Source organism: Oncorhynchus tshawytscha, linkage group LG08, assembly GCF_018296145.1.
Source record: "Oncorhynchus tshawytscha isolate Ot180627B linkage group LG08, Otsh_v2.0, whole genome shotgun sequence".
Taxonomy (NCBI): domain Eukaryota; kingdom Metazoa; phylum Chordata; class Actinopteri; order Salmoniformes; family Salmonidae; genus Oncorhynchus; species Oncorhynchus tshawytscha.
Genome location: NC_056436.1, coordinates 66,010,615 through 66,071,792, shown reverse-complemented (window position 1 = coordinate 66,071,792; position 61,178 = coordinate 66,010,615). Strand labels below are relative to the sequence as shown.

At 41.9% G+C, this 61,178-nt stretch overlaps 1 protein-coding gene across 1 annotated transcript; it reads right to left on the bottom strand.

Moving 5' to 3' along the window:
* Positions 1 to 19,773: 19,773 nt before the first annotated feature.
* LOC112257038 (putative monooxygenase p33MONOX) lies at positions 19,774 to 37,540 on the bottom strand. The gene is made up of 8 exons (XM_042325851.1): positions 37,394 to 37,540; positions 33,250 to 33,351; positions 32,826 to 33,013; positions 32,478 to 32,595; positions 29,487 to 29,614; positions 23,455 to 23,594; positions 21,547 to 21,734; positions 19,774 to 21,353 (listed from the first exon to the last, which is right to left on the bottom strand). Exons 2-8 carry the CDS (start codon positions 33,275 to 33,277, stop codon positions 21,145 to 21,147), a joined length of 999 nt encoding a protein of 332 aa, XP_042181785.1. The 5' UTR covers positions 33,278 to 33,351; positions 37,394 to 37,540; the 3' UTR covers positions 19,774 to 21,144.
* Between the last annotated feature and the right edge of the window lie 23,638 nt (positions 37,541 to 61,178).

Genomic DNA, 61,178 nt, shown 5'->3' with positions numbered 1-61,178 from the left:
GATTTAATGGTGCTCAATGGGATGTTAAAAGTTTCTGATCTTTTTTTATAACCCAACCCTGATCTGTACTTCCCCACAACAATGTCCCTGACCTGTTTGGAGAGCTCCTTGTTCTCCATGGTGCTGCTTGCTTGGTGGTGCCCCTTGCTTGGTGGTGTTGCAGACTCTGGGGCCTTTCAGAACCGGTGTATACATACTGAGATCATGTGACACTTAGATTGCACACAGGTGGACTTAATTTAATTACTTATGTGACTTCTGCAGGTAATTGGTTGCACCAGATCTTATTTAGGGGCTTCATAGCAAAGGGTTGAATACATTGGCACGCACCACTTTTCCGTTATTTATTTTTTAGAATTTTTAAAAACTAGTTATTTTTTAAATTACACTTCACCAATTAGGTCTATTTTGTGTATGTCCCAATACATGAATCCAAATAAAAATCCATTTAAATTACAGGTTGTAATACAACAAAATTGGAAAAATGCCAAGGGGGATGAATATATTTGCAAGGCACTGTACTTGTTTACTGTTCCAATCATGTTGTTATTTGTATTTGTATTTATTTTCAAGGCAAAAGCTACTCTTCCTTGGGTCCAGCAACATTAAGGCAGTTACAGTTGAAGTCGGAAGTTTACATACACCTTAGCCAAATACATTTAAACTCAGTTTTTCACAATTCCTGACATTTAATCCTAGTAAAAATTACCTGTCTTAGGTCAGTTAGGATCACCACTTTGTTTTCAGAATGTGAAATGTCAGAATAATAGTAGAGAGATTTATTTACTTCAGCTTTTATTTTTTTCATCACATTCCCAATGGGTCAGAAGTTTACACACACTCAATTAGTATTTGGTAGCATTGCCTTTAAATTGTTTATCTTGGGTCAAACATTCCAGGTAGACTTCCACAAGCTTCCCACAATAAGTTGAGTGAATTCTGGCCCAATCCTCCTGGCAGAGCTGGTGTAACTGAGTCAGGTTTGTAGGCCTCCTTGCTCGCACACGCTTTTTCAGTTCTGCCCACAAATCTTCTATAGGATTGAGGTCAGGACTTTGTAATGGCCACTCCAATACCTTGACTTTGTTGTCCTTAAGCCATTTTGCCACAACTTTGGAAGTATGCTTGGGGCCATTGTCCATTTGGAAGACCCATTTGTGACCAAGCTTTAACTTCCTGACTGATGTCTTGAGATATTGCTTCAATATATCCACATAATTTTCCACCCTCATGATGCCATCTATTGTGTGAAGTGCACCAGTCCCTCCTGCAGCAAAGCACCAGTGCTTCACGGTCGGGATGGTGTTCTTCGGCTTTCAAGCCTCCCCATTTTTCCTCCAAACATAACGATGGTCACTATGGCCAAACAGTTTGTTTTTTGTTTCATCAGTCCAGAGGACATGTCTCCAAAAAGTACGATCTTTGTCTCCATGTGCAGTTGCAAACTGTAGTCTGGCTTTTTTTATGGCGGTTTTGTAGCAGTGGCTTCTTCCTTGCTGAGCGGCCTTTCAGATTATGTGGATATAGGACTTGTTTTACTGTAGATATAGATACTTTTGTACCTGTTTTCTCCAGCTTCTTCACAAGGTCCTTTGCTGTTGTTCTGGGATTGATTTGCACTTTTCGCACCAAATACGTTCATCTCTAGGAGACAGAACGTGTCTCCTTCCTGAGTGGTATGACGGCTGCATGGTCCCATGGTGTACATACTTGCGTACTATTGTTTGTACAGAAGAACGTGGTACCTTCAGGCAGTTGGAAATTGCTCCCAAGGATGAACCAGACTTGAGGAGGTCTACAATTTGGTTTCTGAGGTCTTGGCTAAAACGTCTGACCCACTGGAATTGTGATAAAGTGAATTATAAGTGAAATAATCTGACTGTAAACAATTGTGGGAAAAATGACTTGTGTCATGCACAAAGTAGGTGTCCTAACCGACTTGCCAAAACTAGAGTTTGTTAACTAACAAGAAATTTGTGGAGTGGTTGAAAAATCAGTTGTAATGACTCCAACCTAAGTGCATGTCAACTTCCGACTTCAACTGTACATTGTAACTGCCAACGCCCCTGGGATAATGTACATTTTCTGCAGCATTACGACAGCTCAACTACACAATGGTAGCAGGGATTATCTGACCTGGGCTTGGGTCATTGATAAGTCATTGTCTCAACGCAGCCTTGAAACGCGTGGACAGGCTTCAGTAGCCAAGATGATTTGGATGGGCTCCGTCCTTCCTGTAGAGCATCTTCCAGAAGGTGTCAAAGTTATCTGTAAAAGTTATTCCAACAGAGCTACAGTAATATTCTAGCCAGGTGTGCAATGCCAGTAGCCTGCTGAATCTTTCACACCCATGGTCGAATGATGGTACTGGACCTGATGGTCAGACCCGATGGACACGAGCCAGCTGTAGTATCCATCGTGGATGCTGAATGGACTTGGAGTCTCAGACAGCCTCACGGTCCGATGAAGGGGAGCTCAGAGGATATGAACCTGAGGTTGAAGCCATTGGAGAAGAAGACAGAACAAAGGTTGAAGGCGCAAGTAACTCCCGATCTGATCTATAATTGGAAGAACTCAGGGTAGAAGGCGTTGGAACCTCTGGATCCAGGGTGGCAAATCTGTTTCTAGTCTGTGTCCAGTCCGGGCTTGCCATTGCCAAGGAGGCCCCTATTGCCAGAGGCCGCTGCTTTTGACTTCCGCGGCGAGTGACATTTCTCCAAGGCTGGTTTGTAGGATTGAGAACAGGAACATCCACCAAGTCATCCGGAAGCAACCAACTAACTACGTTATCCAAGGAAGGGGAAAACCACTTTGGGGAGGGATCCCTGCAGAGCAGCGGACAGTCGGCTGCAGAGCACCGGCCAGCCTGCTGTGGAGAGCCAACACGGCGGTGACACTTCCACTAGGCCAGAGTGGCATCCGGCTACTAGGGTAGTGTAGAAAGAAAAGCAGGCGGGCATGGATTCCCCAGTAGCATGTGTAAGTTCAATACTTGTTTGTTAAGAGTAGCCACTTTGCCCCTGTGGTCCTCTGCAAGCACACAGTTGCTACGTTGAAAGTCCGGGCGGTCCACATTGTCCCGCAATAGAGCAAAATAAACACAGCTCCTGCAGCTTTGAAAATGTTTATTAGCATCCTCCATTCGAGGCTACAGGATAGCTAGGCTAACCAGTTTACGGTGCATTTGGAAAGTATTCAGACCCATTTTTCCACATTTTGTTATGTTACAGCCTTATTCTAATATTGATTACATCGTTTTCCCCCTCATCAATCGACACACAATGCCCCATAATGACAAAGCAAACAAACAGGTTTTTAGAAAAATCTGAAATATCACATTTACACAAGTATTCAGACCCTTTACTCAGTACTTTGTTGAAGCACCTTTGACAGCTTTGAGTCTTCTTGGGTATGACTCGACAAGCTTGGCAAACCTGTATTTAGGGAGTTTCTCCCATTCTTCTCTGCAGATCCTCTCAAGCTCTGTCAGGTTTGATGGGGAGTGTCGCTGCACAGCTATTTGCAAATCTCTCCAGAGATGGTCTATCGGGTTTAAGTCCGGGGTCTGGCTGGGCCACTCAAGGACATTCAGAGACTTGTCCCGAAGCCACTCCTCCGTTGTCTTGGCTGTGTGCTTAGGGTCGATGTCCTGTTGGAAGGCGAACCTTCGCCCCAGTCTGAGGTCCTGAGAGCTCTGGAGAAGGTTTCCGTCAAGGATCTCTCTGTACTTTGCTCCGTTCATCTTTCCCTCAATCCTGACTAGTCTCCCAGTCCCTGCCACTGAAAAACATCCCCACAACATGATGCTGCTAACACCATGCTTCACCGTAGGGATGAGGCCAGGTTTCCTCCAGATGTGACACTTGGCATTCAGTTCAATCTTGGTTTCATCAGACCAGAGAATCTTGTTTCTCATGGTCTGACAGTCTTTAGGTGCCTTTTGGCAAACTCCAAGCAGGCTGTCATGTGCCTTTTACTGAGGATTGGCTTCCGTCTGGCCACCATACCATAAAGGCATGATTGGTGGAAAGTTCTCCCATCTCCACAGAGGAACTCTAGAACTCTATCAGAGAGACCATCAGGCTCTTGGTTACCTCACGGTTCAAGACCCTCTCTCCGATTGCTCCGTTTGGCCGGGTGGCCAGCTCTAGGAAGAGTCTTGATGGTTTCAAACTTCAATTTAAAAATCATGGAGTAAATGTGTAAATGTGATATTTCATTTTATTTTTGATAAATTTTTGATTTATTTTTGATAAATTTAAATTCCACACATTTCTAAAAAACTGTTTTTGCTTTGTCATTATGGGGTATTGTGTGTAGATTGTTGAGGCGGGATAAAAAAAAAAAAACATTTTTAGAATAAGTCTGTAACGTAACAAAATGTGGAAAAAGTGAAGGGGTCTGAATACTTTCCGAATGCCCTGTAAATGCTCATCCATACACAACTACAACCTCTGGATTTGAACAGGAGTTCCTGATGGAGTTCCTCTGGATTGGTTTCAAAAAAGTGTTCATTCCAGTTAAAAAGGACAACCCTTCTACCCCTAACTCAGTGTAGCATAACCCTCCCCTCAGAGGAACAGGGTCACCTCCAGGCTCCAAGCCAGGCTGCCTGAATCACACACAGATGTGGCTATGAAGTCACAGATCATACCACGCACACTTCTCCACACTACACCACCCCCTAACACATGTTAAACCAGCCCTCTTGTCAACCAGCATCACTAGTTGTTTTTGCAAGTGTGTAAAAAGGATTGCCTTTCTCTATGACTACTATGATCACTAGTTGTTTCTGCAAATGAGTGTCACCTTTGGTTGGTTCCTGTGAAAGGGGTGCCACCTTTGATTGGTTCCTGTGAAGGAGTGCCACCTTTGACTGGTTCCTGTGAATGGGTGCCACTTTTGATCGGTTCCTGTGAATGGGTGCCACCTTTGATCGGTTCCTGTGAATGAGTGCAACCTTTGACTGGTTCGGGTGAATGAGTGTCACCTTTGATTGGTTCCTGTGAATGAGTGCAACCTTTGATTAGTACCTGTGAATTAGTGTCATTTTTTTGTGTTTTTTTGTGAATGAGATTCACCTTTAATTGGTTCTTGTGAATGGTTGCCACTTTTCATTGGTTCATGTGAATGAGTGCCACTAGTTGTTCCTGTGAATGAGTGCCGCATGTTGTTCTTGTGAATTAGTATCACCTTTGATTGGTTCTTGTGAATGAGTGAAACCTTTGATTGGTTCTTGTGAATGAGTGAAACCTTTGATTGGTTCCTGTGAAACATCAGTACTCTAATTTTTAGTATTTTGGTTAGTTTTCAATAAAACAATTCTCAGAGCAGGCTCAAATGTCATAAATGGTCTTCTGTATGTGGACTAGTGTATGTGGACTAGTGTATGTAGACTACTGTAAGTGGACGACTGTATGTAGACTGCTCTATCTGGACTACTCTATGTAGACAACTGTATATGGACTAGTGGTGTAGACCTTACCGTGAAATGCTTAGAAAATATGTACTAAATAAACTAGCATTATGGCTAATGAATCCAGGTAACATCTCCAGCCCTCTCCAATAGGGCATTATTTAATAAGACCGATGGGGTGTGGTAGCTGACCAATATACCACGGCTAAGGGCTGCTCTTAGGCCCAATGTGAAATGTGTGTTATATTATACAGTGCCTTCGGAGAGTATTCAGACCCCTTTACTTATTCCTTTTTACCTTACAGCCTTATTCTAAAATGTATTAAATAAATATGAATACTCGGCAATCCACACACAATACCCCATAATGACAAAGCAAAAACAGGTTTTTAGAAATGTTTGCAAATTTTTACAAATTAAAAACAGAAATACCTTATTTACATGAGTATTCAGACCCTTTGCTTTGAGACTCGAAATTGAGCTGAGGTGCATCCTGTTTCCATTGATCATCCTTGAGATGTTTCTACAACTTGATTGGAGTCCACCGGTGGTAAATTCAATTGATTGGATATGATTTGGAAAGGCTCACAACTGTCTATATAAGGTCCAACAGTTGACAGTGCATGTCAGAGCAAAAACCAAGCCATGCGGTCAAAGGAATTGTCCGTAGAGCATCGAGACAGGATTGTGTCGAGGCACAGATCTGGGGAAGGGATGAAGGTCCCCAAGAACACAGTGACTTCCATCATTCTTAAATGGAAGAAGTTTGGAACCACCAAGGCTCTTCTTAGATCTGGCCTCCTAGCCAAACTGAGCAATCGGGGGAGAAGGGCCTTAGTCAGGGAGGTGATCAAGAACCCGATTGTCACTCTGACAGAGCTCTAGAGTTCGTCTGTGTAGATGGGAGAACCTTCTAGAAGGACAACCATCTCTGCAGCACTCCACCAATCAGGCCTTTATGGTAGAGTGGCCAGGCGGATGCCACTCCTTAGTAAAAGGCACATGACAGCCTGCTTGGAGTTCGCCAAAAGGCACCTAAAGACTCTCAGACCAGGAGAAACAAGATTCTCTGGTCTGATGAAACCAAGATCGAACTCTTTGGCCTGAATGCCAAGCGTCACATCTGGAGGAAACCTGGCACCATCCTTACGGTGAAGCATGGTGGTGGCAGAATCATGCTATGGGAATGTTTTTCAGGGGCAGGGGCAGGGACAGGGAGACTAGTCAGGATCGAGGCAGAGATGAACAGAGCAAAGTACAGAGAGATCCTTGATGAAAACCTGCTCCAGAGCTCTCAGGACCTCAGACTGGAGCAAAGGTTCATCTACCAACACGACGACAACCCTAAGCACACAGCCAAGACAACGCATGAGTGGCTTCGATACAAGTCTCTGAATGTCCTTTTGTGGCACAGCCAGAACCAGATCGAACATCTCTGGAGAGACAGCAACTCTCCCCATCCAACCTGACAGAGCATGAGAGAATCTGCAGAGTAGAATGGAAGAAACCCACAAATATAGGTGTGCCAAGCTTGATGCATCATACCCTAGAAGACTCAAGGCTGTAATCGCTGCCAACGGTGCTTCAACAAAGTACTGATTGAAGGGTCTCCATACCTATGTAAATGTTATATTTAAGTTTTTATTGTTTAGCAAAATGCCACATTTCTTGTTTTGCTTTGTCATTATGGGATATTGTGTGTAGATTGATGAATTGGAAAAAACAATTGAATCAATTTTAGAATAAGGCTGTAACCTAACAAAATGTAGAAAAAGTCAAGGGGTCTGAATTCTTTCTGAAGGAACTGTATGTTAATAACAGCCTTATGACTTTTGTTTTGTCATTTGCCGTATATCAAGAACAGAGTAGTACTACTCAGCTAGAACCGTAAACAAGTATTTTTGCGTCATACCCATGGTTGCCTATATAGTCTGACATACACATGGCTGGAATGCTGTTTTAGGTAATCAGCATCCAGGATCCAAACTACTCGGTTTGTAAACAGAGATGGATCCCTGTGGAGAGACATTGCGCTTTCATCTCCTTTGAACTCTCTGACACAGAAATGCGGTTGGACAAGTTACTCTGTCTTTTAAAATGATGGTAAAATGATAGTTGAGATGTCATCGATGGGGTGTTGTCTGAGTTAGGCTGGATTTAAAAAATAATTTTTGCAGTGTGCTGTGGCCTTATGGTGCTGGCCACTGCTCTCTCTCTCTCCCTCTCTCTCTCTCTTTCTTCTCTCTGCTCTCTATTTGAATTTCTCTCTCTCTTTCTTCTCTCTCTGCTCTCTATTTGAATTTCTCTCTCTCTCTCTCTCTCTCTCTCTCTTTCTTCTCTCTGCTCTCTATTTGAATTTCTCTTTCTCGTTCTTCTCTCTCTCTGCTCTCTATTTGAATTTCTCTCTCTCTTTCTTCTCTGCTCTCTATTTGAATTTCTCTCTCTCTTTCTCTGCTCTCTATTTGAATTTCTCTCTCTCTCGCTCTCTCTTTCTTCTCTCTCTCTGCTCTCTATTTGAATTTATCTCTCTCTTTCTTCTCTCTCTCTGCTCTCTATTTGAATTTATCTCTCTCTTTCTTCTCCCTCTGCTCTCTATTTGAATTTCTCTCTCTGCTCTCTCTCTCTCTCTCTCACTCTGCTCTCTCTTTGAATTTCTCTCTCTCTCTTTGAATTGATCTGTCTCTGTCCTATGTCTTTCTCTCCTTCTCCCTCACCCTCTCTTTGGTGTGGGTTTAATGTTACTGAAGTAACTAAGGGAATCCAGCGGTGGTTATGGGCTGAGGCCCCAGCTAATTCTCAGCTGGATGGATTTGTTTTTCTCCAGTGTTGTGACATCCGCCTGTTTCCCACAGTAACCTGACGAGTGACAGGAGAGGCCTAAAGCTTGCTGCCTCCAGCAACTCTCATCTCCACCACATCCCCATGTTATGGGGTACACAGTGTGTGTGTGTTTGTATGTCAAGTGCTTGCATGCTTGTTAGTGTGTGAGTTGAGTGTATGTGTGTGCAGACGTGTGTGTGCAGACGTGTCATGTCACGTGCCCCCTCAGATTGTATATTTTTTCTGATATTAAATGAATTACTAAACTTAATTTTTAAGCCCACACTATCATAATTATTTATAACAATATCTGTCATCGGTATTTTGGGGATGGGGCACACTGACGGGACTAGGCAAAGAGTACCTCCACCCCCCCCACATTCTCCCTAGTAAGTCATTCCTTCCAAGGACACACACAGCATTTGATTTGATTTTAGCTGCCGGTGATGGGCTGGACTCGCAGCAGGTATGTTTGTATATTAATTTCACCTAATTTACCCTATTGATTCCTTCTTGATGAATAAATACAACTAACATGTTTTTGTTGTGTCTCTGTAACACTAGCCACCTAGACATTTAACGAAGTTTGCTTTAGCTTGCCAACTAGATATATTCTCATAACTAGCTACCAAGCTACTTCAGGCTATCAATCAAGGTAGATTAGCTAGCGTGTCAAATTATCTTAGCTGGCAAGGTTGGTAGACTTTAGAAAATACTAAAATGGCTTTAATTATTGGGTTATGATACTATATAACAGTGTGGCATTTGTACTAGACTCCTAAGGCTTAAAAGTTCTTAAAGAATCAATTAAAATCATAATTGAACAAGAGGTACTCTTAGATAACCTATGCAGAAAAATACACATATTTTTAACATAGAATTAGGCATTATGATTATGGCTAAAGATTGCAGGAAAAATCTGTTTCAGGTGTTTGAAAAATGCGATATTCTCCACCCCCCTCCATCATCACGTACTTTGTGCCCCTTGTACAGTAATGGGTGCATGACACCCCTGTGTGTGTGTGTGTGTGTGCAGTCGTCTACTCTGCTGTTTAACACCAACATTAAATCGATCTCGCCTGCTGCTCTCCTTCTGTCAACACTTCACTGTCCCTTTCCCGGTTCCTCCTCCCTCTCTCCTGGTCCTCCATTTGGCCTTTCACTAAACACTGCAAACCTCTGGACCTAAGATTGTAACTCATGCCTGTACATGCCTGGTCCATTTGATGTCTGCCCTCTCACTCTCTGCACCACTTGAAAATCAGATATGAATGCCCTGAAAGCCTTTAATTAGGCCAAACCAGAGCCATATATTTAGAGTTAGGCCAACCGTGAGAATTTGAAAATGGTTCTAATTCTAGATATTCTGTTACATAGCATTGTTTAAATTTTCCCCATGTTAATGGGGAGCTAACATGGCTGCCATAGAACATTGTAGTGTCATGTAAATGCATCATAATGCAGAAACTGCACTGGCCCAACTCTCTAAATACATGGCTTTTGGCCAAACTATAAGTGGAGGGGGTTAGGAAGCTACCTCCAAGACAAGGGCATTGGCAACTTCCAAACCAGTAAGGGTCATAGATGAAAGTTGTGCAGGTTGGCATTTATTGTCATGAATCTTGCCCTGAAGGCAGCTCCGCAGAATAGTCACTAGCTGGCACAGCCACACAGTCATTCAATCTGATTTTAAACCTAACCCCAACCTTAAAGTGGCTATCAGCAAGTAAAAAACTAGCAAATCATTTTGGTAAAAAGTTGAGGGAAGGGGCTGAAGAAATGTAACACTGAAATTCATAGACAGAGCTATAGATACATTAGGTGGTGTTTCGAGGCTTTACAGTCTTTGTTTACAAACATTGCAGTAAAACAAGATTGTATTTTGGGTTCTGATAGGGTATGACAGTTGAACTGAGCTCATGAAGAATTTATACTCTTCAAGAATCAAGGGATAAATATCATTCATTCAAAAATGGATGCAGCAACTGCAGATTTCACCTTTGACACTATCCTTAATCACACTGCTAACCCTAATGCCTAACCCTAACCTTCAATTAAGACCTAAAAGCAAATGTTAGTTTTCATTCAATTGTTTTGATATAGACAATTTGGTCTTTGCAGTTGGGCCAAATAGTAGAAATCACTCAGTTCTGTCTCCAGGGCAAGGTTCATGACAATAAACATCATCCTGCAAAAGTTGCTGGGAAAGTAGCGCTGTTTCTGCCCTAGTCATGACTGTACTATACATGCTGTAAACTACAAAGGGAGAAGCCAAATTCTGAACCACACCCTTCTCAAGTACGTACTCTGATACTCTTTACTCCGTTCTTTACCCCCATTTGACCAGATCTCAGCCATTACCAATTTTATCAGTAATTACTAGCAATTGATTTATCATAAGCAGTTGATATGCTATGAGAAATCTCAATAAGTTACTAATTAATTTTGTATCCCTGTTCTGTCTTACTGGTTTCTTGTGGCAGGTGAAGTCTCAAAAAGTACTAAATACACTGAGTGAACAAAACATCAAGAACACCAGCTCTTTCCATGACATAGACTGACCAGGTGACTCCAAGTGAAAGCTATGATCCCTTATTGATGTCACCTGTTAAATCCATTTCAATCGGTTTAGATGAAGGGGAGGAGACAGGCTAAAGAAGGATTTTCAAGCCTTGAGACATGGATTATGAGCGTGCCATTCAGAGGGTGAATGGGCAAGACTAAATATTTAAATGCATTTGAACAGGGAATGGTAGTAGGTGCCAAGCGCACCGGTTTGTGTCTAGAATTGCAATACTGGTGGCTTTTTCACGCTTAACAGTTTCCTGTGTGTATCAAGAATGGTTACACATGTTCTGCCACTGAGAGGACGATCAGCTGTCCGTCCTGTCTCCCTGTAGCTCTGTCTTAGGAGTCTCACAGTACGGACATTGCAATTTATTGCCCTGACCACATCTGTAGTCCTCATGCCTCCTTGCAGCATGCCTAAGGCACGTTCACATAGATTAGCAGGGACCTTGGGCATCTTTCTTTGGTGTTTTTCCAGAGTCAGTAGAAAGGCCTCTTTAGTGTCCTAAGTTTTCATAACTGTGACCTTAATTGCCAACCGTCTGTAAGCTGTTAGTGTCTTAATAACGACCATTCCACAGGTGCATGTTCATTAATTGTTTATGGTTCATTGAACAAGCATGGTAAACAGTGTTTAAACCCTTTACAATGAAGATCTGTGAAGTTATTTGGATTTTTACATATCTTTGAAAGGGGTGTTTCTGCCTGGATGAGCAAGCTTCAATTATTACTGTTGACACACAGAGCCTGTCAGTAACTGGTGAGAGATTGATCAAGATTGTAATCATACAGTTGCTCATGTCAGTCAGGCCGAGGAAGAAATGGAATCTGCACTTTATCACCAGGAAACAGACTAAGGGAAGGTGTGCCCCTGTCAGACTGGTGCATTGGCACACTTTGAATCGCCATTGCAGGTGAATGGTCAGAAAGTCTAATAGGTAAAGTGTTGGTAATGCCCTTCAAATAAATATTGAGCTGGAATATTGTGCTGGAAATGCAGCATCCTATCTAACTATTGTAATGGCTGTCACAATACCCTATAATGTCAAAGTGGAATTATGTTTTTAGAATTTTTTACAAATTAATACAAAATTAAAAGCTGAAGTGTCTTGAGTCAGTTTGTATTTATTATGGATCCCCATTAGTTCCTGCCAAGGCAGCAGCTACTCTTCCTGGGGTTTAATGTGGATCCCCATTAGTTCCTGCCAAGGCAGCAGCTACTCTTCCTGGGGTTTAATGTGGATCCCCATTAGTTCCAGCCAAGGCAGCAGCTACTCTTCCTGGGGTTTAATGTGGATCCCCATTAGTTCCAGCCAAGGCAGCAGCTACTCTTCCTGGGGTTTAATGTGGATCCCCATTAGTTCCAGCCAAGGCAGCAACTACTCTTCCTGGGGTCCAAACACGTTAAGACACTTACATTACACATAAAACATCACATAAAATAACTGTCACAACACAAAATGTATACCACTATACAACAATATTACAATGCACGGGTGTGTAGATTGCGTGTGCTAGCGCTTGTGTGCGTATGTGTGTCTACCTGTGTGTGTGTCTCTTCACAGTCCCCACTGTTCCATAAGGTGTATTTTAATCTGTTAACCGATTCTACAGCTTGCATCCGTTTTCTGAGGTGGAATTGAGCTCCATGTAGCCATGGCTCTATATAGTACTGTGCACATCCCGTAGTCTGTTCTGGAATTGTGAAGACCTCTGGTGGCATGTCTTGTGGGGTATTAATGGGTGTCCGAGTAGTTTAAAGACAGCTCGGTGCATTCACCTCTTACAAAGACAAGCAGTGACGAAGTCAATCTCTCCTCCACTTGGAGTCCTGATAGACTGACATGTCTATTATTAATGTTGGCTCTCCGTGTACATTTAAGGGCCAGCCGTGCTGGCTCAACAACATTGTAGTTACTCCACAATACTGACCTAATTGCCCTGTAGGTTTTTGCTCCAACCCTAATCTAGCACACCCGATTCTAATAATCAGCTAGTTGAAGGTAAATCTCAGGGTTTGAAAAACTCTGCTGTACAGAATAAAAATATTCCAAAATAAAGCAATACAGCAAAAAATGTGGCAAAGGAATGAACTTTTTGTCCTGAACACAAGTGTATTGTTTATGGCAAATACAATACATTACTGAGCACCACAGACTTTTATCTCCCTCACCAACTTCAAACATCTGCTGTCTGAGCAGTTAACTGATCGCTGCAGCTGTACATAGTCTATCGGTATAGCCCACCCATTTTTACCTACCTCATCCCCATACTGTTTTTATTTATTTACTTTTCTGCTCTTTTGCACACCAATATCTCTACCTGTACATGACCATCTGATCATTTATCACTCCAGTGTTATTAATCTGCAAAATTGTAATTATTCGCCTACCTCCTCATGCCTTTTGCACACAATGTATATAGACTCCCCTTTTTTTTTCTCTACTGTGTTATTGACTTGTTAATTGTTTACTCCATGTGTAACTCTGTTGTCTGTTCACACTGCTATGCTTTATCTTGGCCAGGTCGCAGTTGCAAATGAGAACTTGTTCTCAACTAGCCTACCTGGTTAAATAAAGGTGAAATAAAAAATAAATAAAATATATTTTCAAGCATAGTGGTGGCCTGCATCATGTTATGGGTATGCTTTTAATCATTAAGCACTGGGGAGCTTTTCAGGATAAAAAAAAAACTAAATGGAGCCAACTAGAGGAAAACCTGGTTGTCTGCTTTCCAAACACAAGGCCAAATCTTTACTGGAGTTGCTAACCAAGAAGTCAGTGAACGTTCTGCGTGGCCAAGTTACAGGTTTGGCTTAAATCTATGGCAAGATCTGAAAATGGTTGTCTAGCTATGATTAAAAACCAATTTCACAGAGCTTGAAGAATTTAGAAAATAAAGTGAGCAAATGTGCCACAATCCAGGTGTGAAAAGCTCTTAAGACACTTATCCAGAAAGACTCAGTTGTAATTCATCACTGTAGCCTTGTGCCATCTAGCGTCCATGAGATGCAACTGTCAAATCAGCAAAAGTTTCACAACTTAAATATTTAACCTAACAGCGGACCCTAATGGAGGATTTTAAGACTGTGGGATGTTAGACAATCATGCAACATAAAATACACTAGTTTAGCAACCCCATTCTCCCCAAAATGTCCATCTTTAAAGCTTAAAGCTTGCTGCCTCCAGCAACTCTCATCTCCACCACATCCCCATGTTATGGGGTACACAGTGTGTGTGTGTTTGTATGTCAAGTGCTTGCATGCTTGTTAGTGTGTGAGTTGAGTGTATGTGTGTGCAGACGTGTGTGTGCAGACGTGTCATGTCACGTGCCCCCTCAGATTGTATATTTTTTCTGATATTAAATGAATTACTAAACTTAATTTTTAAGCCCACACTATCATAATTATTTATAACAATATCTGTCATCGGTATTTTGGGGATGGGGCACACTGACGGGACTAGGCAAAGAGTACCTCCACCCCCCCCCCACATTCTCCCTAGTAAGTCATTCCTTCCAAGGACACACACAGCATTTGATTTGATTTTAGCTGCCGGTGATGGGCAGGACTCGCAGCAGGTATGTTTGTATATTAATTTCACCTAATTTACCCTATTGATTCCTTCTTGATGAATAAATACAACTAACATGTTTTTGTTGTGTCTCTGTAACACTAGCCACCTAGACATTTAACGAAGTTTGCTTTAGCTTGCCAACTAGATATATTCTCATAACTAGCTACCAAGCTACTTCAGGCTATCAATCAAGGTAGATTAGCTAGCGTGTCAAATTATCTTAGCTGGCAAGGTTGGTAGACTTTAGAAAATACTAAAATGGCTTTAATTATTGGGTTATGATACTATATAACAGTGTGGCATTTGTACTAGACTCCTAAGGCTTAAAAGTTCTTAAAGAATCAATTAAAATCATAATTGAACAAGAGGTACTCTTAGATAACCTATGCAGAAAAATACACATATTTTTAACATAGAATTAGGCATTATGATTATGGCTAAAGATTGCAGGAAAAATCTGTTTCAGGTGTTTGAAAAATGCGATATTCTCCACCCCCCTCCATCATCACGTACTTTGTGCCCCTTGTACAGTAATGGGTGCATGACACCCCTGTGTGTGTGTGTGTGTGTGCAGTCGTCTACTCTGCTGTTTAACACCAACATTAAATCGATCTCGCCTGCTGCTCTCCTTCTGTCAACACTTCACTGTCCCTTTCCCGGTTCCTCCTCCCTCTCTCCTGGTCCTCCATTTGGCCTTTCACTAAACACTGCAAACCTCTGGACCTAAGATTGTAACTCATGCCTGTACATGCCTGGTCCATTTGATGTCTGCCCTCTCACTCTCTGCACCACTTGAAAATCAGATATGAATGCCCTGAAAGCCTTTAATTAGGCCAAACCAGAGCCATATATTTAGAGTTAGGCCAACCGTGAGAATTTGAAAATGGTTCTAATTCTAGATATTCTGTTACATAGCATTGTTTAAATTTTCCCCATGTTAATGGGGAGCTAACATGGCTGCCATAGAACATTGTAGTGTCATGTAAATGCATCATAATGCAGAAACTGCACTGGCCCAACTCTCTAAATACATGGCTTTTGGCCAAACTATAAGTGGAGGGGGTTAGGAAGCTACCTCCAAGACAAGGGCATTGGCAACTTCCAAACCAGTAAGGGTCATAGATGAAAGTTGTGCAGGTTGGCATTTATTGTCATGAATCTTGCCCTGAAGGCAGCTCCGCAGAATAGTCACTAGCTGGCACAGCCACACAGTCATTCAATCTGATTTTAAACCTAACCCCAACCTTAAAGTGGCTATCAGCAAGTAAAAAACTAGCAAATCATTTTGGTAAAAAGTTGAGGGAAGGGGCTGAAGAAATGTAACACTGAAATTCATAGACAGAGCTATAGATACATTAGGTGGTGTTTCGAGGCTTTACAGTCTTTGTTTACAAACATTGCAGTAAAACAAGATTGTATTTTGGGTTCTGATAGGGTATGACAGTTGAACTGAGCTCATGAAGAATTTATACTCTTCAAGAATCAAGGGATAAATATCATTCATTCAAAAATGGATGCAGCAACTGCAGATTTCACCTTTGACACTATCCTTAATCACACTGCTAACCCTAATGCCTAACCCTAACCTTCAATTAAGACCTAAAAGCAAATGTTAGTTTTCATTCAATTGTTTTGATATAGACAATTTGGTCTTTGCAGTTGGGCCAAATAGTAGAAATCACTCAGTTCTGTCTCCAGGGCAAGGTTCATGACAATAAACATCATCCTGCAAAAGTTGCTGGGAAAGTAGCGCTGTTTCTGCCCTAGTCATGACTGTACTATACATGCTGTAAACTACAAAGGGAGAAGCCAAATTCTGAACCACACCCTTCTCAAGTACGTACTCTGATACTCTTTACTCCGTTCTTTACCCCCATTTGACCAGATCTCAGCCATTACCAATTTTATCAGTAATTACTAGCAATTGATTTATCATAAGCAGTTGATATGCTATGAGAAATCTCAATAAGTTACTAATTAATTTTGTATCCCTGTTCTGTCTTACTGGTTTCTTGTGGCAGGTGAAGTCTCAAAAAGTACTAAATACACTGAGTGAACAAAACATCAAGAACACCAGCTCTTTCCATGACATAGACTGACCAGGTGACTCCAAGTGAAAGCTATGATCCCTTATTGATGTCACCTGTTAAATCCATTTCAATCGGTTTAGATGAAGGGGAGGAGACAGGCTAAAGAAGGATTTTCAAGCCTTGAGACATGGATTATGAGCGTGCCATTCAGAGGGTGAATGGGCAAGACTAAATATTTAAATGCATTTGAACAGGGAATGGTAGTAGTGCCAAGCGCACCGGTTTGTGTCTAGAATTGCAATACTGGTGGCTTTTTCACGCTTAACAGTTTCCTGTGTGTATCAAGAATGGTTACACATGTTCTGCCACTGAGAGGACGATCAGCTGTCCGTCCTGTCTCCCTGTAGCTCTGTCTTAGGAGTCTCACAGTACGGACATTGCAATTTATTGCCCTGACCACATCTGTAGTCCTCATGCCTCCTTGCAGCATGCCTAAGGCACGTTCACATAGATTAGCAGGGACCTTGGGCATCTTTCTTTTGGTGTTTTTCCAGAGTCAGTAGAAAGGCCTCTTTAGTGTCCTAAGTTTTCATAACTGTGACCTTAATTGCCAACCGTCTGTAAGCTGTTAGTGTCTTAATAACGACCATTCCACAGGTGCATGTTCATTAATTGTTTATGGTTCATTGAACAAGCATGGTAAACAGTGTTTAAACCCTTTACAATGAAGATCTGTGAAGTTATTTGGATTTTTACATATCTTTGAAAGGGGTGTTTCTGCCTGGATGAGCAAGCTTCAATTATTACTGTTGACACACAGAGCCTGTCAGTAACTGGTGAGAGATTGATCAAGATTGTAATCATACAGTTGCTCATGTCAGTCAGGCCGAGGAAGAAATGGAATCTGCACTTTATCACCAGGAAACAGACTAAGGGAAGGTGTGCCCCTGTCAGACTGGTGCATTGGCACACTTTGAATCGCCATTGCAGGTGAATGGTCAGAAAGTCTAATAGGTAAAGTGTTGGTAATGCCCTTCAAATAAATATTGAGCTGGAATATTGTGCTGGAAATGCAGCATCCTATCTAACTATTGTAATGGCTGTCACAATACCCTATAATGTCAAAGTGGAATTATGTTTTTAGAATTTTTACAAATTAATACAAAATTAAAAGCTGAAGTGTCTTGAGTCAGTTTGTATTTATTATGGATCCCCATTAGTTCCTGCCAAGGCAGCAGCTACTCTTCCTGGGGTTTAATGTGGATCCCCATTAGTTCCTGCCAAGGCAGCAGCTACTCTTCCTGGGGTTTAATGTGGATCCCCATTAGTTCCAGCCAAGGCAGCAGCTACTCTTCCTGGGGTTTAATGTGGATCCCCATTAGTTCCAGCCAAGGCAGCAGCTACTCTTCCTGGGGTTTAATGTGGATCCCCATTAGTTCCAGCCAAGGCAGCAACTACTCTTCCTGGGGTCCAAACACGTTAAGACACTTACATTACACATAAAACATCACATAAAATAACTGTCACAACACAAAATGTATACCACTATACAACAATATTACAATGCACGGGTGTGTAGATTGCGTGTGCTAGCGCTTGTGTGCGTATGTGTGTCTACCTGTGTGTGTGTCTCTTCACAGTCCCCACTGTTCCATAAGGTGTATTTTAATCTGTTAACTGATTCTACAGCTTGCATCCGTTTTCTGAGGTGGAATTGAGCTCCATGTAGCCATGGCTCTATATAGTACTGTGCACATCCCGTAGTCTGTTCTGGAATTGTGAAGACCTCTGGTGGCATGTCTTGTGGGGTATTAATGGGTGTCCGAGTAGTTTAAAGACAGCTCGGTGCATTCACCTCTTACAAAGACAAGCAGTGACGAAGTCAATCTCTCCTCCACTTGGAGTCCTGATAGACTGACATGTCTATTATTAATGTTGGCTCTCCGTGTACATTTAAGGGCCAGCCGTGCTGGCTCAACAACATTGTAGTTACTCCACAATACTGACCTAATTGCCCTGTAGGTTTTTGCTCCAACCTAATCTAGCACACCCGATTCTAATAATCAGCTAGTTGAAGGTAAATCTCAGGGTTTGAAAAACTCTGCTGTACAGAATAAAAATATTCCAAAATAAAGCAATACAGCAAAAAATGTGGCAAAGGAATGAACTTTTTGTCCTGAACACAAGTGTATTGTTTATGGCAAATACAATACATTACTGAGCACCACAGACTTTTATCTCCCTCACCAACTTCAAACATCTGCTGTCTGAGCAGTTAACTGATCGCTGCAGCTGTACATAGTCTATCGGTATAGCCCACCCATTTTTACCTACCTCATCCCCATACTGTTTTTATTTATTTACTTTTCTGCTCTTTTGCACACCAATATCTCTACCTGTACATGACCATCTGATCATTTATCACTCCAGTGTTATTAATCTGCAAAATTGTAATTATTCGCCTACCTCCTCATGCCTTTTGCACACAATGTATATAGACTCCCCTTTTTTTTTTTCTCTACTGTGTTATTGACTTGTTAATTGTTTACTCCATGTGTAACTCTGTTGTCTGTTCACACTGCTATGCTTTATCTTGGCCAGGTCGCAGTTGCAAATGAGAACTTGTTCTCAACTAGCCTACCTGGTTAAATAAAGGTGAAATAAAAAATAAATAAAATATATTTTCAAGCATAGTGGTGGCCTGCATCATGTTATGGGTATGCTTTTAATCATTAAGCACTGGGGAGCTTTTCAGGATAAAAAAAAAACTAAATGGAGCCAACTAGAGGAAAACCTGGTTGTCTGCTTTCCAAACACAAGGCCAAATCTTTACTGGAGTTGCTAACCAAGAAGTCAGTGAACGTTCTGCGTGGCCAAGTTACAGGTTTGGCTTAAATCTATGGCAAGATCTGAAAATGGTTGTCTAGCTATGATTAAAAACCAATTTCACAGAGCTTGAAGAATTTAGAAAATAAAGTGAGCAAATGTGCCACAATCCAGGTGTGAAAAGCTCTTAAGACACTTATCCAGAAAGACTCAGTTGTAATTCATCACTGTAGCCTTGTGCCATCTAGCGTCCATGAGATGCAACTGTCAAATCAGCAAAAGTTTCACAACTTAAATATTTAACCTAACAGCGGACCCTAATGGAGGATTTTAAGACTGTGGGATGTTAGACAATCATGCAACATAAAATACACTAGTTTAGCAACCCCATTCTCCCCAAAATGTCCATCTTTAAATCGACTGAAGCTGTTTCATAAACAAAGCCCTGCCCTGTCCTTTTATATGGTGGGGAGGGGTCTCCCAGCCCTTCAGAGTTCACCTTTAAGAGTAATAACATTCAGACCAGAAACATTGGGAGTAATTTAATTTGTGTTGAGTTTATTTACAGCTGAATTCAGTGGGAAAATCTATCCCTTGTGCAACAAACTATTGGAATTCATAAACATCTTGCAAAAACAGCATTGATTCTAAAATAATAGTTCATATAAAAACACATTTCAAATGACTACTTCAATGCATAGGCCTTCATAGCAATATATTCTTAAAGCATTACAGACTTGTATATGGAAATATCATAACACACCATTTAATACCAATACCATAATATCTGGATTTTATATTATTATTATTTTTAAATTCCAGGTTAGCAGTAGCTACACTCTCATCCAATAACGAACTTAAGTAATAGTACTAAGACTGTCAAATAAAAAGTCAACTGATATGGCAGATGTCAGAAGCAAGCTTAGGCACAACATCAGTAAGACCACATCACTGCCCCACCCCCCAAAATAACTATACAAAACTATCAAACTACAAAAACATAAGACTGTCAGAGGTGGAGTCTAGTTGAGTGAAATTGCATTGGCTGGGGGCTGTACAGTGCTTTTAGCGAGAGGGAGTTCAATATAATGAACCATGGCGGTTTTTGTCAGTCAGAGCAGGGGACTGATTGAACCAGTACCTGGGCTTAAGGAGACCATATGACAAGATCTCCTCTGACGCCCGGGATCCTTCAAGTCAAAGTCCCATTAACCGTCTCTTCAAATGTTGTCAAAATACATTCGGTACTCACCACAATATGGCGTTTCGCAGAGCAACTATCTTCATACTGCCGTTACACACAGTATGTACATTCAAAAAAGGTTAAAAAAAAATTTTTTGACCAAATGCGCATGCGCCAAATCCAATGACTCATTACTGCCACGCACAGGTCAGCTGATCCAGCAGCAGTACAGTATCGCAAAATACATTTTTTAGGAGGTAAATGCCATGCGTAACGACGATAGTTGCTCTGCGAAACGCCATATTGTGGTGAGTACCGAATTGTATTTTGACATAACATTTGAAGAGCTGGTTAATGGGACTTTGACTTGAAGGACCCTGAGCGTCAGAGAAGATCTCGTCATATTCACGGTTTCCTCAAGCACAGGTACTGGTTTAGTGACTCATGAGACATTACGGTTCCTCAAGCACAGATACTGGTTCCTCAAGCACAGATACTGGTTCCTCAAGCACAGATACTGGTTCAATGACTCATGAGACATCAAAACCACCATTTCAATCTCATGACATCGCAGACGACAATGGCAACCGGGCACCATATGCCAAAGCACCCAGAAACTGAAGAAGTGACCCTCTTGAGGCGAGGTGGTTGGAAATACTCCATTTGGTGCTTTAAATTGGACCAAGGAGGGTCGGTAGAATTCAGGAGAAGGGGTTCCTGGGGGTATCAGAATCCTGACGGCGTCAGGACGTTCATGTCCCGGGGTTTGAGTTTGTGTGGGCGAGTCTGGGGGGGTCTCTTACCCTCGATGCCGCTGATCTCGATCTTCGGGGGGTTGAACTTGGCAGGGTCATCCACCATGAGGTTGACCTGGGTCTTAATGCCTTCCATGGTGTTGGACTTTGGCACGCCAAAGTACGACTGTAGAGTGAAGCCTGAGGGACAGCAGAGGAGACAAGGACGTTACTCAACTAACAAAAAGGTATATAATCAATATAGCAAAAACAGCAACATCCATTACATTCCAAGTCATTCTTAAAAGCATTCTCTCTCGGGAACATAAAGTCCACAATGACAGCTCAGCCAACAGTCATAATAATAGAGACTCCTGAGGGACTGATTTCTCACCTGTGTTGGTTTCTGAACCAGGGTCAGTAGAGGACTTCTGTACTACTGGGCGAGAAGTTCCAAAGAAGCTCCACCTCTCCCCTCCTGCTCCTCCCCCCTCATTGCCTCCCATTTCTGGGCTGAAGTTAGGACTGCCGAGCTCCGGTGTGGTGAGAAACGGTGCTGGACTCAGGCTGTTGAACCAGCTCCTGTGCCCCCACACACATTAACAATATTTGAGACATGGAACAGTTGTACACAAAAGTGCCATCTGAAATTAATCTTTGCATCTATTGCTTATTCTGAGAAAAGTGGAGAAGTTCTATTCTACTACATACCTGGGGTTGAGTGTCAGTGGAGAAGTTCTAATCTACTACATACCTGGGGTTGAGTATCAGTGGAGAAGTTCTATTCTACTACATACCTGGGGTTGAGTGTCAGTGGAGAAGTTCTAATCTACTACATACCTGGGGTTGAGTGTCAGTGGAGAAGTTCTAATCTACTACATACCTGGGGTTGAGTGTCAGTGGAGAAGTTCTAATCTACTACATACCTGGGGTTGAGTATCAGTGGAGAAGTTCTAATCTACTACATACATGGGGTTGAGTGTCAGTGGAGAAGTTCTAATCTACTACATACCTGGGGTTGAGTATCAGTGGAGAAGTTCTATTCTACTACATACCTGGGGTTGAGTATCAGTAGAGAAGTTCTATTCTACTACATACCTGGGGTTGAGTGTCAGTGGAGAAGTTCTAATCTACTACATACCCGGGGTTGAGTATCAGTGGAGAAGTTCTATTCTACTCCATACCTGGGGTTGAGTGTCAGTGGAGAAGTTCTATTCTACTCCATACCTGGGGTTGAGTATCATTGGAGAAGTTCTATTCTACTACATACCTGGGGTTGAGTATCAGTGGAGAAGTTCTATTCTACTACATATCTGGGGTTGAGTATCAGTGGAGAAGTTCTATTCTACTACATATCTGGGGTTGAGTATCAGTGGAGAAGTTCTATTCTACTACATACCTGGGGTTGAGTATCATTGGAGAAGTTCTATTCTACTACATACCTGGAGTTGAGTATCAGTGGAGAAGTTCTATTCTACTACATACCTGGGGTTGAGTGTCAGTGGAGAAGTTCTATTCTACTACATACCTGGGGTTGAGTATCATTGGAGAAGTTCTATTCTACTACATATCTGGGGTTGAGTATCAGTGGAGAAGTTCTATTCTACTACATACCTTCGGTTGAGTGTCAGTGGAGAAGTTCTATTCTACTACATACCTGGGGTTGAGTGTCAGTGGAGAAGTTCTAATCTACTACATACCTGGGGTTGAGTATCAGTGGAGAAGTTCTATTCTACTCCATACCTGGGGTTGAGTGTCAGTGGAGAAGTTCTATTCTACTACATACCTGGGGTTGAGTATCAGTGGAGAAGTTCTATTCTACTACATATCTGGGGTTGAGTATCAGTGGAGAAGTTCTATTCTACTACATATCTGGGGTTGAGTATCAGTGGAGAAGTTCTATTCTACTACATACCTGGGGTTGAGTATCATTGGAGAAGTTCTATTCTACTACATACCTGGGGTTGAGTATCAGTGGAGAAGTTCTATTCTACTACATACCTGGGGTTGAGTGTCAGTGGAGAAGTTCTATTCTACTACATACCTGGGGTTGAGTATCATTGGAGAAGTTCTATTCTACTACATACCTGGGGTTGAGTATCATTGGAGAAGTTCTATTCTACTACATACCTGGGGTTGAGTATCAGTGGAGAAGTTCTATTCTACTACATACCTGGGGTTGAGTGTCATTGGAGAAGTTCTATTCTACTACATATCTGGGGTTGAGTATCAGTGGAGAAGTTCTATTCTACTACATACCTTCGGTTGAGTATCAGTGGAGAAGTTCTATTCTACTACATACCTGCGGTTGAGTATCGGTGATCCGTGGGGACTGACGCTGGGGGTAACGGAGGGGGTCCCGGAAGGGGTGCCACAAGGGGTGGATTGAGCGGATGTCGAAAGCCTGTCCTCCTTGAAGTCCCCACTTGGCATTCTCAGCTTCTGCAGAGACAAAGAGGAAGAAAGATGCAGCTTAGAGATGTTGTTCAGTAGCTCCCTGTCTGCAGCCCATGAGGGAGAGAGAGGTGTGTGTTTTGCAAGACATTTGAAGACAACACACATGGCAAGAAGACACAGCAAGATTGTGACATTGAGGCGAGTCAAATGATGGCTGGCCACAAACACACAAACCAAAGCCCAGTTTGCCTGCCCCCCCCCCCCTTTGTTTCTGTGTCAAACTAAGGGTTATTGGAAACCGTTGACCGCCCTTAACCTCAGTCAACGGGAGAGATAGCCACTCAGGGGGCACTGAACAGAAGGATTGAAGATTCTCTGGTGGGCCAACAGGCTACAAAGTCCACTGGACCGGCACGCACAAAGACAAATGGCCTTCTAATACCCCTCTCTATGCAGGGATCCCATTCCCATCAGTCCAAAATTAGAAGCTCACTGCATATCAAGTATTTTTATTATGTGTATAACTTAAACGCATCAAGCCAGGGAGTGTTCTTCCTAGGCCAAACAAGACAGGCAAACCACATGTCCTGCTCCCACCCAGAAAGAAACCACACCACCCTCAAGACCTGTCACCAAACATCCCTATTACCCATATTATCCATAGCAGGATAACCCTGCCAATATGGTTCCCCAGGTAGGTAGCAATTAGAGGTCGACCGATTAATCAGAATGGCCGATTAATTAGGGCCGATTTCAAGTTTTCATAACAATCGGAAATCGGTATTTTTGGGCGCCGATTTGATTTTTTTTTTTTTGATAACTGACTTGCCTAGTTAAATAAAGGTAAGAACACATTCTTATTTTCAATGACGGCCTAGAAACGGTGGGTTAACTGCCTCGACCAGGGGCAGAAAGACAGATTTTCACCACGACAGCTTGGGGGATCCAATCTTGCAACCTTACGGTTAACTAGTCCAACGCAATAACGACCTGCTTCTCTCTCGTTGCACTCCACAAGGAGACTGCCTGTTACGCGAATGCAGTAAGCCAAGGTAAGTTGCTAGCTAGCATTAAACTTATCTTATAAAAAAACAATCACTCATAATCACTAGTTAACTACACATGGTTGATGATATTATCTAGCATGTCCTGCGTTGCATATAATCTGACTGAGCATACAAGCATACAAGTATCTAAGTATCTGACAGAGGTGTTAGGCATAAGCAGGCGCGTAAACAGCCCAGGGAGGAGCGAGGAAAGCTATACTGTTACACTGGCAATACTAAAGTGGCTATAAGAACATCTAATAGTCAAAGGTTAATGAAATATAAATGGTATAGAGGGAAATAGTCCTATAATTCCTATAATAACTACAACCTAAAACTTCTTACCTGTGAATATTGAAGACTCATGTTAAAAAGGAACCACTAGCTTTCATATGTTCTCATGTTCTGAGCAAGGAACTGAAACATTAGCCTCCTTACATAGCACATATTGCACTTTTACTTTCTTCTCCAACACTTTGTTTTTGCATTATTTAAACCAAATTGAACATGTTTTATTATTTAGTTGAGGCTAAATTGATTTTATTGATGTATTATATTAAGTTAAAATAAGTGATAATTCAGTATTGTTGTAACTGTCATTATAACAAATAAAAATCGGCCGATTAATCGGTATCTGCTTTTATGGGCCGCCAATAATCGGTATTGGCGTTGAAAAATCATAATCGGTCGACCTCTAGTAGCAATATTCACCGAAGATTGGGCAATCTAGAGAGAGTTTCCCAGCTAATAGTCCATAGTCCTATACTATAGGCTAGTGAAAAAGCTCCAATCTTACCATTTTGAGTCTGTGGATTTTGGTTACTACCATCTCTGGAACAATATTCTCAATGTTCATCCTCCATTCTGTTGAGGAATATTGGGATGGGAATATCCCGTACCTCTGTGTTTACTATCTCCGTCTGTTCTCCAGGTTGCAATCCTTGCTCTTAAGTTCTGCTCACTGTACTGCTCATCATTCCAATGTGGCTGATGCACTGTCTGTCCCCTCTTGGTTTGCTCTGCTCCTAACATTCTATCTAAGGGTTTCCTCTAGGGTTTCAGCACCTGACCGAAACATAACCTTTTGGAACCCTGCCTGTTGAATACAAATCTGGTGTCGACCACGGCTCCAGCCGGTTGGTCAGGGACCACATGTTTATGTCACACCCATGTACCTGTCAAAGACCCAGGAGGGGGGTAAATCTCTGACCATGTGACATTGATAGAGCACACCCTTTTAGTAGGAAGGGCACTCCCGATTGTGATTTCTGGTATATCATCAAAATAAATCAATTGCAGCACAATTTCAGACTCATTCCACAGTTTTTACATGATTAAGTACAATACCATTGGAAAGATCCATTTATAACCCTAAAACTTAAGTTGAAAATTATGCTGTCACTGCTTCCTGTTGACAAGACATTTTGATAAATAGCCAAATGTCAAAACACAGCTTTAACTTAAAAACTTTAACTAAAAACCAATGCGGAGAAACAGTTTGAGATATACTGAAAAGATAAATGTACTATCTACGCTGAGTATACAAAACATTAAGAACACTCCATAACAGACTAACCAGGTGAATCCAATGATCCCTTATTGATGTCACCTGTTAAATCCACTTCAAAAAACAGGTTCCCGTGTGTATCAAGAATGGTCCACCACCCAAAACTGTGGGAAGCATTGTAGTCAACATGGGCTGACATCACTGTGAAACGCTTTATACACCTTGTAGAGTCCATGCCCCGACGAATTCAGGCTGTTCTTATAAACTCAATATTAGGAAAAAGTTGTTCATAATGTTTTGTATACTCAGGGTACACATAAATGTGCAGCAAAAGTAACTATTTATTTTAACGTTACTTGTTACAAGTGGCAATAAATCACTCAACTATTAGGAGAAAATGTGGTTGTATGCGCTGTTGAAACGAACAACGTCGTATATATATTGTATCGATGTGCTACGGAGTCGAAGGTTCGTCAACACACGCTTGGGCCAGACTGGCAAAAACTGGCTCTAGCCTGATCAACTGTTTGTTTAACCCGGACCTCACCAAACAACGTCAGCCAGCAAGCTACAGTAGTTGTTAGCTAACGTTAGTTCGCTAGCACAAAGTGTCCCCGTTTCTGTTAGCGGTATAACGTTACCCAGAAGTTAATAAGTATTACCCAATCAGCTATATGACTAGTCATTGTGTATATACTGTATGTTAAATTATCTTCGTTTCAGCTTTATTTGTTGCTAACGTACGGTAGGCCTCCGTTTATTTTACTGTTAGGTTAATTTAGCGAACGTTAGGCCTCGACATACAGGATATTGTCAAGGAAAAATGAAACAATAAATCTAATGAAATACCTTTTCATGAGAAGATTCCTTTGACTTTCCAGTACGATCCACTCTGTCATTTTATCCATTATTCGTATTTTGTATTCAAGTTTAATTGACAAATAAAGCACGGAGACGGAGGTACAATGATGTGTAGCTAGCTAAATTAGCTACAAACCGGGGGAAAAAAAATCCCATTTGTTACAGGCTTTCTGATTGGCTGTTTCAGGAAAATATGGGCGATCGTGTCATTTTAAGTGTGTTGCCTGGCAACATGCAAAGCACAGAGAAATACATTCTAGAACAGACTGATTCTTATTATACCTCAGTGGAACATACGGCATTAACTATGGTTTACTACAAGTGTCAAAAGAACATAGAACTCGAATCGAGAACATCGACCATCGAAATCGAATCGAGAACCTGGCAACAAATCAGATGGTCTAAAAAGAAATACATCACACAAGGAAATTGCCCTGCTTTATTGTGGGTGACAATGTATATAAACTATTGTCGAGCCATTATATGTGTTGATGAAAATTAGTCCACCATATATGTGGATACCATTTACCTATAAAATAACTGAATATAGATAATGATTATAGTACTAAAATGACTGTGTAACATGAGTGGATATTGATGGAATTCATATATGTAACAGGGTTGGTTATAATTCTACTTGCTACTTTAGAAAAATGTATTTTAATGTTTTTGTATTCAGATTGATTGGATGACTTTACATGTCAATATAAACTGGGTAGTTTGGTTCCTGGATGCTGATTGGCTGACAGGGAAGGACAACATTTATTTGTACTGTTCTAATTACGTTGGTAACCAGTTTATAATAGCAATACGGCACCTCGGGGGTTTGTGGTATATGGCCAATATACATGGCTAAGGGCGGTATCCAGGCACACCGTGTTGTGTCATGCATAACAGCCCTTAGCCGTGGTATATTGGCGATATACCACACCGCCTTGTGCCTTATTGCTTAAATATACCACAGGTATGACGCAAAACTACTTGTTTACTGTTCTAATTACATTGGTAACCGATTTATAATAACAATATGGCACCTCAGGCATGTGTGGTATATGACCAATATACTACGGCGTTGTGCATTAGAACAGCCCTTAGTCATAGTACAGTATATTGGCCTCAAACCATATCCCCTCAGGCCTTATTTCTTAATTATACCACAGCATTGTTGAATACTTGTTTCTAATTGGCTTAAAGGGCATTCTAGAATTGGCATTAAAACCATATAATGGACAGTTGGAAAAGATATCGGGACACTTTGTAGTCATGACAATATACCCTTGGCCACTGTTGGAGATTCTATCCAGTCAGATATTTACATGCAAGCGGTAGGTCATGTTCTAAAGCAGTGTATTCTATTTATGTACACATGTACAAGTTCAGTATGTACTGTATATATGCATAGCTAAGCTTATATGTAACATATTATATGTGCATATTCAAGAATAGCATGCGATCGGTTGGCTCTATAGAGACATCTTTTCTTTACAAGCAAACGACACATTCGAGCTTTGCACACCCATCCTCGCATCAAAGTGAATAGCGTGTAAGCGATGACTATGAAAATAAACCAGACTGGTGGCTATAGCTATGTTCAACAAGTATATTATTGTTCTGGCTTTATCTGGCGCTGTTTGGGATATTTTACCTTGCCTCGCTGGCTTGCTAGTTTGCTAGGTAATCAATTCCATGATGACATCTGCAATGTTGTAGTTGACGATAACCATCTTTATCTGAAATTGGATGTTGTCGAATTCACTTCAACATAAACAAGCCCCTTTGATGATGCAGCCTGGAAATGGGTCTATGGAATCCAAAATGTTGACACTTGTATGCAACACCTTTGGACAGTCTCATTGACCCCTGGCCCAAGCCTAATCATGCACCACAGAGACAACAACTGCACAGGCAAGCAGACACACACATGAGGGTTACATTCAAGATTTATATTATACTGGTCTTTAAAAAAAGCAAAAAAGATCCAAGCACACTCTAGAGGAAGACAGCATGTTTCTAGTTCTTCAAGATTGATTGCTCTTATATAACACTATGTCCTGCTCCCATCCACCTATGGTATGTCAGGTAGCATGACTCAGATAGCATGAGTCTGCACTGATCAAAGGACTGGAATTACACCAACTATTTACAAACATTACAGTTTTTCTCAATCGCGCACAAGCATTTCTTGGTTCTGCATTAAAACATACAGTAACAATAGCAGAACAGCTATGATCAAATTCTCAAATACATTTACAGAACTTCTGATAATGTTCTTGCCTTAGTACCTGACTTGCATATCGTAGACCACCTTTAGCTAAACTTTAAATGCAGATGTCATCAGTGAATACAAAATGGTATGTCAGATAGCATGAGTCTGAACTAATATTAACTTATGCATTGATGAGGGGTTTAGCATTACACCCCCCAACACCCACCCCTCCAGTGGACAGGGATATGCTTTTTCCAAGGGTAAGCTGTTCTTGTATCAGTGCCAACAGTCAATCCTCCAGTCCCTGTCATACTCACAGGCATCTGCCCCTCAGCCAGGCGGTGGAATCGTGTGTCCTCTGCAGAGAGGCCCTTGTGGGGGGTGTAGCCAGCTTCTGTTAGCCCTGCCTGGAGCTCAAACCTCTGGAGGCTCTCCTGGGTCTGCTCTGAAGAACCACAGTCAGCACAGTCAGCAGTAGGACATACAAGTCTAGTGTGGTGTACTAGTCCAGCGCAGCAATGTTGAATGCAATGATATTATGTCATCCATCCTATCCCATATATCTTTCTATGTCATTCCTATCATCTAGAGCAGGGATGGGCAACTTTGATGGGGGTGGGGACAACAACAAAAACTGAACTCCCAAAAACTGAACTAATTTCATACAATTCTAAGAATTTTGCCATGGGGTGGAGAGAAGAATGTTCAGTTTTACAGAAAAAAAATTCTACCCATTTTGCAACAGGGTGGAGGCAAATGTTTGAAGTGTTTAATATGAAAATTGATGATCAATGGGCCCGGCTACGGTCAGTCATTGGACCATGCTTACTACAAGTTTAAATAGCTGGCCAATATACTAACTTACCAATCTCAAAAAATGTAGCTGACATGGGCTAATTGAGTGACTGTGTGTTTTCTAATTGAGAGACCTTGGGTATTCTATTATATTAAACTATTCGCAAGTTGCCCATCACTGATCTATACAGTGCAATATATACATTTGAAGTTGGAAGTTTACATACACTTAGGTTGGAGTCATTAAAACAAATTTTTCAACTTCTCCACACATTTCTTGTCAACAAACTATAGTTTTGGCAAGTCGGTTAGGACATCTACCTTGTGCATGACACAAGTAATTTTTTCCAACAATTGTTTACAGACAGATTATTTTACTTATAATTCACTGTATCACAATTCCAGTGGGTCAGAAGTTTACATACACTAAGTTGACTGTGCCTTTAAACAGTATGGAAAACTCCAGAAAATGATGTCATGGCTTTAGAAGCCTCTGATAGGCTAATTGACATCATCATAATTTGAGTCAATTGGAGGTGTAGCTGTGGATATATTTCAAGGACTACCTTCAAACTCAGTGTCTCTTTGCTTGACATCATGGGAAAATCAAAATAAATCAGCCAAAATTAATTGTAGACCTCCACAAGTCTGGTTCATCCTTGGGAGCAATTTTCAAGTGCCTGAAGGTACCACGGTCATCTGTACAAACAATAGTACGCAAGTATAAACACCATGGGAACAAGCAGCCGTCATACCGCTCAGGAAGGAGACACGTTCTCTCCTAGAGATGAACGTACTTTGGTGGAAAAAGTGCAAATCAATCCAAGAACAACAGCAAAAGACCTTGTGAAGATGCTGGAGGAAACAGGTACAAAAGTATCTATATCCACAGTAAAACGAGTCCTATATTGACATAACCTGAAAGGACGATCAGCAAGGAAGAAGCCACTGCTCCAAAACCGCCATTAAAAAGACAGACTACGGTTTGAAAATGCAGATGGGGACAAATATCGTATTTTTTGGAGAAATGTCCTCTGGTCTGAGGAAACAAAAATAGAACTGTTTGGCCATAATGACCACTGTTATTTTTGGAGGAAAAAGGGAGAGGCTTGCAAGCCAAAGAACACCATCCCAACCGTGAAGCACGGGGGTCGCAGCATCATGTTGTGGGGGTGCTTTGCTGCAGGAGGGACTGGTGCACTTCACAAAATAGATGGCATCATGAGGATGGACAATTCTGTGGATATATTGAAGCAACAGCTCAAGACATCAGTCAGAAAGTTAAAGCTTGGTCACAAATGGGTCTTCCAAATGGACAATGACCCCAAGCATACTTCCAAAGTTGTGGCAAAATGGCTTAAGGACAACAAAGTCAAGGGTTTGGAGTGGCCATCACAAAGCCCTGACCTCAATCCCATGGAAAATGTGTGGGCAGAACTGAAAAAGTGTGCGCGAGCAAGGAGGCCTACAAACCTGACTCAGTTACACCAGCTCTGTCAAGAGGAATGGGCCAAAATTCACCCAACTTAATGTGGGAAGCTTGTGGAAGGCTACCCCGAAACGTTTTATCCAAGTTAAACAATTTAAAGGAAAAGCTACCAAATACTAATTGAGTGTATGTAAACTTCTGACCCACTGGGAATGTGATGGAAGAAAATAAAGCTGAAATAAATCATTCTCTCTACTATTATTCTGACATTTCACAATCTGAAAATAAAGTGGTGATCCTAGATAAGACCTAAAACAGGGAATTTTTTAAATAGGATTAAATGTCAGTAATTGTGAAAAACGGAGTTTAAATGTTTTTGGCTAAGGTGTATGTAAACTTCCGACTTCAACTGTATACCATCTATTCTGATATTTCTACAATATGGGATATTTTACTGTGTTAGCATGTTGGATGTCTAGTTACTTTGCAAAGTTGACAGGTATCTCACTATGTTAACATGTTACCGCACGGCAAGCAGTACCGGAGCACCAAGTCTAGGACCAAAAGGCTCCTTAGCAGCTTCTACCCCCAAGCCATAAGACTGCTGAACAATTAATCAAATGGCCACTCGCTGTTTATTATCTATGCAGTCACTTCACCCCTACCTACATGAACAAATGACCTCTAACCTGTACCCTCGCACACTGACTGAGTACCGGTACCCCCTGTATACAGTATAGCCTCATTAATGTTATTGTGTAATTTTTTAATTTTTTACTTTAGTTTATTTGGTCAATATTTTCTTAACTCTTCTTGAACTGGACTGTTGGTTAGGGGCTTGTAAGTAAGCATTTCACGGTAAGCTCTACACTTGTTGTATTCGGCGCATGTGACAAATAAAGTTGGATTTGATTTGATGTTAAAGGTTTAGACACATTGTAAAGTTGTCAAGTGTCTCACTGTGTAACGATGTTGGATGTGTAGATACATTGTAAAGTTGTCAAGTGTCTCACCGTGTTAGCATGTTGGATGTATAGATACATTGTAAATTTGACAATGTGAGTTTGTTTGTTTTCTTACTTACTGATCATGAGTGTGTTCATGAGAGAGGAGGCTTTGGCCTTGACCACGGGGACAGTGGGCTTGACTGGTGCTGCTGCTGTTGCCACGTTAAACTGACTGCCAGTGCCACTCTCGTCCTCCTTGACATAACAACAGGCCAATGGGTTTAATATGAACACAATACTAGGTGCTTTATGGGTGGTCACTCTCCCAGCAACGGTTCATTAAACTCTACAGTGATAACCTCGGTCAGGTTGGACATTGAGCGTTACAGTTGCCGTTACACAACAAGTACTATTACACAACTTATAAACTTCTATACTGTATGTAGTAACAGGATAGATAACTAGGAGATATTTAGGTTCTGTACCTCAACAATCCTCTTGAACTTCCTCTGTGGGATGAGAGGGTCCTTCCATGGGTTGTTGACACACATGTCAGGGGGAGGGGAGTGCATGGGAGCGTCCAGGGCCTCGTCATAGCTAAAGGCTCGTCTGGACATACCAATGGGGGAAGAAAACCCCCCAAAGAATCCCCCCGATACACCAGACTCCAGTGCTGGAATTGGAGACAACGGCAAGAGAAACATTAGAGCAGCATTTAATGACCTTACCTCATTTATTTGATCGCTAGTGGACCATTTGTGTGTCAAATGAAGAAGCACACCATCACATTGACTATCTTATTGTGTTGGGAATCAAAGTGATGTTAATAGTCATCAATTCTATTTGCTTTCATCTTTGATGATGTGTATCACACGTGATCAATGAAGGAGGATGTTCATCATGTATTACCTGGTATATCACCCTGTCTGGATCCCATTCTGCAGTGTGCTATGGAGGACCAGAATCTATGCGAGTGAAGGTGAATGTGGAGATCTTGACTGGCTTCCTAATCTGCAGAGGTCAGCATAAAACCCAACATAAGTTAATAAAGGGGCAGAGTTCCAGAGGCCTGGGCCCGTATCCACAAGGCGTCTTCAGAGTAGGAGTGCTGATCTATGATTAGTATTGCCTTTAAGATCATAAAGAATCAAATGATATGGACAGATGGGGACCTGATCCTAGATCAGCACTCTGAGACACTTTGTGGATAGGGTCCTGATACAACAACAAAAATTGCTTTATGAATAATGTCATACAATAATACAATGTGATGTGAGAATCACTGAGGTTATACACACTAATTAATAAACGTTTGGTTTTATGTTTGTTTTCGGAAGAGCACACTGTCATGGGAGGTGTTCTGAACCCCAAATAGACCCGAGTCAGGTTACCAGAAGCCTATGTTACAAAAGGTCACAACATCAGAGTCATGTCATGGAAAGACAGGAAGTCACACTCGTCACACAACCATGTTAGTGTCCACACCAGATGGTGAAGGTGAAGCAATGTTTCAATGTATATTTGTAGGCTTTTATGCAAGAGTATTAATCAATTGACTTTGTTTTCTTATTGCATGTTGCAACAGACCAATGCTGTTTGCACAACATGCACTCCTATAACAATTATCCCAGTACTTTGTGGCCTAAACTCTCCATCGACCACAAATCTTACCAACAGATCAGTAACAAATGCAATTCTTTTAACCCCATTCCCAAAATTCTATGAGATTAAATTCCTGAATCGTGGAGATACCATGGAGAAGACATACAGTGGGGCAAAAAAGTATTTAGTCAGCACCAATTGTGCAAGTTCTCCCATTTAAAAAGATGAGAGAGGCCTGTAATTTTCATCATAGGTACACTACAACTATGACAGACAAAATGAGGGGAGACATTTCCAGAAAATCACATTATAGGATTTTTAATTAATTTATTTGCAAATTATGGTGGAAAATAAGTATGTATATAGCCTACCATACCAGGCTGCTGTTTAAAAGGTCAGAAATAGAATGGGGAAGCAGTAATAGGAGGTCAAAAGTATTTGCAGAACATGAGAAACATGCGATTGTGAAAGTCAAGACAGCATAGCTTTAACCTAAACTGAAATTGACAACGTCAGCAGCAGCACTTGCCAGCTGGACAGTGACTTGCACAAATACAATATTGATGTGAAGTTCGCAAACGATTCGTTCTTTTTGAACGACTCTTTTCACTGACGACAACCAACAGTCCATCATGTGCACAGCAGAAAAATCATGTTACAGGCATCAAAGAGACGGAAAATAACGGACAAGTTATTGCATTGTGAAAAAATGGAATCATTTGATTATTGAATGTTATTGGACACAGCTTTGTAGAACCAAAACACACACAGCCTTCTGCTCAACACTCGAAGTCAAGAGCGAATCGTTTGTGTGGCTGCTGCAGTTCTCGAACGATAGCCACTTCATGTTTTTTGAGTTAACTGACCTGGAATACCATGCAGGTGTGTTGAATTTAGGCAACCACTGAACAAATACATTAGCTCAGTTAGTCAGGTAGGACTGGGCGATATGGTCAAAATGTCATATTACAGTATTTTATGTTTTTAGAAAAAAAAAGGTTATATTGTAACAACCCTGGGTTTATAAGCGCTGATATCGACTCTGCCGCTCGAGCATGCTTTTGCGGCAGTCAACAGCGCGCTGGACTTCAGGCTAGAAGGTCTAGGGGTCTTTCTCTATTCTGATTGTTTTATACAATTCAAATTATTTTCAACATTTACATCCATTTCTGCCACATAGACGATATGGATAAACAATCTAGGCCTTATTTTTAACCAAATGTTGCAATTGAAATTTAATTTAAGATTTAGAGCACAACACTTGCGTTAACTGATGGAATCGTGGATTATGATTATTGTAATTATATAGTTAGAATATATAGTGGGCACTTTGCATAAGTGTTGTTTGACATGACAACGAATGAAAATACAAGGGATGAGTTATTGTGACAAGGTAGGAACCAGTGTTAAGTGTTTCCTATGGGACCCTATAATCTTTGGATACATTGAATATTTTCTCTTAGCTACTTCATGTAGTGAACGTATTCATGCTTCGCATATTACTCTTTTGATTTGGAAGATACTGTTACACAAACAACATGCTGATTTAGGTATATACCATCACTGGTATTATCAGGCTGTATAGCTAACTACATTTGCTCCGACTCAGTACATTTATTAGCTAGCTAGCTAACGTTAGCCAGCCAAACCAGCCAACTAACTAGCGATTACCATTAGCGGCTAACAGGATTTAGGCCCAATTTGCTAATTACCTGTTTGCAGGTGTAAGAAACACAAATTAATAGTGTCATTATAGAACACTAGTGAATTTATATTAAGAATCAAAGTGAAAACAGCATCGTTGTTCATCAACATTGATACATGTGTTGCATTGACCATGTAGATTGAACGCAAGTGTCTAGTAGTGGACGAGGTACATCACATGCGCTCCCTGCGTGACAGGGGCGGGGCTGGGTCTGTGTGGAAAGCGGCATGGAGAGTGAGAGCGGAGAGAGTGACTCAAGAAGTGAAGTAAACGAAATCGACGTTACACATATCGTATCATATTTAACAAACCAAACATGCAAATACCGTTATCGAATGTAAAGTAATAACTTAAAACGCCCCTGCATCAATACTGGTATATCGGAAAATACAGTATACCGCCCAGAGGTGTGCACCACACCTGACCAAGTGAGTTAATTGTTGGAGCAAAATCTTGCAATACACAAACGTAAATTACTTGATCATGTGTCAAGTGTATGTAGACGGGAGGAGTATTATATGCCTGCTGAGCCTAAATGCTGCAATTGCGGTTTGTGAACATTGCACCCGAATTTCTGAAGTGTCCTGTTAGGCAGGGTGAAGGAAACAGATGCGGCAAGGATAATGGCTGACCAGAATGTGTCCTGTCCAGACGCGGTGAGAAGAGTGGCAGAAAGAAGTGAAGAAGTAATGGTAGTAGGAGTAAAGACACTAAATGATGTCCCTCGTCAACATACGGATCCTGACATGTAGTATGTTAAGAAGGTGGACTTTGTAGCGTTTATTACTTTGTTTATCAACTGCACAGCGCAACGGAGAAAATAGGCATTGTGAATGCGGCTGAGCATTTTGGGGGGGGGGACTCGTGGATTTTTCTGCAGAGGCATTACAAGGAATTCTGTCGATGCATGCTCCGTCCTCCCAGGCACCTGAGGCTGTGTAGGGATGTGATTTGAACTGTGACGGAAGGAGTGGGAAGGTTGTTTGATGTATCGTCCCCTCCATGGAATATTTTTTTGTTACATTACCCAGTAGGTGTAGTCTGCCATAAACTTTCAAGAAGAAGGACATTGGCTAATCTCCCCCGCGGCGGTCAAACCGTTATATTCTGCCAAGAGTCGTTCTTAATCTAGTCCGGTTGCGCCGCAACTTTGACCTCGTTTCAAATGTATCAATAAATAATCGTATTTATATGGCTAGCAGTCACAAATGTACATTGTTTGAAGCACAGTTTTCAAATTTTCTGTCACATATGACAGCTCCGATAAACCCCCTATGGTGAGAATCATGATTCTTTCGAGTTTTTAGTTCATCGTTCGCCGATAGGGGGTCCTGCGTGCTCTGGGTATGAGGTCTACTGACTCAAATGAACGAAATGAGTCGAAAGATTTATTCATTTGACTGAACGAGTCGAAAAGATCCGAGTCAGTATAAAGAGTCAACTCCCAATTTCTAAAAGATTACGCGAAAGGCAGGCAGAATACTGGAATTAAATTCATACGATCGGCTACATGCGCCTTAAAAATATTTAATTGATAAACCATGAATATTATAGGCCTACTTATAATACAAATATCATTATATTGATATTAAGGTAGGCTACTATTGCTGTAGGCTATTAAAATATAATTACACATAGGCTATAACCCAACCACCGACGCAATAAAAAAACATGTATTGATCATATTGGTTATTACAAAAACAGAAACGTGACAAGATGCAGTTATAAATTATAGAGATTTCTCACCTATGATGACGATGTACCTGCTATGCCTCAATAAAGTCCACTCACTGTCGTAACTGCGCTGTGTTTGATCCGATTTTGTTGAACAAACAGACAACGGCCTAATCCATGACTTTAGGATGGGCACGCAAATTAACAAGTGCAGTGACAAGCGGTGAAGCACCGGACCAATGAATGAGCATTCTGAAAAATAACGGAAGTGATCATGCTGGAATGGGAATTCTAAAAAGGAAAGTCTTGACTCCTCCCTGGTGCATGGGTTTGTCTGTCTTGATTCTAGACATGATGCAGAGACCAGAGACACGTTTTGAAATGCATTTTATTTTGTACAATGGTCACACCTCACAGCAACATCCCAATTATTACAATTATATGTATATATTTCAATGTATAGTAAACATGTTATTATATACATTTCAACTTGCTTTGTTGTATCCCTCCATACATTCACACATACAGTGCATTGACTAGAAAACCAACTTACTTCCCCTTGAGTGTGCACATCATGTGGGTGAAGTTCTGTAAAGTTACTTTAGACTCTCTACCACTATTACATAACTTTAATGATGGCAGCACACAGTCATACAATAGCATAGTTTCCCCAATGCAAATAGGGGTTTAGACATATAGGGGGCCAGCCAGATGCCTGACGACGAACAAGATCGACGACCACCACATCCTCATATATTCTCAAATAGAATAATCATAATATGATTAGCCTGCTTAATTACTTACACATAGTTTAAAACGTTCTGAAGTAAAGGTCTACACGTTTGTTTCTATTGATCTATGTATCAGATGTCAGGACACAGAATTATAGGCCTCAGGAACTGACAATTCAATCTTGAACTTGCTAGACTGTTAAATTACACTCTGTACCCAAAGTAGACGATGCCTCACTGTTCCCAATGTTCAGTTGAAAGTTGTCTCAGGTTCATATGGACCAATGTCTGTGATGATGCATGTGTAGGTAATTCAGAATGACTATATCATTTTGAGATTCAGTAGAATCATTTGTGCCTTTGAGCCATGCCTTTTAAAGACATGCTCTAACAACATGCTATTGGCCTTGGCTTTTTTAGCTACTTGCCTTTTTACCATCAGGCCTTTAGCATTTTCACATGACCACTTGAACCCGAAAACGCTGTATTAGAACTTTTACCTTGACTGGATCCTGAAAGTCAATTCTCCCCCTTTACCTTTTCAAAGTCAACTTGCTACTACAAAATTACTGCTTCTACATAATTAAATGATAAACACCCTCCTCTTAGTTTACTGCAAGGAATCCAGGTGACATTATAACCCAGCATTTCCCAAACTCGGTCCTCGGGACACCAACGGGAGCACGTTTTGTTTTTTTCTGTAGCGCTACACAGCTGATTCAAATAATTAACTAATCATCAAGCTTTAATCATTTGAATCAACTGTGTAGTTCTAGGGCAAAAAACAAAACATTCATCCCCTGGGTGTACAGTAGCAATAAATTCAGCTCTAGCTTTGGAGGATGCAATGAAAGTTATTTTCCATTATGCATGATATCAGTGTGGAAGGGACAAGATAACTTCAGTCTCTAAGATTGTAACCGATTTGCACAAGAAAGTGAGGAGACTGCATTAGAAAGTGAGGAGACTGCATTAGAACGTGCGGAGACTACATTAGAAAGTGAGGAGACTACATTGGAAAGTGAGGAGACTACATTAGAAAGTGAGGAGACTACATTAGAAAGTGAGGAGACTACATTAGAAAGTGAGGAGACTACATTGGAAAGTGAGGAGACTACATTAGAAAGTGAGGAGACTACATTAGAAAGTGAGGAGACTACATTGGAAACTGAGGAGACTACATTAGAAAGTGAGGAGGCTACATTAGAAAGTGAGGAGACTACATTGGAAAGTGAGGAGACTGCATTAGAAAGTGAGGAGACTGCATTAGAAAGTGAGGAGACTGCATTAGAAAGTGAGGAGACTACATTGGAAAGTGAGGAGACTACATTGGAAAGTGAGGAGACTGCATTGGAAAGTGAGGAGACTACATTAGAAAGTGAGGAGACTACATTAGAAAGTGAGGAGACTGCATTAGAAAGTGAGGAGACTGCATTAGAAAGTGAGGAGACTACATTAGAAAGTGAGGAGACTACATTAGAAAGTGAGGAGACTACATTAGAAAGTGAGGAGACTACATTAGAAAGTGAGGAGACTACATTAGAAAGTGAGGAGACTACATTAGAAAGTGAGGAGACTACATTAGAAAGTGAGGAGACTACATTAGAAAGTGAGGAGACTACATTAGAAAGTGAGGAGACTACATTAGAAAGTGAGGAGACTACATTGGAAAGTGAGGAGACTACATTAGAAAGTGAGGAGACTGCATTAGAAAGTGAGGAGACTGCATTAGAAAGTGAGGAGACTACATTAGAAAGTGAGGAGACTACATTAGAAAGTGAGGAGACTGCATTAGAAAGTGTATTGTCTGTGTCTGGGGACCATGGGGTGTAAAATCAACTCAAGAGTCCCTAACCCTAACCCTTACACCATGGAATGGGAACACATTCTCAACATGGTTAATATCAAAATCCAAAATAACCACAGCACCTCGACGGTCGGTCCGTCTCACTGGATCGGGTTCCCTGTGATATTTGTGAGCATGGGTAGGAGCGTCTAGGACCATAGCATGTGATAGTCCTCAGGCAGAGGAACGTCTGTACAAGACGGAGAGAACACAGATTTATTGGATGCTGGAAGGGGAATCTGCATTCTGTATGATCGTGTCTGCGTTCCAAATGAAACCCTATACCTTTGACGATAACCTCAATGGGCCCTGGTCAAAAGTAGTGTACTAAATAGTGAATGGGCTATGATTTGGGACACAACTCTACTGTATCTGCTAGACTTGCATCCGAAGTAGTCACAAGATATTCCTTCCCCCAACCTCACCAACATCATTTTCCTTTCTGAGATATACAGTGCATTCAGAAAGTGATATTAGGGTTCTCCCTAATATCAGTTACTGGGAAGTTACAAAACACTAGGAACACCTGCTCTTTCCATGACCAAGACTGACCAGGTGAATCCAGGTGAAAGCAAATGATCCCTTATAGATGTCACCTGTTAAATCCACTTCAATCAGTGTAGATAAAGGGGAGGAGACAGGTTATTATATGTATTTTTAAGTCTTGAGACAATTTGGACATGGATTGTGCTTGTGTGCTGTTCAGAGGGGGAATGGGCAAGACAAAAGGTTTAAGTGCCTTTGAACAGGGTTTGGTAGTAGGTGCCAGGCGCACCAGTTTGTGTCAAGAACTGCAACGCTGCTGGGTTTTTCAACAGTTTCCCGGGTGTAACAAGAATGGTCCACCACCAAAAGGAGTCCATGCCCTAACGAATTGAGGCTGTTCTGAGGGCAAGAAGTGTTGCAACTTAATATTAGGATATTAATATTGTTCTTAATGTTTTGTCCACTCAGTGCATATACGTATATGTCTTAATATATACTATTTTTATTGATTCTTTCTAATTTCTCAGTATTACAGTGATGTTAATTTAGTCTGTTAAGTAACTGAATAGAATAAATTAGGAACTTAATAAATAGAAATATAATCTCAACCGCTAGAACTACTATGTCTATGAATGTTATGTACAGCATTTTCAATTATCATATGCATTATATTTAATGTCATACTTTTTTGTCTGAGATGTGGGTGTTAGAATGTTTTTGTGTTTGTTGCGTGCGTGCCTTGCATGTTTTCATGGCTGTGAGGATCCGTCTCCGTAGGTTCGTACGTCTCGGACACCACTGGACAGATTTTGATGAAACGGGTGAATTATGCATTTTGCAGGAGAGATACAGGTATTTAGAAAAAATACTCTGATTGGCCCAAGAGGGGCTCTCTAGTAATCAACTGAAATTCCAAACTTTGAAAATTCCTATCTCCTGTCCTGTTTGAGCTACTGTCATGAAATGTTTGACACATATGCATCTCCTCGTGAGAAACACATTTCCCATAAGGACCTTGGTTTTGTAAAAAATATTATCTGCCACTAATCCACACACCAGTTTGAACAAATGTCACTAATCCTTGTTAAGAATTGAAACTCCAACAGTTGTAGTGGAAGGGGGCGGCACTCAGGAGCTGTGTGTGGTTGGCCATGGGGGTGTTTGAGTGACAAAGACTGGAGGAGAACCAACCAGTAAAAACACAGCCACATTCATTATCAATGCATCGTGCCGACAAAATCAAAACAGCCTTTCCAGACTCTGAAGTCAGGAAGACTTCGAGTTTGGTATCAGTCAGTCCAGTTCTTTGCGGCTCTGCTCTCATCACACCACTAGTCAACAGAGCCAGTGTGGTTAACACCTCTAGTGTCTCTGCAGCTGTGGTGAAAAGCTTTACAATTCTCACCTTTCTATTCCCTCTCAGAAAATGTGAAACCTCGTGTGACATGCATTTTTACACCAAGAGTACATTTTCTGGGTTATGTGTTAAGGTCAGTTGACAAACAGAACTTTGCCTCTAGCTCACATTGTGTATATGCTTGATTTGTTGTAATTGTGTGTTCCAATCCATTGCATAGTATTTTATTGAGACTAATACTTTTTTGGGCTGAGGTCACATTCTCATTTACAGCAACAACCTGGGGAATAGTTAAAGGGGGACGAATGAGGCAATTGGAAGCTGGTAATGATTAGGTGGCCATGATGGTATGAGGGCCAGATTGGGAATTTAGCCAGGAAATCAGGGTTAACACCCCTACTCTGACAATAAGTGCCATGGGGTCTTTATTGACCACAGCAAGTCAGGACACCCTTTAACATCCCAGCCAAATGACAGTACCCTACACAGGGCAATCTGGGGCAAGAGTGCCTCCTACTGGCCCTCCAACACCACTTCCAAGCAACATCTGGTCTCCCAACCAGGACCAACACTGCTTAGCTTCAGAGGCAAGCTAGTAGTGGGATGCAGGGTGGTATGCTGCGGACAAGTTATGTACATTAATGTTAATGTCTTGGAGCTACTATGAAGAGACTTGTCTTTCGGTCTTCATTCATTCTTCATTCTCCCTGTCTCTTTGCAGAGTGAGCGCAGTTCTGGACTAAAAGGGAATGTATTTTTTGGTGCCATCCTGGGTGAAAAGGAGTCTAGAACACGCTATGGGAAGTGAAGTGTAGATGGAGTTTCACAGGAAGTGACATGACAGCTTAGAGAAAGTCAAATGAGATGCCTTATGTCTCTGGAGGTCAACCAACACCAAGGTTATGGGAGAGGGGGGATAGAGACTTATGGCCAGCTGATATAGCGCAACTTTAAAGTAAACATGAAGATGAAGGCACTTTCAATCAAAGCTTCACATATAACACAGATCGTCGGTTTCAGTGTATGTGTATGCAAGATCAAACCCATAACTTTGGTGACGTACGCAAGCACAGTGCTTTGACCAACTGAGACATTGGAATGAGATGAGAATGACATCTCCACATGGTCAACACTGGAAAGGAAAGGAAAGGGGGATACCTAGTCAGTTGTACAACTGAATGCATTCAACTGAGATGTGTCTTCCGCATTTAACCCAACCCCTCTGAATCAGGTGTGGGGGGCTGCCTTAATCGACATCCACGTCATCGGCAGGGAAAGAGTCTAAACAAAGCCCATTCTGACTGAGGAGGCCTGTGGTGAATGTACAACTGAATGTGAATGGTACTTCCGGCGCCGACAGAGATGGCTGCCTCGCTTCGCGTTCCTAGGAAACTATGCAGTTTTTTGTTTTTTTACGTGTTATTTCTTACACTAGTACCCCAGGTCATCTTAGGTTTCATTACATACAGTCGAGAAGAACTACTGAATATAAGATCAGCGTCAACTCACCATCAGTACGACCAAGAATATGTTTTTCGCGACGCAGATCCTGTGTTCTGCCTTACAAACAGGACAACGGAGTGGATTCCATGCAGCGACCCAAAAAAACGACTCCGAAAAAGAGGGAAACGAAGCGGTCTTCTGGTCAGACTCCGTAGACGGGCACACCGTGCACCACTCCCTAGCATTCTTCTTGCCAATGTCCAGTCTCTTGACAACAAGGTTGATGAAATCGGTGCAGCCAGCGGGTTTCTCCATGCATCGCGCCGACAGAAACAAACATCTTTCTGGTAAGAAGAGGGGCGGGGGCGTATGCCTTATGGCCAACGTGACATGGTGTGATGAAAGAAACATACAGGAACTCAAATCCTTCTGTTCACCTGATTTAGAATTCCTCACAATCAAATGTAGACCGCATTATCTACCAAGGGAATTCTCTTCGATTATAATCACAGCCGTATATATCCCCCCCCAAGCAGACACATCGATGGCTCTGAACGAACTTTATTTAACTCTCTGCAAACTGGAAACGATTTATCCGGAGGCATTCATTGTAGCTGGGGATTTTAACAAGGCTAATCTGAAAACAAGACTCCCTAAATTTTATCAGCATATCGATTGCGCAACCAGGGGTGGAAAGACCCTGGATCATTGTTACTCTAACTTCCGCGACGCATATAAGGCCCTGCCCCGCCCCCCTTTCGGAAAATATCTGACCACGACTCCATTTTGTTGATCCCTGCCTACAGACAGAAACTAAAACAAGAGGCTCCCACGCTGAGGTCTGTCCAACGCTGGTCCGACCAAGCTGACTCCACACTCCAAGACTGCTTCCATCACGTGGACTGGGAGATGTTTCATATTGCGTCAGACAACAACATTGACGAATACGCTGATTCGGTGTGCGAGTTCATTAGAACGTGCGTTGAAGAAGTTGTTCCCATAGCAACGATTAAAACATTCCCTAACCAGAAACCGTGGATTGATGGCAGCATTCGTGTGAAACTGAAAGCGCGAACCACTGCTTTTAATCAGGGCAAGGTGTCTGGTAACATGACTGAATACAAACAGTGCAGCTATTCCCTCCGCAAGGCTATCAAACAAGCTAAGCACCAGTACAGAGACAAAGTAGAATCTCAATTCAACGGCTCAGACACAAGAGGCATGTGGCAGGGTCTACAGTCAATCACGGACTACAGGAAGAAATCCAGCCCAGTCACAGACCAGGATGTCTTGCTCCCAGGCAGACTAAATAACTTTTTTGCCCGCTTTGAGGACAATACAGTGCCACTGACACGGCCTGCAACGAAAACATGCGGTCTCTCCTTCACTGCAGCCGAGGTGAGTAAGACATTTAAACGTGTTAACCCTCGCAAGGCTGCAGGCCCAGACGGCATCCCCAGCCGCGCCCTCAGAGCATGCGCAGACCAGCTGGCCGGTGTGTTTACGGACATATTCAATCAATCCCTATACCAGTCTGCTGTTCCCACATGCTTCAAGAGGGCCACCATTGTTCCTGTTCCCAAGAAAGCTAAGGTAACTGAGCTAAACGACTACCGCCCCGTAGCACTCACATCCGTCATCATGAAGTGCTTTGAGAGACTAGTCAAGGACCATATCACCTCCACCCTACCTGACACCCTAGACCCACTCCAATTTGCTTACCGGCCAAATAGGCGATGCAATCTCAACCACACTGCACACTGCCCTAACCCATCTGGACAAGAGGAATACCTATGTGAGAATGCTGTTCATCGACTACAGCTCGGCATTCAACACCATAGTACCCTCCAAGCTCGTCATCAAGCTCGAGACCCTGGGTCTCGACCCCGCCCTGTGCAACTGGGTACTGGACTTCCTGACGGGCCGCCCCCAGGTGGTGAGGGTAGGCAACAACATCTCCTCCCCGCTGATCCTCAACACTGGGGCCCCACAAGGGTGCGTTCTGAGCCCTCTCCTGTACTCCCTGTTCACCCACGACTGCGTGGCCACGCACGCCTCCAACTCAATCATCAAGTTTGCGGACGACACAACAGTGGTAGGCTTGATTACCAACAACGACGAGACGGCCTACAGGGAGGAGGTGAGGGCCCTCGGAGTGTGGTGTCAGGAAAATAACCTCACACTCAACGTCAACAAAACTAAGGAGATGATTGTGGACTTCAGGAAACAGCAGAGGGAACACCCCCCCATCCACATCGATGGAACAGTAGTGGAGAGGGTAGCAAGTTTTAAGTTCCTCGGCATACACATCACAGACAAACTGAATTGGTCCACTCACACAGACAGCATCGTGAAGAAGGCGCAGCAGCGCCTCTTCAACCTCAGGAGGCTGAAGAAATTCGGCTTGTCACCAAAAGCACTCACAAACTTCTACAGATGCACAATCGAGAGCATCCTGGCGGGCTGTATCACCGCCTGGTATGGCAACTGCACCGCCCTCAACCGTAAGGCTCTCCAGAGGGTAGTGAGGTCTGCACAACGCATCACCGGGGGCAAACTACCTGCCCTCCAGGACACCTACACCACCCGATGCTACAGGAAGGCCATAAAGATCATCAAGGACATCAACCACCCGAGCCACTGCCTGTTCACCCCGCTGTCATCCAGAAGGCGAGGTCAGTACAGGTGCGTCAAAGCTGGGACCGAGAGACTGAAAAACAGCTTCTATCTCAAGGCCATCAGATTGTTAAACAGCCACCACTAACATTGAGTGGCTACTGCCAACACACTGTCAATGACACTGACTCTATTAATAATGGTAATTGATGGGAAATGATGTAAATATATCACTAGCCACTTTAAACAATGCTACCTTATATAATGTTACTTACCCTACATTATTCATCTCATATGCATACGTATATACTGTACTCTATATCATCGACTGCATCCTTATGTAATACATGTATCACTAGCCACTTTAACCATGCCACTTGGTTTACATACTCATCTCATATGTATATACTGTACTCGATATCATCTACTGTATCTTGCCTATGCTGCTCTGTACCATCACTCATTCATATATCCTTATGTACATATTCTTTATCCCCTTACACTGTGTATAAGACAGTAGTTTTTTGGAATTGTTAGTTAGATTACTTGTTCGTTATTACTGCATTGTCGGAACTAGAAGCACAAGCATTTCGCTACACTCGCATTAACATCTGCTAACCATGTGTATGTGACAAATAAAATTTGATTTGATTTGATTTGAAGTAAGTTTAGCCACTAGCCACACACTGCCTTTATACATTTAAGTTAATTATAGGCCTCTCATATGCTCTGGAGGCACTTCATGATGGGGTAAAAGCACTTCATAATGACCACTTATAGGGGTTTTGATTTGGAATAAGGCTTTAGACGGGTACTTCCTGTCTTGAATGTTCACATTGTTCTTAAAAAGCAGTGCTTTGAACAAAAGGGTATTTGACGCACTTTCCATTAAAGCTACTGTAGAGACAGCATGCATGATTTGAGGGTATGTCTGTGTCATATCTCTCAAATATCATTTAGTTTGGTTTTTCATCCCGACTTGGTTTTCCAATCAGTTAGAAAAGGCCTTAGAGATTTGCTGTGGGCAGATGTAGCCGTAGTTAACCCTGCTCTTTCTCCACTGTAGGCTGCCTTCTGTCAGGTCACACTTCTATGTTAGATACCAGTGAATATTTCTTTTTTATTTATAGCGATGCAAAGTGTACGTGTCCGGATCACCAGTTATAGGTGAGCAAAGGTACACGATGCTCCTGCTGTCTCATTCTGATGAGCGAGGGGAGAAACATTTCAAAGGAGGATGAGGTCATACTTAGAAATTGCTTGCTTCGTTTGTATTGCAGTGCCATATCAAGAACAATAATAATTTTCAAAAAGGCATACACGTCAAACTAAAACAGTGATATTTTTAAAGTAATACCGTATAGGTAACTGTCTGCCGTCGTTGGAAACATCTTAAATGTCGCTTGATATTTGACACTTGACACTCACCTAGCTCAAAACAAAAGCAGGATATCAGTATAAAGCTGACCACAGCTCCAATCCAAACCACTACACAGCAAAAGCACTCTTCCTATACAGAAACAACAGAGAATGAAAACACAGAGGAACACTTAGCTAGAGCGTCATCATCTCTTCCCCCACAGACCAGTAGGAGAGGGCAGATTATTATTGCTCTAATTATTGATGTGACTGTGTAAGCCATTCACTGTATTATGAAAGTATTACTTAAGTATTTTATATTTTCGTATGGGCATATACATTCCTACCTCATTCAAAAAGCATGTTCCCATGGTATATCAAATGTATAAAACCACATGTGCAATGTACTGTACTTCAAGCATTGTTTACTGTAACTGTGAAAGAAAATACCAATAAAAGGAACTGGATTGAAATGTGTGTTTTTATCTAATAGAAAACAAATTACCAAAAACACAAGGTCAGTCAAAACACAAACATAATGTACGTCACTCACCTTATCTCATTCCTTTTTTGGACGGGGTTGATCAGGTTAAACAAACAGTGTGTGTGTGTGCGTGTGCCCATGCCTGCCAGTGCAGTTGTTGTCTGTGGTGTATGCTTAGACTGTGTGTGCTTGTGCGTGTGTAATACTCCTCTTCTCATTATGTGGAGAAAATGGTTTTGTCCTGCTTCTCTCTGACTACAAGTGGAGCCATTTGCTTTGTATATACAGTGAATAAATATAGAGCCATAGATCTGCTTTTAGAGACTATTTACTAAGTATCATCATAACTGTAGCATCATTAATGAACCTGTCTGAGTGTTGTCTCTTATCAGGAGTCCTCAGGCTGCCCTCTGCTGGTTCATTCTTACCAGGGTTGGCCATGGCAGATCCAGAGAGGTTAGCCATAACCCTAACACTAGCCTCATGTCCACACCCTGGCTCAACCTTGACACTAGCCTCATGTCCACACCCCGACTCAACCTTGACCCTAGCTTCATGTCCACACCCCGGCTCAACCTTGACACCCTCATGGCTCAACCTTGACACTAGCCTCATGTCCACACCCCGGCTCAACCTTGACCCTAGCTTCATGTCCACACCCCGGCTCAACCTTGACCCTAGCTTCATGTCCACACCCCGGCTCAACCCTAACCCTAGCTTCATGTCCAAACACCTGTTCAACCTTGACCCTAGATTCATGTCCAAACCCTGGCTCAACCCTAACCCTAGCTTCATGTCCAAACACCTGTTCAACCTTGACCCTAGATTCATGTCCAAACCCTGGCTCAACCCTAACTCTAGCTTTTTATCCACACCCTGGTTCAACCTTGACCTTAGCTTCATGTCCACACCTCGGTTCAATCCTAACCCTAGCTTTGTGTCCGCACACTGGCTCAACCCTAACCCTAACACTAGCCATAACCCTAACCGAGCCATAACTCTAACACTAACCCTAGCCATAACCCTAGCCATAACCCTAACCCTAGCCATAACTCTAACCCTAGCCATAACCCTAACACTAGCACTAGCCATAACCCTAACACTAACACTAGCCATAACCCTAACCCTAGCCATAACCCTAACACTAAAGCCTGCACACACTTATAGATTGATCATCACTGATGTAAAGAGAGTTTTGTTTGCATATTTAATCTGAAATAACTCCTTATCCAAATTCTGTTGTGCCTTTTTGTCTGTATGTTGATATAGCAGGATGTTGTTTGTTCTGCGTGCCTCTTCACTCTTGGAATCAAAATGCTTCTGTTTGCCTCTTTGGAATCACTCAGCCATTGCCAGAACCAGAGGATATTGGGTTTCTGACACGTGTTCCCACAAACAAATGATCACACCCTGAAAACAATCTTAGGTTTACAATCATCGGAGACTGTATTAAAAACATGTTTTTTTAATCAATTCACTCTACAGATACACAGAGAGGTATAAAAAAGTATGCAGGTATGATCAGTCGTATTAATTATATACAGCAACACGAAAATGTCCTTAAGCACACCATAGATACACAATACATAATCATGTTGTTTTCTTGGCTCAATCTCACATATTATGGTGAATGAAAAGTCTGATGGTTCCATATGTCTCATTTGGAACAGTCTATTGGCTAGATCTTTATCTATAATTCAGTGCCATTTGTCATAGATCAGCATCTATTTACCATCGTGTCAATTCAGCAGGCATCTACTGTTATAGTGAAACTGTGGTGTCTTGTCATTGTACATCTCATGTCACAAAGATCTATAGTCTGTTGATGAGGTTCAGTGTCTGGTAGCTCTATATACCTGTGAGGATACAAACTCTTACACGGGCCTCCTTCCAGACACAACAACAATCTGAGATCCACTGAGAGATCAGAGCATTTTTTTTCGTAGAGCTTTCCCTCTCTCTCTCCTCCTCCTTACTCTCTCTCTCCCTCTCTTCGTCCCCCTTATTTTTCTTTGTTTAATAATATCCTAGCCTGGAGCTGTTCTGCAGATCCCTGTCTAGGTGTGCATGTCTGTGGGGGCTGTGTGGTGAGGTCAGAGGGGGAGGAGCCACAGTCAGGGGTTGCTGTGTCACTGAACTCAGGGCAGCTGCTCTTACGATTCTGCTGGAAGTCAGAAGGCAGGTCAGAGAGGCAAGAGCGGGGGTAACTGTGTGCCCGTGGGTGGGACTGGCCCTCAGACACCACCCCATGTCTCCTTAAACCCAATTCCCTGATTGACAGGTGGAGTGGGCGGGGCTGCCGTACAGGAACTCTAAGGGGTCTGACGCACCAAGGCAACCAAACTCAGGCTCATCGCAGTTGGAATCTTTCCCCTGTCTGCCGCATACAGTGATGAAGTCAGAGAACATCCCAGGCCTGTCCTTCCCATGGGACTTTTCCCTGGGACAAAGTGCAGTGGTCTTTGGAGAGTTTTCATCTTGCACAGCAAGCCGCGGCAGCCGCGGCCTCTGGTGCAGCGATACCTGCTGGTGATGGTTGATGATGCCATTGGTGTGAAGGGAGGTGGGGTGAGCTAGGTGGCAGATGGACAGCAGGTAGTCCTCTGAGGAGAGGGTGTGTGGACAGGGCCCTGGGTGGGCGCTAGGCCGGGCAGAGTGAAGGGTGTTGGACTGGTTCGTCTGGTTCATGTCTCTGACCAGGTCCTCGTAGCCCTCGCTGATAGTGGGCAGCTGTAATCTCCTCTTCTGGGACACCGGTTTGGACATGGGACTCTTGGCTGCTGGGAGAGACGGACAGAAATACGTCAGTCACCAAGAGATAATATTCAAATAATATCGGAGTGACTGTCCTCCTGGACGTGGGGTCTGACATTTGGGAAATGGGTATCTTATGCATACTCTGATTAATCATATTTGATAACTGCTCCTTTCAATGCTCCCCATCAACACCATTCTATACCTGGTAACCTAACACCATTCTATACCTGGTAATCTAACACCATTCTATACCTGGTAACCTAACACCACTCTATACCTGGTAATCTAACACCATTCTATACCTGGTAACCTAACACCATTCTATACCTGGTAACCTAACACCATTCTATACCTGGTAACCTAACACCATTCTATACCTGGTAACCTAACACCATTCTATACCTGGTAACCTAACACCATTCTATACCTGGTAACCTAACACCATTATATACCTGGTAACCTAACACCACTCTATACTTGGTAACCTAACACCATTCTATACCTGGTAACATAACACCATTCTATACCTGGTAACCTAACACCATTTATACCTGGTAACCTAACACCATTCTATACCTGGTAACCTAACACAATTATATTCTTGGTAACCTAACACCATTTATACCTGGTAATCTAACACCATTCTATACCTGGTAACCTAACACCATTTATACCTGGTAGCCTAACACCACTCTATACCTGGTAACCTAACACCATTCTATACCTGGTAACCTAACACAATTATATTCTTGGTAACCTAACACCATTGCATACCAGGTAACCTAACACCATTGTATACCTGGTAACCTAACACCATTGTATACCTGGTAACCTAACACAATTATATTCTTGGTAACCTAACACCATTGTATACCAGGTAACCTAACTCCATTCTATACCTGGTAACCTAACTCCATTCTATACCAGGTAACCTAACTCCATTCTATACCTGGTAACCTAACTCCATTCTATACCAGGTAACCTAACTCCATTCTATACCAGGTAACCTAACTCCATTCTATACCTGGTAACCTAACTCCATTCTATACCTGGTAACCTAACACCATTCTATACCAGGTAACCTAACACCACTATATACCCGGTAACCTAACACCATTCTATACCAGGTAACCTAACACCATTCTATACCTGGTAACCTAACACCATTGTATACCAGGTAACCTAACACCATTGTATACCAGGTAACCTAAAACCATTCTATACCTGGTAACCTAACACCATTCTATACCAGGTAACCAAACACCATTCTATACCTGGTAACCTAACACCATTGTATACCAGGTAACCTAACTCCATTCTATACCTGGTAACCTAACACCATTGTATACCAGGTAACCTAACTCCATTCTATACCAGGTAACCTAACACCATTGTATACCAGGTAACCTAACTCCATTCTATACCTGGTAACCTAACACCATTCTATACCAGGTAACCTAACACCATTCTATACCTGGTAACCTAAGAGCATTCTATACCAGGTAACCTAACACCATTGTATACCAGGTAACCTAACACCATTCTATACCTGGTAACCTAAGAGCATTCTATACCAGGTAACCTAACACCATTGTATACCAGGTAACCTAACACCATTCTATACCTGGTAACCTAAGAGCATTCTATACCAGGTAACCTAACACCATTCTATACCAGGTAACCTAACACCATTCTATACCTGGTAACCTAAGAGCATTCTATACCAGGTAACCTAACACCATTGTATACCAGGTAACCTAACTCCATTCTATACCTGGTAACCTAACACCATTCTATACCAGGTAACCTAACACCATTCTATACCTGGTAACCTAAGAGCATTCTATACCAGGTAACCTAACACCACTATATACCCGGTAACCTAACACCATTGTATACCAGGTAACCTAACACCATTCTATACCTGGTAACCTAACACCATTCTATACCTGGTAACCTAAGAGCATTCTATACCAGGTAACCTAACACCACTATATACCCGGTAACCTAACACCATTCTATACCAGGTAACCTAACACCATTCTATACCTGGTAACCTAAGCCCCACAGATCCTTCTATTTCTTTACACTTATCCCCGCTCTCCTCTTCTCTCCTCTGTTTTCTCAGAAGGAGCTGTGTAAATAGATCCGTGAGACAAACATACCATGACCATAGCTACATAAACACTGGTATATAAATACCATAAGATACCAGACCAGCCAGCCAGAACCTGCCAGAACCACATACTGTAGCCTATATTTTCTTATGCCACCCATATTGTTTCAGCCCTGAATGCAGCCCACAGAGTATTTCAGTACCAACCTCAATGTCAAAAATGGCTTCAGCCAAACCCTAAAGCCAGCCTCTGTCAGTATCCTTCAAGTTGGAACAACTGCTAAATATAGAACCACACCTAGCTGGTATACAGTGACTCAGAACCAGACTAGCATTCTTCCTATACATAGCAAAGACACAAGTAATTGCCAAAATAATGGAAACACCAACATAAAGTGTCTTAATAGGGCGTTGGGCCACCACGAGCCAGAGCAGTTTCATTGCAGCGTGGCATAGATTCTACAAGTGTCTGGAACTCTGTTGGAGGGATGCAACACCGTTTTCCATAAGAAATTCCAGAATTTGGTGATTTGTTGATGGTGGTGGAAAACACTGTCTCAGGTGCCGCCCCAGATTCACCCTTAAGTGTTCAATTGGGTTGAGATCTGATAACTGAGATGGCCATGGCATATGGTTTACATAGTTTTCATGCTCATCAAACCATTCAGTGATGACTCATGCCCTGTGGGCGGAGGCATTGTCATCCACTCCCATCAGGATAGAAGTGCTTCACCATAGGTTGAAGGTGATTTTATTTATTGTTTATTTAACCTTTATTTAACTAGACAAGTCAGTTATGAACAATTTTTATTTACAATGACGGCCAACCCTGGCCAAACCCTAACCCGGACGACGCTGGGCCAATTGTACGCCGCCCTATGGGACTCCCAATGACGGCCGGTTGTGATACAGCCTGGAATCTAACCAGGATCTGTAGTGACGCCTCTAGCACTGAGATGCAGTGCCTTAGACCGCTGTGTATTTATTGGCGTTTACCTTGTCCTCGTAGGGGTTGAGCGAACCTAAACCATGCAAAGAAAAATCACCATAACAGAGCCGCCAGAACATTTACTAAAGTGTTTCCATTATTTTGGCAGTTACCTGTATATTAGCATTATGTGTATAACCTAATACAGTAGTTAAGCCTGTTGGTTTAATGGTATTTAGCACAACTGCTTTGCAGACTCACCTGTATTAAAAGGTGTAGTGTATATCCAAGTCTTTTCTCTGCTCCTGTAGCGTGTGGCCTCTCTCGTTAACTCTTCAGGAGAATCTGTGAATGAACGTCTGTGCAGATAAGATCTGGCTGTGTAGCTTTAAAAAAAGAGAAGCAGCGATGCTGGTCTCTGAGCTCTGTGGCTCTAACTGTCTCTGACTGTGTCTGTCCCGAGGCAGCAGTAGACTGCAGATTTATCTCCTCTCTCTCTCTCGCTCTCTCTCTCTCCCTCAGCCTGCCCTCCTTCCCTGATTCTAAATATAGCATCACCCTCCATTTCCTATCCCTGAGCACTGTCATTGGGCGATTTTGTTGATGGAAGGTGACAGAAAGAGAGGGGTAGATGAAGAGATTGAGTAAAAAATATATAGATATTTTTTAAAGAGAACAGAGTTAAGAGTGGGGGCAGGTTGAGAGTTGCGGTAAAATAACATTTCACAATCAACCCTTGTTTATTGCCAGGCTGTAATTAGCTCAGGTATGGTACATAATAAAGCTTGCATACTACACCAATGTTTCTCTGACAAAAAAGTGTCCTGCTAACCCCTACCTAGTGGTCGTATGTGGTAGAATGTAGCCTCAATATCTCTGATAATATTACTGATGCCATAATGTCTCCAGGTGGATTTCCGATGTATTGTGTGTGTGTGTGTGTGTGTGTGTGTGTGTGTGTGTGTGTGTGTGTGTGTGTGTGTGTGTGTGTGTGTGTGTGTGTGTGTGTGTGTGTGTGTGTGTGTGTGTGTGATTTTTCTTAATCATGGCATTATCAGGATTAATCTAGAAGTGTTCACAAACATCTTATCTACTCACTTAGAAAGAAAATGACTCAAGTCACCATTCACCATTCAGTTACTATTGGGCAAAACAGAACCCAAAACACATGAAAAACAAACTGCAAATTCATCCGCCGAGTTTGTAGAGTCACAAGCTTGATGTAGTCATTGCGTGTAAGAAATATCTACCCTGAATAGCCAGTACCATCAAGGAGCTGTTGAAGAGTTTTGAATCTGCTGTGAATAGTCAGAACCACTTTAACCTATTACAGCCTCTTCTGAACATCAGGACCCAATCAACAACATGAACTATTATTTACATTATATGAACTTTGTACAGTGGACTCTTCACCAGAAGCCAAGTTTACCCACTTTACTCAGTGTACGTGTATCCTAGGGATTTGTCTGCCGTTAAAGCATTAAGCATTTTTTTTCTCCAAACAGGGTAGGAAAGTTTTGTGTTTGTGTGATTGTCTCCACCCCCCTCCAGGTGTCTCCACCCCCCTCATACAGAGGGTGAATGGGCAAGACATAAGATTTAAGTGCCTTTGAACGGGGTGTGGTAGTAGGTGTCAAGTGCACCGGTTTGAGTGTGTCAAGAACTGCAACACTGCTTGGTTTTTTACGCTCAACAGTTTCCTGTGTGCATCAAGAATGGTCCACCACCCAAAGGACATCCAGCCAACTTGACACAACTGTGGGAAGCATTGGAGTCAACATGGGCCAGCATCCCTGTGGAAAGATGTCGACACCTTGTAGAGTCCCTGCCCTGACGAATTAAGGCAGTTCTGAGGGCAAAAGAGGCTACAAATCAATATTAGGAAGGTGTTCTTAATGTTTGAGTGTATATTTATATCTCTGGATTTTGACATTGCTAGTTCTGATATTTCTTAATTTCATTATTTTTCTGTGTTGGATTTGTGTGTATTGTTTTGTTTTGTGAGTTATTACTGCATTGTTGGAGCTAGAAACGTAAGCATTTTGCTGCACCTGTGAAAAAATCTGCTAAATATGTGTATGTGTGTGTGTGTGTGTGCATATATGAAGAGATCATTTATACTCAATCTTCACATCCCATCTATAGAAAGGTGGGATGTTATATACTCTAATGTGAGTAGTCAAAAGAAATAGCAGCTAGCGATTACCTCACTCTAAACAGTACTTTACACTCAGCACACACACACACGCAGTGGTTAGGTAATAATATGGCCATAAATAAAAAGGTTGAAACGCATGCTGTCAGTAGAGCGTGACCAGCGTTACTTCATCTAGCCCTGATGAACAGGAGGTAGCACAGAGGAACTACAGCCTGACTCAAAGGTGTTCTCAACAACAATATGATCACATATATGCTCTAAGATCAATACGGGACAGACATTCATTCAGAAAGAACAGGAACAAATCATTCATAGGAATGCTGCAACATGACATCACAAACTCCCTGTTATGTTTGACAGGCTGAGAAACTATATTGAAGTTAAAGGGAAAATTTTCACACGTAAATTTGCCTTAAAATAACCAAAATATCCCCCCCAATTAGAATAGAAGAGATAGGAATTTGGGGAGAGGAGAGAGAGAGGAGACAGAGGAGAGGACACAGAGGAGAGGAGACAGAGGAGAGGAGACAGAGAAGAGGACAGAGAGAGAGGAGACAGAGGAGAGGAGCCAGAGAGGAGAGAGAGAGGAGACAGAGAAGAGAGAGAGGAGAGGAGAGGAGACAGAGAGGAGAGAGAGAGAGAGAGAGAGAGGAGCCAGAGAGGAGAGAGAGAGGAGACAGAGAAGAGAGAGAGAGAGAGGAGAGGAGACAGAGAGGAGAGAGAGAGAGAGAGAGGAGAGGAGACAGAGGAGAGGAGACAGAGAAGAGGAGACAGAGGAGAGGAGACAGAGAGAGGAGACAGAGAGGAGAGAGAGAGAGAGACAGAGGAGAGGAGCCAGAGAGGAGAGAGAGAGGAGACAGAGAAGAGAGAGAGGAGAGGAGAGGAGACAGAGAGGAGAGAGAGAGAGAGAAAGGAGAGGAGACAGAGGAGAGGAGACAGAGAAGAGGAGACAGAGGAGAGGAGACAGAGAGAGGAGACAGAGAGGAGAGAGAGAGGAGACAGAGGAGTCAACCTGTTTTCTGTGGCATTGTGTGAGACGGACATGTGGTGAGCCATTGATGTCTATCAGCAGGATGTCACTTACCAAATGTATTTTCTATGAAACGGTGATATAACCAACCTCGTTATATATTTCACGGATTTCATGGAACTGGAGGAAAACAAACATCCTTGTGTGTCAGTTTGAACCAATGACCAGCTATACATACATTTTCCAGAATCCTAAATTGGCACATCTCTTACGTCTTTCCAGAGTTATAAATTGCACAGAAACAACAATAGGCGTCTTTCAGTCTTCCTGTGGCTGATGCTCATACATTGAGGATAGAAATCACTTGGGTTTTTAGAGAGTTCAAAGCACTAACCAATTATACAAAAAAATAAAATGCCCAGTTAAAGCTAGAATCCTTAGTTGCTACACTGAACAAAAATATAAACGCAACATGCAATCATTTCAAAGATTTGACTGAATTACAGTTCATATAAGGAAATCGGTCAATTTAAATAAAATAACATAGTTTAATAATCTAGGGATTTCACATGACTGGGAATACAGATATGCATTTGTTAGACACAGATACCTTTAAAAAAAGGTTGGTGTCTGGATCAGAATACTAGTCAGTATCTGGTGTGACCACTATTTGCCTCATGTAGGCGCGACACATCTCCTTCACATAGAGTTGATCAGGCTGTTGATTGTGACTGTGCAAAGTTGCCGGATATGAGGCAGGAACTGGAACGCGCTGTCATTCACGTTGATCCAGAGCATCCCAAACGTGCTAAATGGGTGATATGTCTGGTGAGTATAGCTGTTACGGATACTGTATCACCGCCAAACCAGCAGTCATGAGTCATGACCGCAGTAAAATTCCACATGATCGTTGAGTCATGGTAATCTCCTTTTATGCACTCTGGATATGCGTTGGTAGTACCCAACTTGATAACGACCATCAGGTCCTAATGACCTGGCACTCTAGGGCTCTATTGTCCCTCTAACCGCTTTGACATGAATGAAAATGCAATCAAAAATCACATCAAAACGGTATGGTCCTTTTCAAACTCACCTCACTGTGATGATCAATTTGAAGAAAGAAGTTCAACAGCAGGTTGAAACTGAGTGTAAAACATGGTCGTTGTGGAGGTTGTTTCAAAGCCTAGCACAACAAAATGGACAGCTTTTCTAAGGTGATGATTCATTCAAAACATCCATATGCATCTTAGAGGTTATGCATATGTATAGGCTTATATGAGCACAAGCCCCCCTAAAATTACCTGAATTCAAATTATTATTGTGTTGTCATACAATAATTAGCCTACCGCATATTACACATGGCAGAACCCCCCACCCCCCCCTGATTTAAGATGTCTTTGGTGCATAATTAGGCTAGCCTATACTCCAAAATTAAACACATTTGAGTAGTGTGGACTGTATTATTATGCATACTGTATGGACTGGTTTACCTTATGCTACGCTCCAAAATGTCTATCCATGAGTCTGGGAGAAAACATATAGCCCTAGCCGATGCTGTTGGTTCATTGATTATGCCAGGTGGCTTACAGTTAGCCTACAATTATGGTGAATTTGTATTTGATGTTGAATGGCTATATTAATAGGGAATTGTTTCTTAATGAATTGAGTGACACATTACCTTTAGCTATACATAATCTCTCACCTCCATGTGTTTCTAATCTCCTGCTCTCTCTCCTTTTTTACTTTCTCCAGCATGCAGAGGGGCTGGCAACAGTTTAGTGAAATACATTAAGTTGCAAAAACATGTTACTATTGATGTTTCTTAAGACATTTCACTTGTTTTCCCAAATTAGGCACTGGGTAGCTGCAGGAACATGGTTGGAGAGCCCATGGCATACGTGGAGTGAAATAAGTTATCTTATATTTATTTCTCAGCTGCTCATATTAAGCACATGCTCCGCTGTAAAACCGAAGTAGCCTAACCAGTATCATTGAAAAACTGCCCTGCGGGAAAGCGTGTGGCCTCCATACGCTGTTCGAGTGCATAAAGATGTATTTTTCCCATGCGCCTGTTCTTGCCCTTTTGATAATGGGCCATTCTAAATCATTTTTTAAAAATGAGTATTTTTATTTTTAGACATATTAGTAAACATAAGATTAAATTGAGAATAGTCTGACGGGTGAAAATATGATCACTTGATGAGAGAACAGCTGTGCAGCCTGAGGCAACCTTCTCAAATCATCAATAGCGTATAGCCACATAATGTTGCCTATATACAGTATCTTTTGATTTCTAAGGCATTCTAAGGTTTGTATCATTACAAAAGTTGCCAAATAACTCTAAATTTACCGTTTCAAATTATAATTTTTACACTCAATTTAGCCACATCCTAGGTGCACTAGCTCCGGAATGGGGAACATGTAATTGAATTCAGCTAAATTAAATTATATTTTTCTTATTATAAAATAAATTAAAGAGGCTTCCATATACTTTGTATATATAGTGTAACCAATAAATGCCTCATAAGCTTAGTTCGACCGTCATACTCCATCAGTTTCCAAAATATAAGCTTGTTTTACTCCAATGTTTGTAAACAATTTAAATGTCAACAAACACTGTATAGCCTCAAAACATGGTTAGAAACAGAATATTGATATAGAATATTGATATTAGGTTCCAGGCATTGCATCTCAGTGATAGAGGCCTCACTACAGATCCTGGTTCAATTTCGGGCTGTCCCATAGGGTGGCACACAATTGGTCCAGCGTTGTCTGGGTTTTACCGGGATAGGCCGTCATTGTAAAATAAGAATTTGTTCTTAACTGATTGCCTAGTAAAATAAATGTAAAACATATTGGATGGATGGTCAGTCCTTGTATCCATAGCTACACTATATACAGTTGAAGTTAGAAGTTTACATATACCTTAGCCAAATACATTTAAACTAAGTTTTTCACAATTCCTGACATTTTATCCTAGTATCCCTGTCTTAGGTCAGTTAGGATCACCACTTCATTTTAAGAATGTGAAATGTCAGAATAATAGAAGAGAGAATGATTAATTTCAGCTTTTATTTCTTTCATCAGAATCCCAGTGGGTCAGAAGTTTACATACAATCAATTAGTATTTGTTAGCATTGCCTTTAAACTGTTTAACTTGAATCTCCTTGCTCGCACACGCTTTTTCAGTTCTGCCCACACATTTTCTATAGGATTGAGGTCAGGGCTTTGTGATGGCCACTCCAATACCTTGACTTCGTTGTCCTTAAGCCATTTTGCCACAACTTTGGAAGTATGCTTGGGGTCATTGTCCATTTGGAAGACCCATTTGCGACCAAGCTTTAACTTCCTGTCTTGAGATGTTGCTTTAATATATACACAATTTTCCATCATCATGATGCCATCTATTTTGTGAAGTGCCCCAGACCCTACTGCAGCAAGCACCCCCACAACATGAAGCGGCCACCCCCGTGCTTCACGGTTGGGATTGCGTTCTTCAGCTTGCAAGCCTCCCCCTTTTTCCTCCTAATATAACGATGGTCATTAAGGCCAAGCAGTTCTATTTTTGTTTCATCAGACCAGAGGACATTTCTCCAAAAAGTATGATATTTGTCCCCATGTGCAGTTGCAAACCGTAGTCTGGCTTTATTATGGCGGTTTTGGAGCAGTGGCTTCTTCCTTGCTGAGCGGCCTTTCAGGTTATGTCGATATAGGACTCATTTTACTGTGGATATAGATACTTTTGTACCTGTTGAATCCAGCGTCTTCACAAGGTCCTTTGCTGTTGTTCTGGGATTGATTCACACTTTTCGCACCAAAGTACGTTCATCTCTAGGAGACAGAACGCGTCTCCTTCCTGAGCGATATGTCGGTTGCGTGGTTCCATGGTGTTTATACTTGCGTACTATTGTTTGTACAGATGAACGTGGTACCTTCAGGCGTTTGTAAATTGCTCCCAAGGATGAACCAGACTTGTGGAGGTGTACAATTTTTTTTTCTGAGGTCTTGGCTGATTTCTCTTGATTTTCCCATGATGTCAAGCAAAGTTTGAAGGTAGGCCTTGAAATACATCAGCAGGTACACCTCCAATTGACTCAAATGATGTCAATTAGCCAATCAGAGGCTTCTAAAGACATGACATCGTTTTCTGGAATTTTCCAAGCTGTTTAGGCACAGTCAACTTAGTGTATGTAAACTTCTAACCGACTGGAATTGAGATACAGTGAATTATGAGTGAAATAATCTGTCTGTAAACAATTGTTGGAAAAATGACTTGTGTCATGCACAAAGTAGATGTCCTAACCGACTTGCCAAAACTAGAGTTTGTTAACAAGAAATGTGTGGAGTGGTTGAAAAACAAGTTTTAATGACTCCAACCTAAGTGTATGTATACTTCCGACTTCAACTGTATACAAAAGTATGTCGACGCCCCTTCAAATGAGTGGATTCAGCTATTTCACCCACACCTGTTGTTGACAGGAGTATACATATCTAGCACACAGCCATGCAATCTACATAGACAAACCTTGGCAGTAGAATGGCCTTACTGAAGATCTCAGTGACTTTGAACGTGGCACCGTTATAGGATGCCACCTTTCTAACAAGT

Bases quoted from the DNA above. Each gene is read 5' to 3' on its own strand.
- LOC112257038 (XM_042325851.1), bottom strand. From the start codon at position 33,277: ATGGGATCCAGACAGGGTGATATACCAG. The intron at 23,595-29,486 runs GTGAGTATGACA...TTGTCTCTGCAG, and splicing joins TGGCTGAGGGGCAGATGCCT to AAGCTGAGAATGCCAAGTGG. The intron at 21,735-23,454 runs GTATGTAGTAGA...GTGGGGGCACAG, and splicing joins TCACCGATACTCAACCGCAG to GAGCTGGTTCAACAGCCTGA.